The sequence below is a fragment of the Cibotium barometz genome, chromosome 39 (assembly GCF_041138505.1).
Source record: "Cibotium barometz isolate CiBa-2024 chromosome 39, ASM4113850v1, whole genome shotgun sequence".
Lineage (NCBI taxonomy): Eukaryota > Viridiplantae > Streptophyta > Polypodiopsida > Cyatheales > Cibotiaceae > Cibotium > Cibotium barometz.
In genome coordinates, this window is record NC_141084.1 from 22,963,813 (window position 1) to 23,035,901 (window position 72,089).

The window sequence follows — 72,089 nt, forward strand, 5'->3', positions numbered from 1 at the left end:
TCAAAAAGGATGTACTTGATCATGTGTGGAAATGCTTGATGTGCCAAAGAGTCAAGGCAGAGAGAGTCAAGATGCCAGGGAAACTGTAGCCTCTAGATATTCCACAGATGAAGTGGGAATGCATCAGTATGGACTTTGTCATTGGATTACCTTCAGTGCAATCAGGTTACAACTCCATTTTTGTGGTAGTTGACAGGCTAACCAAAGTTGCCCATTTGATTCTAGTGAAAGAAACATACTCTACAGTGGATGTTGCCAGAGTTTTCCTTAATGAGATCTTCAGATTTCATGGTTTACCGAGGAGGATAGTAAGTGACAAAGATCCCAAATTCACATCAAAATTCTAGACTTTGTTCTTTGAAGCAGTAGGAACTTTCTTGGATCTCAGCACAGCCTATCACCGCAAAACAAATGGCCAGACAAAAAGGGTGAATCATGTAATAGAAGATATCCTTTGGTCATGCTACGGTAGGGAACCCAAGAAGTGGTTAAGTCATCTGCATCTTGTCGAATTTGCTTACAATGCTTCTTATCATCGGAGCATTGGGATGAGTCCTTTCAAAGCTTTGTATGGGCAAGATTTTCTTACACCGTTGACGTGGTCTGACCCATTGATCAAAGTCGAAATGTCCAGACAAATGCTTGATGACATGGACCAGCAGATGCAATCAATCCGTAAATATATAAAGGTAGCCCAAGACAGACAAAAGCATTATGCAGATAAAAAGAGGTCAGAGAGAGAGTTTGAAGAGTCAAATATGGTCTTCATTCGAGTATGACCAAAAAGAAGTTCCTTATCCTTAGGGAAGTACAAGAAGCTCTCTCCCAGATACTGTGGGGCCGTATGTTGTCATAAAGAAAGTGGGCGATCTACCCTACAAACTTCTTTTGCCTCCCCATCTCAAGGTACATGATGTATTCCATGTCAATTTGCTTAAGAAGTATGTACCTAGCCCGAGTCACAAGCTTGATGATGAACAATTGATCTCTCCGACTCAAGGCCAAATGGTACTCCAACCTAAGGAAATCCTTGACGTTCGGGAGAAGATTCTCAGGAGTAGATTCCTCATAGAATTCTTAGTAAAGTGGAAGTTCTTCCCTCAAGACGCCACCTGGGAGAAAGAAGAAGAGTTGGCGAAGGATTACCCCCCCACTTTGCGGGATGAGGATATCTCGCGTTTTTCAGAGGATGTAAGATTCCTCCTCAGCAGCCTGAATAACAAATAAGCCTCTACTTCAATCCCTTGTAATCATTCTATGTTTCTAATACAAGAAAATATTATTTTTCCTTGTTTGGCCTAGTGAGATAAAAAATTTTAGAGAGTGGTAAATCAATATTGGGATATTTTTGGATAAATAAATGCTACAAATATCAAAAAAATGTTTCCCTGAAATAGAAAATCAAAATAGATTTTCCAAGGTGCAATTGGAATTAATTAAAAATGATTTAGAAGACCTTAGCGTTGTTGAGATTCAAGCTCGATGTCAGTGTGTGCCAGCTATGCTATGTGCTGGCATGTTAGGTAGAAACATGTATGAGACATAAATGACTGCGTCCAGTTGGTCATAGTGTGTGGACATTAGCTAGGGTTAGATGTGTGTGGACACAACTCATAGTGTGTCTTGTGTATTATGGATTACGACTTTATACATTGTGTGAGAAGGGAGATGGCTTCCCTCTATGGTTAGGGTTTGCAATATACATTAGGGTTTGCTCCTGTGTGTGTGTCTCCTCTCCCTCTACCTGTTTTTCAACATGGTATCAGAGCCTGGTGCTCTCTATTAGGGTTTATGAGTGAGTGAGAGAAGAGGGAGAAGAAGCTGTGAAGCTTGCCATTAATACTGTGAAGCTTGGAGCACACCGATTTCTATCAAATCTAAGAGCTTGGCTACTGGGTAAGGTATTCTAAACATCCTTGAGCAGATTGCAGGTGAACAAAGCAAATTAGGGCAACCCAAAGCAAAGAAAAATTCTAGTTTTTGGAAGCTTTCCATTGAAGCTTGGAGCCGATGTATGGTGAAAATAGATCCAAATCTGGCAAAGAAACATGTATGTGACAAGGATGAATGTATTGGCAACTGATGTACAAGCCCTACACTGATTTTGGAGCATTTTTTATGCATTTGAATGAGTGGAAATTACTGGTTTTTTGAGCTCTCACAAAACAGAGAAAAAGAGGTCAAATTTTGATGAATTTGGAGCAAGTTTTTGGCAAAAATCAGAGCATTGATGGATTGCACATTTGCCTAGGTGTGTTAGGCATCTAATTACATCATCAATTAGCAATATAATCACTCCTAAATCCCTCTACAGTAGGCGGCGCAGTCCATATAGAGAAATAGGGCAAAATTTTCATCCTTTTGATGCGAGGAGGTCGAATACCACTTGTGTGCTTGACTAATTCCACAATTGACTTAGCAATTGGTTGATACATATACTTGAGAAGGAGGCTACATGATTTGTTGGAGCAGTTATCATCTATGGAGCTGAAACTGAGCTAATTAAACAAGCTGTCTACTGGTTGGCAGAGAAACAGAGTGTGATTAATTGATCAATTACTCATTGGTCTTAAACAATTGCTCTAATTCCTTTTACATGGAGTTAGTGGACATCATTGCTAAGCTAATGAATGCCTGGTTGCTCAATTTGGACAAGGATTGAAGAAATTAGAGCAAATTTGCTACTGGTTTTTCTGGTTTTTCTCAAAACAGAGAAGGGGGTTTGACAAAATTGGTATGTACACACCTCGGATGGTATTGATATGCAACATTGAGGTTGTTTAGGTGTCAATGCAAGTTATACACACTTGAGTGAACCACTACATTGCAATTTGGAGCCTTGGAAAGCGCATCAAAGCATGGTATCTTGGACTGCATGAGCCAGTTCATTTTGGATGCATACAGGTTGATTTTCTACATCAAATTTGAAGTTTGTTGACTACTTTGGAGTATCTGGAACACTCAGTGGAGTGTGGTTGATCTGAGGAAGGCTGGTTTACAGATTTGGACGTGTGCGGAAGGTGTATTTGCATTGAGCAATATGTCGGATAATCCAGTACTGATTGTGGGTGAAAAATTGGATAGGAAGAACTTCCAGGCATGGAAGTATAGGATCAAAAGTTTTCTGAAGGGAAAAGGTTTTTGGAGTCTCATTATAGGTGCTGAGCCCCAAAGCCGGAACTACCCAGACAACCTACACAGCAACAAGTTATCGCTCATAAGCAATGGTCAGAAAGAGCATACAAAGTGTTGCATTATCTATCTATATGTATTTCGGATGCTATACTCATACACATACATGATGCTGAGAATCCCAAGGATGCATGGGATACATTGGTAAAGTTGTTTGATACAGACACGAGTGCTCGCAAGTCTCAATTGCGACAATAGATACATAATATGAAGCAGAATAGAAGGAGCATCCATGATTATGTGCAAGAAATAAAGAAGTATGCAGATGCATTGGCAACTATTAATGCCCCCATGCCTGATGATGATTTGGTAGACATTACCTTGCGTGGTCTTGGCAAGGAGTATAAATCTTTTGATACATCCATCTCAGTTTGGAGTACAGGTTTACCAGATTTTGATGAGTTGGTTTCACTCTTGCTTGTTGAGGAAATCAAACTCAGTGACACTTTTCATGATGCATCTACTAGCCATGATGATAATGGCAGAAATCAAGCTTTCTATTCTCATAGAGGATCTAGAGGCAGGGGGGGATTTGTATCACGTGGCCATGGTAATGGTCGTGGATGGCAGGATAGGTCACCATAACAAAATTTTCAGCCTTCATATGGTGCTAGAGGTGGTCGTGGATATACACCTCAGAGAGGCAGAGGTAATCCTCATGGTAGAGGACGTTGGCAAGGCCAGCAAACATCTATGCACGATGTGGAATGCCATTACTGTAGGAAATTTGGTCATATGGCACGTGATTGTTTCCGCAAACAAAATGATTTGAGAGGGGGTAGAGCACAACATGGTGGACATTATGCACAACATGGTGGAAATTATGCATCAAGCAGTAATGATGGCAGCGCAAATCACTTGTTTGCCATGAAACATGTTGTGGGATCAATGATGACAAATGCTGAAAATGATGACACTTGGTATATGGACTCTGGAGCATCAAACCATATGACTTATCATGGTGAATGGTTTGAGCATATGAAGCCTATGGATGTGAAAGGCTATGTGGAAACAGGAGATGATACCCAGCATGCCATTACACATGTTGGAAGTGTACCATTGGTTATGCACAATGGTCAAACAAAATCTATGTCAGATGTATTGTATGTGCCTTCTATTACAAAAAGTTTGGCCTCAGTTGGTCAAATGGTGGAACAGGGATTACAGGTTCGTTTCAACAAGCATGGTTGCTTCGTTGAGGAGTTCAAAAATGGATGTAGAGTCATTGCCAAAGGCAAGAAAGAAGGTAGGTTGTTTAAGCTGGATGCTGGGATTCTTGAGTTGAAATCAGCCATGTTCTCTAAAAGCCGAAATGTGGTACAGGACATTGATATGTGGCATAAGAGGATTGGACATGTCAATATACAAAGGTTAAAGAACATGTAGACAAGAGGCATTGTTAGTGGGCTGCCTAGATTCAAGTATGATGGGAATATGCATGTTTGTGAAGCCTGTCAGTTTGGAAAGCAAGCGAGGTTGTGGTTTCCTAGAGAAGGCAACATGAGTAGCAGGCCACTTGAGATAGTACATAGCGATGTATGGGGTCCTGCACAAAACCCATCCATTAAAGACAGTTTATATTATGTGACATTCATTGATGATTTCAGCAGAATGACATGGATATACTTTCTCAGAGAGAAAAGTGAAGTGTTGGGAAAGTTTATGGATTTCAAAGCTTTTGCAGAGAAGCAATATGGCTCTTGGATTAAATGTTTGAGGACAGATGGAGGTGGTGAATACACCTCACATGCTTTTGAGCATTTCTTGAGAAAGCATGGTATAAGAAAGCAGTTAACTTGCAGGTATACACCTCAGCAAAATGGTGTTGCTGAGAGAAAGAATAGAGTCATTTGTGAAGTGGCCAGGGCGATGCTCAATGAAAAGAGCCTGCCAGATTATTATTGGGCCAAAGCATGTGCTACTGTAGTGTATATACTAAATAAGACACCTACAGTAGCCATACATGGAAGTACGCCAGAGATGCGGCTTACAAGTTTTAGGCCAGACATTGGACACCTCAAAGTATTTGGATGCATAGCTTATGTACATGTGCCTAACGCGACGAAAGAAGAAGGAAGTTGGATCCTAAGGCAAAAAAGTGTGTATTTGTTGGATATGCACAGGCATACAAATGTTACAATCCACAAACTAGGCAAGTGGTTATCTCACGAGATGTGGTGTTTGATGAGCTTGCTAGTTGTTGGTACAAAGAAAAGGATGAGGGTGTCATTGATTCTCTTGAAGCTGATGTGCATGTGAACTTGCCACAAGCAAGTTCTAGTTCTACTTCTATGTCTGGGCCAGCAGAGTCTGAGAGTAGTACTGTATGTCCATGGTCAGGACGTTTGAGGCATGAGAGTGTAAGCACTGGGAGTAGTGCTGTGGATAAAGGCAAAAAGAAAGTCGAAGGAATTGGAATTACAAGTTATGAGTCGTCAAGTTCATAGAGTTTGGATGAGGAGCTTGGCATACCTGTTTTACGCACACCTGGTGCTAGGCAGGATAGTTATGTGCCACCACATGCTAGAGTGACAGGTGTTCAGAGTGATCCGCATGCATTGCAGAGATCCCAAAGGGTCAGATATCCAGTTGTTGATAGGTTGACATATCGTGATTTTGCTATGCATTATGCATGTATGACCTCTTTGGTGAAGCATGTGGAACCTACATGCTATACAGAAGCTATTGGAAAGCATGTATGGGAGAAGGCAATGGATGTTGAGATGGACGCATTGGTTCATAATGATACATGGGATTTGGTTGCATTACCATAGGACAAAAATGTTATTGGTTGCAAATGGGTTTACAAAGTGAAATGCAAGTCTGATGGTTCCATTGAGCGACATAAAGCAAGATTGGTAGCTAAGGGTTATGCACAAACCCAAGGCTTGGACTATGATGAAACATTTAGTCCAGTGGCAAAGATGGGAACAGTGAGAGCAGTCATTGCTATGGCTGCAGCAAATGGTTGGGAAATGCATCAAATGGATGTGAAAAATGCATTTCTAAATGTAAGGTTCCTCCCTTTAAAAATGGGAGAAACACTTAAGATAGTCCGCTAAGTCTTATCTTGGGAAAAATTTCCTATTCATCGACACCTTGACCCTGTAGAGATTCAAGGATACGATTCATAGGTATGACCTAGCTCTATCCCGCAGGGGAAGCGTGATTTCCTAAACATCAAATCACCCATAGGGCAATTGATCAAAAATTGGGCAACTACTAGACTTGATGTCTAGAGACAACGCTTTTTTCCTCATCTTATGCAAGGCACAGCCGCTGACCTAGTTTTCTAGAATAGAGTTGCCCAAGAACCTAACTATCTAACGTAGGGCTTTCACTTAATCTATTGGAAAGCTACCCGACTAATCGGGTCCACCCATCCGTAGGATGGTGCCGTCAGGGCATTCCATCCTCCCACTTTCCACCCTACTCACGCATCAATTTGTTTTCTAATTAATACTACCACACTGTTTGACATAAATAAACATATTCCTTAATTAGGGCCCTTCTTCACAAGGTTCGTTATAACAGCCTTCTTACACAATACAATCATACCAAAGACAAGATGCAATTATATAAAAAGTTTATACATGAATCCATTTCCATACAAGCCAATCCGGCTCTCTTATTCTTATTCTGCCGATGATCTAGAATTCGGCCTTCCAGTCTCTACATGCTGGGCAAAACCCTACGGGACCATACACCTCATCGTCGGCCGCTGGCGAGGACTCAAGCCGGCCTGTCGCCCTCTCAGGCTCCATCGCTCGATCCTCCCGCCCCTCAGAGGGATGTCTGCGCACTAGGGTGGGCTTATTTACCGCACTAGCCTGGGCCCTCAGAACTAGGCAGCCTCATAATCTCTCGCCTCAATCGGCGATCCTTATTCTCCCAAAGGTATGAGGGATACCTTGGGCCATTCCCGGGCTTTGCTAATGACGCCACCCGGCTACACAAGCACGGAACGGAGTTAGCGTTGAAGCCAAAAGAAATCTTGAATTCCAAAGATAACAACTTCAATGCAATTTTCTAAGTATAGCATTCACAATTCATGAAGATAGCAATTTCAACGCAATTTATCGAAAACAACATCACATAATTCGTAATTTCATATAACTTTTATGTCCTCGTTTTAAAAGAAAAAGACACCATTCATTAATACTAATTTAAGGAAAATTCTCTTCTTTTAAAAATTAACCAAGCTAACCTGGCCACCGTTTCCTTGAGGGACTTGAAAAGGGAGGACTGGAGCGGCACTGGGCGCATCTCCCTCCATCTCGTTGTTACGTGCGCCTCTTGAGGCAATATTTTGCCGTCTCCGGGATGAGGCCATCTTAGGCGTCGCCTTGTAGAGCTCGCTGCTGCGATCGAAACGCTTCAGTCGGATCTGAATTCCGAGCTCGTTTGCTCACCGTATGAGCAAAAGAATATGGCGCACGAATCCTCGCTTGAGCCAAAAATCCCTTACTAAAGTCTACGCAAATGGGGGGGGGGGATTGTGAGATGTCCTCAAGGCCAAAGGCAAAAACGTGGAGAGGGCTGGGAGGGGTGGCTGCAAGCCTCTCTGTAAGTCTATTCACACGGGGGGGGGAGAAGACTTAAGGACACTGGCCTCTAGCAAGAGGGAGATGGAGGAAAATTGGCTTATCTAAAAAGAGTCAAATGAGGGGGTGTGAGAGGGGTGGCTGCAAGGGCGGCTGTACATGCAGCAAGTACGCTACACAGGGACGGACGGCGGTACGGACAGGGCATACACTACACAGAAATGCGTGTCGACTGAGGAGCACCCCGGGGGTTTATATAGCTGAGGGGTGAGGGTACGGGCGCTGCGCAAAGCAAGGATGAAAGGACGGTGTACCTTCAAAGGCTATGGATCAGTGGCCTGCATGGGTCTACGGGAAAGGTGCGGTATCGGTTGTCTGGGAAAGGAGTGGTACGCATGTACCTTATCTGGTCTGGGTGTCCACCTACGGGTACGCGTGGACCATATAGTGGGCGGCCGTCCTTTGGTTCTTGGACGGCCATTGTACGGGCGCCCTAGTAAGTGTGTACGGACCAATTTTTTGTGGCGGGGTACCCAAATTTGGGGCGCCCACCTCGATTTGCGTGCCGGACCACCCCGGGGGGCGAAAAATTTTTTTGTCCGGGAGGTTCTCTTGGTCGCAGGGATTCAGACCGTTCGTCAATCGGACGTGCAGTCGTGCATTTATTAAGGTTTAAAGGTCGCTGTTTTTTAACTAAAATGATTAAAATTAGCGTATAGGCTTGATCCGGTGTCCGTTTTGGATGCTGTAAAATCTTATATTAGGGTAAAATCGCGCGCAGATTCCAAATTTGGGCTCAAAATTTGAAGATTCTAAGTAGAAATGACTCAAATAATAAAATCATTGATATTTATACCATAAAAACTCATAATTACATGGACATTTCTTTATTAGTGAAGATGGGTACGTTACATCCTTCCCCCCTTAAAGAAATCGAGATGTCCTCATCTCGTCATGAATTGGGGATAATCCTTTAAGAGTGTAGCTTCATCTTCCCAAGTTGCATCCTCTTCAGGGTAATCTTTCCACTGAACTAGATGTTCTACAAGAGTTCTATTTCGGAGTTGCCTTTCCCTAGAATCTATGATGCTACTGGGCTGTAATTCAAGGACTCCTTGAGTAGGGATTACAACTTGTTCATCATCAAGAATATGATCAAGACTGGGGACATATGGTTTTAACAAACTTACATGGAATACATTATGGACTTTGATATGGGCTGGGAGTTGGAGCTTATAGGCACTTTTACCTAGACACTTGATAACTGTATAAGGACCACAATACCTAGGGCTGAGCTTCTTATATTTCCCAAGTGATAGAGAACTTCGTTTGGGTCGCACTCATAGAAGAACTTTGTCTCCTTCCTTGAAGATCCTTTCAGACCTCTTGTTGTCAGCATAATGCTTTTGTCAATCTTGGGCAGCTTTAATATCCTTTTGGATAGCCTTGGTTTGTTCCTCCATTTCTTCGAGCATTTTTCTGGATGCCTCAACTCTTATGGTTGGATCAGAGAAATTTAGAGGAGACAAGCATTCTTGCCCATAGAGTGCTTTGAATGGTGACATTCCTATGCTTTGATGATAAGATGTATTGTAGGCAAATTCTACCAGAGGAAGGTATTGAATCCACCTTCTGGGTTCCCGTCCACAGTATGCTCTGAGAATGTCTTCAATTACTTGATTGACTCTCTCAGTCTGGCCATCGGTCTCTGGATGATAAGCTGTGCTAAAGCAAAGTTGAGTCCCCAGAGCTTGAAATAAAGATTGCCAGAATTTTGAAGTGAAGTCAGAATCCCGATCACTTACTATCCTTTTTGGGAGACCATGAAGTTTGAGGACTTCCTTGATGAATATTCGAGCAACATCAGAAGCTTTGAAGGTCTTCTTTGCTGGTATAAGGTGAGCTACTTTGGTAAGTAAGTCCACTACTACTAGAATGGAGTCATATCCTCCTTGAACAGTGGGGAGACTTGTGACAAAATCCATACTAATGCACTCCCACTTCATTTGGGGAATATCTAAGGGTTGAAGCTTTCCAGGCATCTTGACCCTTTCAGCCTTGATCCTTTGGCATGAGAGGCATTGTTTCAAGTACCGAAGCACATCATTTTTCAAGCCTGGCCAATGAAAGCTCCTTCTTACTGCATTTAATATTTTTGCATAACCTGGGTGTCCCGCAGCAGGGCTATCATGGGCTTCATGGAGGATTAGTTTCTTTAAAGCAGGATCCTTAGGGATACATAGCCTGTGATTGAAGTAGAGGCTTCCTTCATGAGTGGAGTATCCCTTGATTAGATTCTTCTCTTTCTCTGAATGTCCCCCTTCTTCTACTAACTTTATCATCCTTTGATAATCTGGGTCATGAGATGAGACTTCTTCCACCTTGACCAGTATGGGATTATTTGGCATTGAAATTGCATTCAAGAAAGATTTGCGGCTAAGTGCATCAGCTACCACATTATCTTTCCCAGGGCGGAATTTGATGTCGAAATCATATTCCTGTAGAATTTCAATCCATCTCCTTTGCCGCATGTTGAGGTTAGGTTGGGTGAAGATCCACTTTAGACTTTTGTGGTCAGTTACAAGCTGGAATTTGCCTCCCAAGAGATAATGTCTCCATAATTTGAGGCAATGAACAACTGCTAGGAGTTCCAAATCATGGGTGGCATAGTTTGCTTCGTATTGCTTCAGCTTGCGGGAAGTATAAGCGACTGGTCTGCCTTCTTGGCCTAAGACACCACCAAGTGCTAGACTACTAGCATCGATAACCACTTCAAATTCCTTGGAGAAATCAGGAAGCTTTAAGACTGGGGCAGAAGTAATAATGACTTTCAGCTGATCAAAGCTGTTTTGATGGATTGGCAGCCACACTATTTTGCAATCCTTCTTAAGAAGATCTGTCAAGGGTGCAGCTACCAAGGCATAATCTTTGATAAAAATCCTATACCAACCCGTGATTCCCAAAAATCCACGAACTTCACGAACTGATTTAGGGGGTGGCCATTCTAGAATATCCTTAACCTTGGCAGGGTCTACTGAGATGCCATCTTTGGAGACGATGAATCCAAGATACTCAATTTGATGAGTAAAGAAGGTACATTTGCTCTTCTTGGCATAGAGTTTGTGTCTGCGCAGCAATTGCAGAACTCTACGCACATGCTCCTCATGCTCCTCCATTGATTTGGAGTAGATTAAGATGTCATCAAAGAAAACAAGCACAAATTCATCCAAGTAAGGACGGAATATATCTTGCATTAGGCGGTTGAAGGTTGCAGGAGCATTGGTTAACCCGAATGACATTACAGTAAACTCATAGTGGCCATAACGGGTATTGAAGGCTGTTTTGGGTATATCTACTTCTTTGACTTTGATCTGATAGTAACCAGACCTCAAATCTATTTTTGAGAAGACTTTGGCCCCATGAAGCCTGTCAAGGAGTTCATCGATGCGAGGGATAGGATACTTATTCTTGACAGTGACTTGATTGAGCCCTCGATAATCTATGCAGAGGCGGAGAATCCCGTCCTTCTTCTTTTGGAAAAGAACAGGTGCTCCCCAAGGAGAGCTACTGGGGCGTACAAATCCTTGTTCAATGAGTTGGGAAAGTTGCTCCTTAAGTTCAATGGCTTCAGGAAGGGACATTTTATAGGGAGTTTTTGAGACGGCTTGAGCTCCAGGGATCACCTCGATTTCATGGTCGACTTCTCGAGGAGGCGGTAACCCTGTAAGCTTGTCAGGGAAGATGTCAGAGAATTCTTGGAGCCAAGAGGGTTCTGTCTCCATACTAGGTTCAATGACTTTGTTGAGTTTGACTAAGAAAACTTACTGACCCTTACGTGTCCCCTTGAGAAGATGTTTTGCCTTGACTACCCTAGACTTAGGTTTTCCTGTGATTCCCTGAACAGATATTACTTGGCCATGCTCATTTTCAAAAGTGATACTCCCCTGGTTACAATGAATGCTAGCTTTGTTTGCAATTAACCAATCCATCCCAAGGATTCCATCATAAATTCCTAGTGGCAAGACTCTAAAGTGACCATGAGTTTGCTCATTACCCAGCTCAAAATCAAGGTTTCCTATAGAGTGGCGAGATACTACTTCTTTCCCACTGGCTAACTCTACAATCATTTTTCTAGCTGTTTTTTGACTCAAGTTTAATTTTTGCAAGCACCTAGGAGAAAGGAATGAATGGGTACTGCCACAATCAATCAAAAGCTGAAATGGCTTACCGTGATGAGTGGCGGGGGCTTGGATTACACCAAATTGTTTATTTGGACCTTGGTGTTCTACCGCCGCATGGACGGTGGCGCGCTCTTCTTCAGCCGTTTCCAAGGTCGGTTCTTCACTTATAACACAGGCAGTTCTAGCAACTGTTCCTCCGCGGCCTCTGCCACGACCACTGCCTCTTGCACCTTGGTGGGTAGGGGCTCCACGGCCTTGATTTCCTCGGTTACCTTGGGGGAATGATGTTGCCAACTTGGGACAGTTGGCTCTAAAGTGTCCCGGCTCATTGCACTCAAAACACAGAGGGCCTTCTCTGGAAGAAGCAGCATACGAGCGGGGGCCAAAAGAGTTGCCTTGTCGCCCTCTGTTGTAGTAGGGAAAATTCTGTTGAGGTTTCTTGTAGGGTTGATCTCTAAGGTTTGCCTCAGGGTAAGATCTCTTTTGATTCTTCGGTTTGTTAGCCTTCATTTCTTTCACAAGGGGCTTAGCTCGTATGAGAGCATCCTGTAATGTGCTTGGCCTCATTGCTTCAAGGCGGGAATCTAGGGGTTCATTTAGCCCTTGGCAGAAACGAGCCACTTGCTGGGAAGTAGTCATAGCTGGGGCATACTTCCGAAGGGTAATGAATTTGGAATAGTAGTCCTCAAGAGTTAAGCTGCACTGTCTAAGACTAAAGAACTCATTCATCTTTATGGATTCATGGGATGGAGGAAGATATCTTTCCTTCACTGCCTGCTTGATGTCTTCCCACGTTTGAGAATGCTCGGTGACTTCCTTGTCACGGCACCACTGTTTCCACCAGAGTTTAGCATCTCCAGTGAGGCGAAACCGTGCGAGCATAGACTGATTTGCTACTCCAGTACCGGCAGCAGAGAAATAATCGTCCATCGCCTCAATCCAGACTTCAGCATCCTTCTCAACCTTTGAACCTTCTCCTTTAAAGGAGGGAGGTTGCATTTGCTTGAGCAGGAGCTTCTTCTCCTGGGTATCGGTATAAAGCGCATTGGGAAGTGGAGGGTGGTCATCCTGGCCATCATCGTAAAAACAATTTTTAAGATTACAAGATTCATATTTGCACAACGCTTAATTTTTGGAGAGCAAAACCATTGAAATTATTTTATTTCCAAATATTTACAAGGACAAGTTTTATTACAAAGATCTGAGACTAATATAATTAGTCTTATTTGACATCAAGGGAAATTCCTAGGCTTCACTGTGACATAAGGGTAGAGCGGTCCACATATGTGAAATATGGGGGTTCCGCTGTAGTTTCTAAGACTCTAAAAACTGATGGTAAGGGTGGTAAACTCTGGATTGGGGTAGGTCCCAACACTACTACTCTATCAGCAGGTAAGACCTACATCACTTTGTCATACACCCAACGATCCTGAGGTATGCGAACCCCATCTATAGTCACCGAGGTGTCGGCCCTGGGGGTACCGACAAACCAAAATAAGCGGATCATCTTCAGCTTCTCAATCCAACGAATCCGCTTAAGGTCGGTGGTGAGGTTCCCAGTCTGATCTGCTCGGATGATGAAGTATCTCGGCCCACGACTCCAGAAATCTCTACCCCATCCTCTCTGAATACGAGAGAAATGAGAGAGGGATATCTTCTCTAATATCTGCACCATGGTGTCGCGGAACTCGAAATTCGAGGAGTGACTAGCAGTCTCGAAGATGCATTGGAAAACTAGAAATTTGGAGTAGGCATCTTCCTCTTCCTACAATCATTCAAACATCGATTTAATTTATTTGTTTTAGTAGGATGTCTTTACTAATTAGCATTATGTTAGGTAAAACATTTATTACAAAACAGTCCTTAAACTGCAATTCCTAGGAGCCAAACTTGCTCTGATACCAATTGTAAGGTTCCTCCCTTTAAAAATGGGAGAAACACTTAAGATAGTCCGCTAAGTCTTATCTTGGGAAAAATTTCCTATTCATCGACACCTTGACCCTGTAGAGATTCAAGGATACGATTCATAGGTATGACCTAGCTCTATCCCGCAGGGGGAGCGTGATTTCCTAAACATCAAATCACCCATAGGGCAATTGATCAAAAATTGGGCAACTACTAGACTTGATGTCTAGAGACAACGCTTTTTTCCTCATCTTATGCAAGGCACAGCCGCTGACCTAGTTTTCTAGAATAGAGTTGCCCAAGAACCTAACTATCTAACGTAGGGCTTTCACTTAATCTATTGGAAAGCTACCCGACTAATCGGGTCCACCCATCCGTAGGATGGTGCCGTCAGGGCATTCCATCCTCCCACTTTCCACCCTACTCACGCATCAATTTGTTTTCTAATTAATACTACCACACTGTTTGACATAAATAAACATATTCCTTAATTAGGGCCCTTCTTCACAAGGTTCGTTATAACAGCCTTCTTACACAATACAATCATACCAAAGACAAGATGCAATTATATAAAAAGTTTATACATGAATCCATTTCCATACAAGCCAATCCGGCTCTCTTATTCTTATTCTGCCGATGATCTAGAATTCGGCCTTCCAGCCTCTACATGCTGGGCAAAACCCTACGGGACCATACACCTCATCGTCGGCCGCTGGCGAGGACTCAAGCCGGCCTGTCGCCCTCTCAGGCTCCATCGCTCGATCCTCCCGCCCCTCAGAGGGATGTCTGCGCACTAGGGTGGGCTTATTTACCGCACTAGCCTGGGCCCTCAGAACTAGGCAGCCTCATAATCTCTCGCCTCAATCGGCGATCCTTATTCTCCCAAAGGTATGAGGGATACCTTGGGCCATTCCCGGGCTTTGCTAATGACGCCGCCCGGCTACACAAGCACGGAACGGAGTTAGCGTTGAAGCCAAAAGAAATCTTGAATTCCAAAGATAACAACTTCAATGCAATTTTCTAAGTATAGCATTCACAATTCATGAAGATAGCAATTTCAACGCAATTTATCGAAAACAACATCACATAATTCGTAATTTCATATAACTTTTATGTCCTCGTTTTAAAAGAAAAAGACACCATTCATTAATACTAATTTAAGGAAAATTCTCTTCTTTTGAAAATTAACCAAGCTAACCTGGCCACCGTTTCCTTGAGGGACTTGAAAAGGGAGGACTGGAGCCGCACTGGGCGCATCTCCCTCCATCTCGTTGTTACGTGCGCCTCTTGAGGCAATATTTTGCCGTCTCCGGGATGAGGCCATCTTAGGCGTCGCCTTGTAGAGCTCGCTGCTGCGATCAAAACGCTTCAGTCGGATCTGAATTCCGAGCTCGTTTGCTCACCGTATGAGCAAAAGAATATGGCGCACGAACCCTCGCTTGAGCCAAAAATCCCTTACTAAAGTCTACGCAAATGGGGGGGGGGGATTGTGAGATGTCCTCAAGGCCAAAGGCAAAAACGTGGAGAGGGCTGGGAGGGGTAGCTGCAAGCCTCTCTGTAAGTCTATTCACACGGGGGGGGAGAAGAGTTAAGGACACTGGCCTCTAGCAAGAGGGAGATGGAGGAAAATTGGCTTATCTGAAAAGAGTCAAATGAGGGGGTGTGAGAGGGGTGGCTGCAAGGGCGGCTGTACTTGCAGCAAGTACGCTACACAGGGACGGACGGCGGTGCGGACGGCGGTACAACAGGGCATACGCTACACAGAAATGCGTGTCGACTGAGGAGCACCCCGAGGGTTTATATAGCTGAGGGGTGAGGGTACGGGCGCTGCGCAAAGCAAGGATGAAAGGACGGTGTACCTTCAAAGGCTATGGATCAGTGGCCTGCATGGGTCTACGGGAAAGGTGCGGTATCGGTTGTCTGGGAAAGGAGTGGTACGCATGTACCTTATCTGGTCTGGGTGTCCACCTACGGTACGCGTGGACCATATAGTGGGCGGCCGTCCTTTGGTTCTTGGGCGGCCATTGTACGGGCGCCCTAGTAAGTGTGTATGGACCAAATTTTTGGGGCGGGGTACCCAAATTTGGGGCGTCCGCCTCGATTTGCATGCCGGACCGCCCCGGGGGGCGAAAAATTTTTTTGTCCGGGAGGTTCTCCTGGTCGCAGGGGTTCAGACCGTTCGTCAATCGGACGTGCGGTCGTGCATTTATTAAGGTTTAAAGGTCGCCGTTTTTTAACTAAAATGATTAAAATTAGCGTGTAGGCTTGATCCGGTGTCCGTTTTGGATACTGTAAAATCCTATATTAGGGTAAAATCACGCGCAGATTCCAAATTTGGGCTCAGAATTTGAAGATTCTAAGTAGAAATGACTCAAATAATAAAATCATTGATATTTATACCATAAAAACTCATAATTACATGGACATTTCTTTATTAGTGAAGATGGGTACGTTACACTAAATGGTGATCTACAAGAAGAAGTATATATGGCACAGCCAAAAGGTTATGTACGCCCAAGGTATCCCACTCATGTATGCAGATTGAAGAAGGCTTTATATGGTTTGAAGCAAGCACATCGTGCTTGGAGTGATAAGATGAGCAAATATCTTATCTCCCTTGGATTTCAGGTTTCTACAGCAGATTCTTCACTCTATGTGAAGAAAACAGATCATGGGATTGTTTTACTTGTCATCTATGTGGATGACTTGATTATCACAGGTGATCATGGTACAGATGTGATGCATGTCAAGAAAGCATTGAGTGGACAGTTTGACATGAAAGACTTGGGTGAGTTGAGATACTTTCTTGGAATTGAAGTGATCAAAGACCATGCAGGTACATGGTTAGTGCAATGCCAATATGCATTGGATATGTTGGCAAAATATAGTATGAGAGGGTGTAAGCCAATGAGTACACCTTTGGAGCAGACTGTGAAGTTGCGGGCTGATTTTGGTGAGGAGCTAGATGATCCATCTATGTACAGAAAGATGGTTGGTAGTCTCATTTACATGACTATCACACGCCCGGATTTGAGTTATGTTGTGGGGCTAGTAAGCTAGTTTATGCAGAGCCCCAGAAAACCTCATTTGGATGTAGTGAGACGCATTATGCGATATGTAAAAACCATTACACATTATGGTCTTCTTTATGAGAGTGGTAAAGGCTTGGATATACATGGCTACACAGATGCTGATTGGGCAGGTAGCTCATATGACAGGAGGTCTACTAGTGGTTATGCCTTTACACTTGGAAGTGCCGTGGTGAGTTGGAGTAGCAAGAAGCAACCTACTATTGCTTTATCCAGTATAGAGGCTGAATACAGGGGTGCAGCCATTGCTACTTGTGAAGGAATTTGGTTAAAGAGTCTCTTGGCAGATTTGGGTGAGCCTATTGATGGCAAAGTTGTCATTCATTGTGACAACATGAGCAGTATACAGTTGGCCAAGAATCCAGTATTTCATGCGCGGACCAAACACATAGAGGTCCATTATCATTTTGTCAGAGAGAAGGTGTTGGATGGTACAGTGAATCTACAGTATGTGAAGACTGAAGAGCAGGTGGCTGACATCTTTACCAAGCCACTTAGCAGAGAAGTTTGAGTACTTCCGTACTATGTTGGGAGTACGTGGGATGAGCTTGAGGGGGAGTGTTGAGAGCTTTGATAGCCCAAGCTCATCTACATCTTCATCTATGGCAGTACATCATGAGCTTGAGAGGGGCTGTTGAGATTCAAGCTCGATGTCAGTGTGTGCCAGCTATGCTATGTGCTGGCATGTTAGGTAGGAACATGTGTGAGACATAAATGACCGCGTTCAGCTGGTCATAGTGTGTGGACATTAGCTAGGGTTAGATGTGTGTGGACACAACTCATAGTGTGTCTTGTGTATTATGGATTACGGCTTTATGCATTATGTGAGAAGGGAGATGGCTTCCCTCTATGGTTAGGGTTTGCAATATACATTAGGGTTTGCTCCTGTGTGTGTCTCCTCTCCCTCTACCTGTTTTTCAACAAGCCTAAGGGTCAAGATTTTCTAAAAATTTTGGATTATGGTCCAATTAAGGTTCCTATGGACCAATAAGATTAATCCAAGTGTTGGGATAAGATAAATCCAAAGAATAAAAGAAAATACCCAAAAATCAGTAAATGTCCACATAAGATGAAGAGTTGACTAAGTACTAGATTTATTAGTTAAAAATTATGAAGTATTAATAAAAAAAATGAGATATTTTGGAGTAATCATTCATTTTTGACACATTAGTAAGGAGAAGGGGGCCCTTCAAGGAGGCACCTATTTCACATGTGTGGATGAGTTTTAAACTCAAAAATATTAGATATTTTTACCTCTTCTCTCTCTTGGGTCTTGACCAGCCTCGGTACGGTTAAAATGGTGTGCTTCCAGTACGATGGGCGAGGACCGACAAAGCGGTCCCTGAGTGAAGTGCTAGGACACCTAAGGAGGATCCTAGAGAGTTCTGACCAAGCGATGCATGGGATCGCGGTTGCTAGGACACTCATGCGTACGTCGAGGAAGATTTTGGATGGACTAAAAGGAAAGATTTTTGGGAACCAAATTTTGATACTGGATCTCGTTGGTTGGCCAGCTGGTCTTCAACAGAGAGTCCAGAGGATATTATTATAATACAATGGACTCGGAATTTTGGAAAATGATGATCAGAAATATTATGATTTCTATTGAAGGATTGTTTTAAAGCCAGTTGAATCTGTTATAAATGGTAATTTCATATTGGGTGTGTACGTGGTATGCCTACCTTATTTTTTGCATGAATCTAGGGGGCTTGGGAATTCTTTTCCTCGGTACTCGGGAAAAAACACAACCAAATCTTTATAAAGGAATCCCACCAATACAGTGGTCGGGTGGTTGGCTCAGGTGGTTGGCTAACCCATGGGCCGGATGGGTTTAGACTAGATCGGAGGATTCCTGAGAAACAACTAGATACGATTAGTTACGTTAATTAGTTTAAATCCTGAGAAGATCTTGTTCTGTGGGAGGGGATCAGCGGCTGTGCCTCGTAAACGAGAAAAAAAAGCGATGATTCCATGGACCAAGTGCAAGTCTCTTCTTGATCTGACTATGTGACTTCAGGTTCGGTCAGATCAATTTAACTAGTGTCTTCCGGGCCCAGTCTCGGAGGGACCGCCCATGCTAGCCTCTCGTCCCGGACATCCACGGGCAAGCGGCGTCGGCCTCCCCGCCCTGTGCGGGAGGCCGACGCCGACGCCGCTTCCGCTACCGGGGCAGGGCACCGTGGAGGGGGCAGGGACCTCACAGATGGTGTGAGCGACTCTACGGTGACAATGTGGAGGTGGAGCTTGGAGGTTGGAGCTTAACAAGTGAGCTTGGAGGCCTCAAGGGACTCAAGTTCAAAGATTTGGTAAGTGCCCTATGACGGTTGTGATCTATTGCTCATCCTTTTTAGGTGAATGCATTGAGTTCCCTCTTGGAGGTGTGGTAACCCATAACATTTTTGGCACCGCTACCAAGGAAACACCTTTTTTTCTTCCTTCCTTTTGGAGTTTTAGCTCCCATTGCATAAGATTCATGATTGCCTTTGCATTTTGGTAGTGCATTATGTAGGAAATGAATGGATAAGAATTGTGTGGAAGTAAAAAATTGTGTGAAATTGGTTGTGTTTGTTGTGTATATGTGTGTGGTGGAGTGGTCTTGGAATATGCAGCCAATAGCAAGTTCGATGCATCGATATGTACATGAAATATAAGGTCCCAATTAGGTAGTCTTAGAATTAGCATGCTAGCCAATGCTTGCTTCAATCTATCATATACTTCCTGGCATTCCTCAGTCCATTCAAAGACAATGAGTAGCTTATATAATGGCTTAGCAATTTTAGCATAGAAAATTATTGTTAATCCCATTTTGGATTAAAAAGCATGCTCCTCCAATTGAGGACATTAATAAGTGTCATGAAACGACACTATAAAAGTTGTACATTATGAGATATTGGCTACCCAAGGCCTAGTTAAGTAAGTTTTGGGCGCCCAAGTGTGAATAAGGGCCAAATGTATATAAGGCATTTTCTCATAATGTAAAGACACAATCCCCCTTTGTGCTATTAAGAGCTCTTCCTTGTGTCTTGAGAGAGATTGAGAAAGAGAATTTTAGCATTGTGCCTCTTCTATGCTTGTATGATTCATGCATGTGTGGGAGAGTGAGAGAGAGTGATTCATGCTTGTGTGGGAGAGAGAGTGATTGCCTTATGCGATGGTGTGAGCGACTCTACGGTGACAGCGTGGAGGTGGAGCTTGGAGGTTGGAGCTTAACAAGTGAGCTTGGAGGCCTCAAGGGACTCAAGTTCGAAGCATTGATAAGTGCCCTATGACGGTTGTGATCTATTGCTCATCCTTTAGGAGGTGAATGCATTGAGTTCCCTTTTGGAGGTGTGGTAGCCCATAACATTTTTGGCGTCGGTGCCGAGTAAACACCTTTGTTTCTTCCTTCCTTTTGGAGTTTCAGCTCCCATTACATAAGATTCATGATTGCCTTTGCATTCTGGTAGTGCATTGTGTAGGAAATGAATGGATAAGAATTGTGTGGAAGTAAAAAATTGTGTGAAATTGGTTGTGTTTGTTGTGTACATGTGTGGTGGAGTGGTCTTGGAATAGAGCTTCACTATTTTTTCTAGTTAATTTTGATATTTGCATCATTGGAAACACCAACGTCGTGAATGAGCAGGTTGGTGTTCTATTTTTCTTCTTTTTCAAAAATCCACAAAAATCTAAAAACTAAGGAACCATTGACTGTGCCTTGAACTTGTATTCCACTCCTTAGATGTGGCACAATCATTCTGGGAACGGTTGGATAAGTATTTTGCACCCAAAATCATAATAGTCGACGTGGGAAGTTTCTACGTGAAACTGCATGAAAATATTCACATCGTAAATTGTTTTCTGTAACTTCATGTCGTGAACCACTCCTGACATCAACGTCGCGATTAACGTCGCAAATCACGCGATTACCTTGCCAAAAATAGGTAACCTTATCCTGACACATCTGACGCCATGAGGTCTAACAAAATCAAGAATCGTGAAGGTGTAGAAATTTGTTCATGACGTGAACTATTTCTGAACTCCTCACAGCGTGAACTATTTTTTGTTCACAACGTGAACCATTTTAGAAGACTTTCACTACATGAACCCAGTATTTTTCACAATGCGAAATTTTTCCTACAAACTCATGGTTTAGTCCACTCCAACGCATGAGTTTGGTATAGTCAGGTTAAGGCTACAAAGGTCTGGAAAGAAGTGACACCTATAACAAGGACGAGGAATTATGCCCCCAAGAGCAAAATTTTTTGAACACATGAAAGTGTAGAAAAATGTTCACGACGTGAACTGTTTTGTGACACTTCACACTATGAACTGTTCTCTGCAATCTCACGGCCTCAGAAACAAATCAACAGAAACTAATCAAAACTAAATTGGGTCATCAAAGTAGCTTATCAAATCATACATACATACACTTAAGATCTAGAAAGCTCATCGAAGACGATCTTACATTTGACGATAGTGCATCAAATCTCCTAGGATCTTCCTATCAAAAAAGTGTGGGTTAAGGTCACTTAGTAAGCACTGAGTTTAGTGTCTTAAGAAACCCGACCACCGTTGAAACTATTAGTAAAGAGTTCATGGAAGAAAGGCTGAGGTACTCTGGGTTTGGGAAGAAGAGGAGAAACCACCCTCCCCAACCAGATCCATTGGTATCATTGATATTGCCTAGGGATTTTTGGTTCTCCAAACCAGTCATTTGACGAAGAAGCGCAATATGCACGGCAGGCATGGGTCTGTCAACTAGCGCTGGACTTGGTCCAAGACAGGAAGTGCCCATCCAAACATCAAATTCAAGGCTATCGAACACCGGCAACTCCCGAATGAGACGGGACATAGAAAGTGCGGCCAGGACGGGTCAAGTATTCTTCCCAACCTCAGAGGAAGTAGAGTTAGATCTAAGAAAGGATTGAGGTGCAACGATAGTTACGAGAGTCGAGCTTAAGGAAACAAGAGCGCTAGACTTGGTCCAAGACAGGAAGTGCCTATCCAAACGTCAAATTCAAGGCTGTCAAACACCGGCAACCCCCAAATGAGACGGGACATAGAAAGTGCGACCAGGACGAGAGACATAGAAAGTGCGGCCAGGACGGGAGACATAGAAAGTACGGCCAGGACGGGTCAAGTATTCTCCCCCACCTCAGAGGAAGTAGAGTTAGATCTAAGAAGGATCGAGGTGGGATGATAGTTACGAGAGTCTAGCTTAAGGAAACAAGAGCTCGACACTCGAAGGACGAGAGTTGAACTAAAGGAGATGGGAGGTTTAAACTTACTCCAATCACAGGGTAAGGAGCCGGAATTAGTCATGGGAAGAAGTGAGGGAGAAATCCCAAACTTGGAGCCCATAAATGAAGAGCCCAGAGCTGATTGAGGAGGGGTTTGTAACCCTAGAAGAAGAGGATAATCTAGAAAGAACGGCGGGTGAAGTGGACCATCTGTACACCAAAAAAGATATTGAGTAGATGATCAATCATCCTATGTTCCTACAAGACATAGAACTTTTAATTCTGCAAAGGCGCACAACAGAGGAAACTAATGATAAGCCACTCCAAGGTGCAGTGGGGCAGGACCATAGATACCTAGAAGAGCCAACACAGGAAGAGGACGAGGTCTAGGAAGGGGGGGAGAAATTCCTCAAAAAGAGTAAGGGTGGATCCACCCATTGACTTTAATACAGCCACAAGGATGGATACTAGGCATCGCTCTAGAATCCCGAACCTCCCAAATGAAGCCACATATCATTTCCAAAATCGTCTAAAAATTGTCTGGGGACAGAGACCCTATCCAACATGTAGAGATTTTTGAATCCATATGCGAAACCTGCGGACCTGTTAGTGATGTGACAATGATTCCTGCTTTCTCACTGACTCTCGAAGGGAAAGTGCATCAGTGGTTCCAAACCCTCAAACCTGAGGATAAGGTTAACTTCACATGACTCAAGAATGTGTTTGTGCCCAACTTTGCTAGAAGTGGCGATGACCGATGGAGCTCGGTGGCACAGCTGCACAATATCAAACAAAAGGAAATGGAGTCAATGAGAGACTGTGTCTCAACTTAAGCACTTAAGTTCAAGGTGCAAACTATGGGAGAGGTTAACTGACGATCAATTATTGCCTTGCTTCCGGAGAGGGGTTAGAGACCACAAGATGCACGACTATCTAGTACTAGCCTGACCAACCACTCTAGATGCATGTTGCAAACTGGCAATTGAATATGAAGATAACATGCTGGAATTGCCGCAACCGGAAGATGTCAAAATATCTTCAACAACTACGACTTCTCGTGTCTCGAGTCACCCAGAAATTGGAACTCAGAGCAAGAAAGTCAGAAACGTGACTGTGGACGAGCTCAATAACGCAATACTAGATAAATTTAAGATAAAGGAGGGAAGAGAAGCATCTAGGCATGGGCATAACCATCTTTACCCCTATAGGGAATTGGTGTGGTGCTCTACATGCAGATTGAATCATACTACCACTGAATGTCCACAATTAAGAGCAAGGCCATTACTCTATTGTGCACACTGTGTAAAATTAGGGAATCATGAGATATCCAAGATTCCAAACTATTGCTAGAGCTCCATTAGCTTTACCAGTGCCACTTGGACAAACCACTGCTACTACAAGACAATCCAACTCTTCCTATTTACCTAGGGGGATGTTCTAGGTATAAGACACTTCACCTCTACCACTAGTTCTACCACCACAGGCTAAAAACAACCAAGTATTGATTGAAGAGCCATCAAAAGCTGTTGATGTGGTACGTGAGTGAAGAAGCTGTACCACCACAGGCTAAAAACAACCAAGTATTGATTGAAGAGCCATCAAAAGCTGTTGATGTGGTACGTGAGTGAAGAAGCTGTGGAGGTCACACCTAAATTCTATGTCCTACAGAATAACACGCAAGTACCTGTGTTTCAAACCATGGTACAGTGGAAGGGCAAGGACATGAACTTGAGCATGAGGAGAGGACCGCACAATGTTTTGGTTGCGGAGGGCCGCATCGAATCATTGAGTGCCCAAACAAGAATATGGTTCATATGCACCAACACAAGTGACTGCTACGCCCAATGACATGCCAGTACTCACTTGTACTGAATGTGATATTGATCATTTGATGAAGGATTTTCCATATCGTGCAAGTGGATTGACTTCCACTGCTAATCAAGCCACCATCCGAACCATTAGTGTGTAGCCTGGAAATATCACACCACTCAATGTCTTGACACGAGCCCAAGCCCAATTGGAAGACAAGGGAAAGAACCGAGTAGATACGACCATTTCCAAACGTGGCCGCAGGAGAAGAATGAAAAAAGTGGGTAAGGGTGACACAGGGTCACAATCCAAGATGGATTCGAAGAAGATACAATCGACATTGGATCCACCCATTCGAGAGAAGAAGGGGATCAAGGGATCAACCATAAAGAGCCGGACCTAGGGAGCAAAGGGAGCAACCCTCAACTCCAAAAGGAGTTAGTGAGTACCCCAATACTGAGATGAGGAGATAAGAAAGCTTGAATATGCCAAAGCCTTAGTAGAAGAATGTCAACGGCTTCATGAAGCCAAGCCAAGGGCTAACCAGGTCAAGGATACAATGTATCCACAAAATGAGCCAATAAGGGAAAGGGAATTGGAGGTACTTACTCCTATTCCAGAAGTAACAGAAGAGGGATCTCAAGCAAACACGATGTCCAGAATGTTTGAGGAAAATACGCTGGGTGAGTCCATCCATTCCTTCCCTATGGATGAATACAAGACACACACTTGGGAGAAACCCTCAATCACCAAAGAACCCAGGAGATATCAAAAGTCTCGCGCTGTATTGTCCATGCTTGTACAAATGCCATAAATGTTACACAGTTCACCAACCCTATGGACAGATATAAAGGAATTGGTAGAAGGTGGACTAAATCCAACCGATATTATAGAGAAGGTTCTGCCACCTTCTAGCAGAAAGAACCCAGAGATATCAAAAGTCTCGCGCTGTATTGTCCATGCTTGTACAAATGCCATTAGGAAAAATGTTACACAGTTCACCAACCCTATGGATAGATATAAAGGAATTGGTAGAAGGTGGACTAAATCCAGCCGATACTATAGAGAAGGTTCTGCCACCTTCTAGCAGAAAGAACCTTAAGACACACAAGGAAAAACCAAGTTGTCAAGATATCCATTAATCAATTGGGACGTTATTACGAAAGCCACAACACAAATGCTACAATCTCGATTCATCACGGGCGGATACCAAGCACTGGCTATCCTGGATGGTGGGGCAGGGGTTAGCATCATCACAAAGCACTTTTGGGAGAACTGGGAAAAACCTGATCTAAAAAGGGCAGATCTAATCGTTAAAATGGCCGACAGAACATCTTCAAGGCCCATTAGACTTTTGGAGAATGTGAAACTCAAACTCTTTACGTTTTGCTACCATCATACATTTGTGGTAATGGACTTCCTGCGCCAACCCCTGCGCCAACCTGACTCATATGACATAATATTGGGGAGACCCTTCATGAGGGAATCCCAATTGGTGCATGATTGGGCACTAGATCATGTGTATGTGCGTAGGGGTTCACAAATTTTAAAGATAGATCTGAGAACATGGAAAGCACATCCCATGGAAGGGTAATTTTTCGGTAATGATTCGGTCACAAAGCGGACCGCATCTGTACAAATATGCCAAACCACACTCGAAAATTACAAGGAAAAAGAGGAAACGGAAATATATGCATCACTTCCTTCTCCCTCCGGACTTCAGTGAAAATTGGATGCATGTGCTAGCTACCATAAATGTGATGCAACCCAAGGGGGACCCAGTATGTGGAATCTGGAAATGTCCCTTACAACCTCTGTCTGTTTGGTTAAGTGGCAAATCATTGATGAAGAATCAAAAGAGGAAGCCTCTAGCATAGAAGGGACCGTAACACAAGGCCGTACCAACACTCAACGCCTCAGAAGATGGCAAAAATAGAAATGATATATCTCCTGAACGAAATCCCCTATTATGAAGAAAACCCACGGATGCCCAGTGGGGCTGAGATACCTCGAAGCCACTAAGGTACACGATGAATTTTCTACAATATAACAGAGAAGAAAAAATTGAACATAAGAAAAATAAACATAGCCATTATTTTGCACAAATACATGAACGGAATAATAATAAAAAACAAACTCAAGACAACACATTGGGTTCAATCTCCCTCCCATGTGTGTGGCTCTCTCCACGCCATGGGTATTTTAATCATGTTGCAAAATTTAGCCCTTGAGCCAATAAGAGAGTGCATGTACAAAATTGGGCTTTCCTTTTACAAAATATGCAAGGCACTTATCCTATTTACACCTATATGCATTTCACCATAAGCCTCGTTCACGTGCACATAACTCTCCCTGTGGTATGAGTCCGTAGCAGTGCCTCTCTGTGGCGCTGTGTCTCTAGCAAGAACTGGCCAAATCTGCGCTGGTTTGCAGATTCCATGATCTGGCGGAGTGAGGGATGTCCACTGAAGATGGTGGTGTATCTCTCTCTAATGTCACTATATGCTCTGCATCTGCATACATAATGCTCCTCACTCTCAACCTCCTCCTGGCATAGTCTGCATATCCTCTCTGCTTTGGGGATCTGTGCTGCCCTACCTGCCTCAATCTCAAGCTAGTGTGATGACACTCTCAGCTGGCCAATCGCCACCACTCGGACACTGTGAGGTATGTACACATCCATATATCTGGGTCGCCGAATAAATCCATCCTTTGAGATACTCATATAACAATCTCTGTAGTATAGCATCTTCGTAGGCAGGGACTGGTGGGGTGTGATCCATGTCCGTCTCATATAGCGCTGCAATAAGTCTTGTTGCATAACTCTGTTCCTCTCACTGTGTGAGAGCTGCATATGTGGAGCATTAAGATCATACTGAAGAGGTGGTAACTGATCTATGTCTCACCCACACGGGGTCAATAGCTATATCATCTGTGCATACCATGATCCTATGTCACCAGCCTCAGCTAACTATCCGAATGCCTCAAAAGCTCTACGTGACAATCTGTCCGGAGCCAGGGCTCGCACTCGATGAATAAAGCAGACCACCTGGAAGAGAGCCTCTACTAGCATGGGTGGTGCAGCGAACTCTGCTCTGACAATGTCACGTGGTACATATGGTTTGCTGCAAATCATCCGTGATAGGGCAGCCCATACAGGCTGCCCAGCCCTCTTGAGGTTTGCAAAGGCTCTGTCCAGCCAATCAGAAGCAGGCGAATCATGTCCAGCCTTTTAAGGAAAAAACGCAGCATTTTATGTGAATATTTTCAGCATTTTATGTGAATATTTTCAGCATTTTATGCTGAATTTCCAATCGTGGAGCATTTATTGCTGGCCACCTGTAGTAGTATCTAGCCGACTGCTGTAGTTGGGCTAGTATAAAAGGGAGAGCCCATGTTCCCATTCATTTATCTCATTCTCCATCAAGAGCTCAAGCATAAGAGGCTAGACAAAGCCAAGAGGGTGCTAAGCTAAGGGGTGAAGGATTCAGGTCAAGGGCAGGGTATTCCCAGCCAAGAAAAGGTCCAAGATTGTTGTATTTTCTTTCAGATTTCTCATCATTCTAATAAAGCAAATACACCATCCGTGGTGGGGGCCCTACAGAGGGTAATTGGGACCCAATACTGTGTCCTCTCCATCTCTCCCTCTCTCTCTCTCTCTCTATTTTCTGCACATCTCCTTTCAGTTTGTGCGTTAATTTCCGTCGCGAAAAGAGTGCTAAATTTTGAGTATTGAAGTTACCGATTCTTCTCCGAAGCTTCCGCGTGTTACATTGGTATCAGAGCATCACGCTCAGCAAAGCTAAACACTGATTCAGTCCCATATGATGGTGTACATGTCCAAGGTACAGGAAAGTACACAGATACGAAGCCCAAGGCAAGGAGCACAAAAGTGGGAAGAACTCTGCAGGAATGGATTGTGGACTAGATGGAACAGATGCATAGATCTTATTCTGAGATAGAGTGGTTTTGGAGACCGGGCCGGGCTTTCAGAGAAAAGGGTTGCCAGGGATGGATGGATGACAGAGGGACTTCAGGAAAAAGAATGGGATGATGACAGTCATCCAAGAACAGGTTGGAATCCCGTCATCAAGTTTAGCGAAGGGGGATGTCATGTGCATGAATATGCCCTGAACATTTCTCGGAGATTCTCCAACAGAGGTAACCAAAAAAAGACCATTAGAACTTGGATTATGGAGCACACGGTGCAGATTTCTCATTGTTTAGGACTGAAAGAAGACTCTCAGAGCTTCCGCGCGTTACATCCTCCATGTCATATATCTCACCCTGCCGACTCTGTGTCCTGGCATTGAAATCCCCCATCAAGAGGACCTCACCCAGTGTGGAGTAGTGTATAATGTCCTCTTAAAGAACCGAGTAGAGGGAGTTGCCTGCTGGTGCAGCCTCCTCCTCCTCTCCCTCACTACTCTCTGTGTCCTCCCCTCCAAGTGTGGCATATTTCGATCCTCTCGGCGGCGAGAAGTAGCATAGCGCAATGTAGAGCACTCGGGTCTCAGATAGCTGTAATCTAATCCACATGTATCTCGCCTCTGGGTCACATGCTACCACCTGTACTCGTCTCTACATCTCTCTCCTAAGTAGCATAGCTATACCCCCTGATCCTCGTGCAGTGCTCTGTCTCGTGGTCCTCTTGTAAGCTGACTCCCACTGGTATCCCTCCACTCTAGGTAAGCCTCTCTCTGGGCTCTGATGTGTCTCTGTGAGTAGCAACATGTCATGTCTCTCCATCACCTCCTCTAGCCGTCCTGGATGTGTCCATAAGGCTCCGTTGCAGTTCCAAACTGCAATGTGTATCCCCGGCTCTGGCAACTCGTAGTCCTATGTCTCATAGGTCGCCCGGTGCTATGCAACCATCTTCCCCTCAATAAAGACATGACCGTCATTGTAGAACGCTTTTTGTCCTGCCTCTCTAGCTGCTTTCACCTTGTGCATAAGTTTCTTGCGATGGGCAACCTGTACCTGAGTGAGGTCATCATCTAGATAGATAGTTTCATCTTCCAAGCCCAGCAATATCACTCTCTTCTTGAGAAAGGTGATCCTCTAGTGTGATAAGTGCTCGTTCTCTTGTAAGGTCCGTGCCTGCTCGCCATGCCTTGGCAAAGGGGGTGGGGTCATCTTCTTCTTTGTACCCAAGTTTTGTACATAATGCCTTGCCATCTTCATCAGGTGAGGTACCAGCCTTTTCCTTGATGCCAGTGACTCTCACATTAAGCTTTCGAGCCTTACACATCTTTTCCTCCGGCAATGTAGCATTGACGAGGTCTACTTCCTTGAGTGAGCCCGCTTTTGCTTTCCCATTAACAATAATAGTCCATGCTCCCTCTGCTTCCTGTTGTACTTCATTCTTAACTGCGTCAACCCATGCTTTCTTAGGGGTTTCCATTTTCTCTACTGTTTCTGCGACAGCCAGTGTCGTTGTAAGCTTGAGTTCATCATGGACTTTCTTTAGTTTTGCTAGGTCTGCGATCACTTCAGGGGAAATTTCCCCTTCCTCCCGCCCACTTTCTTTTACCTGTTTTAGTTCTGTTCGTAGGTTTTGTATCTCATTTTTTAAATGCTCCTCGGTATCTTGTACTGCCTTAATCTGTGTTTTGAGTTGTGTGTTCTCTTCATCCAGGTGGTTGATACGGTCCAGAAGAGACTTTTGAACTATGTTCTCTCTTCCTCCAGGCGGTCGATACGGTCCAGAAGAGACTTGTGAACTATGTTCAAGCTTTTGTCAGCTTCTTTCTTTCTGTCTTCAATCAATTTCTTGAGTTGTGTTTCTAATGCGCTTGTCATCTTGATAATACAGAGTGATGAGATGGACTGAAGGGATCCCCACATTAGTTGCCACATTATGCATACATCCTCATTCCTCATTATGCATACATTCTCTGTTTCTGTATCTATTATGTGCAAAAGGACCTGTACGCAGAAGGTGTGTGTGTATATGTGTGCAAGCAGCGAGAGCGGGTGTGTGAGAATGTGTGTGTGTGTGTGTGTGTGTATGTGTGTAAGCAGCGAGAGGGGGGGGGGGGGGGGCGGTAGTGGTGCAGGGGGGGTGCAGAGCAGCGAGAGCGAGGGGGAGGGGTAGCGGCGCAGGGGGCAGGAGAGAGAGAGAGAGAGAGAGAGAGAGAGAGAGGTCAACCACTCCATGACTAAAGAAATCATATCTTTTATGCACGGTCATACCATCTACATGTAGACCCATGTACTATAACCACCTAATTACTTTATAATCATGGAAAGTTTTAACAAACAAAGTTTATCTTATTTCATCCCCATCATGGAAAAGGTTGCCTTAGCAAGGTATATGACGAACTGTGATCAACGAACTGTGATCAAGGAATATAAGTTTGAAAGGTTTTCAAAATGTTTTCTCACACGATCTCTATAGTATTGATTAAACATTTTGCTCCATCCTCTAAATAAAGATATGGAGTGTACATGTGATGTTCATTAATGGAGTCCTCTGTGTGACTTGACTAAACATGGATGTTGCTTAAAGAACCGCACTTGCACGAGACGTATCTATAATCACAACCCCAAAACATGAGAATTAAATGGTAGCAAAGTATTATTATGGACCTACTGCACAGAAATTATTTCATTAATCTGAAAATTTTAGGGAAAGCCCCTTTCCCACATTTGAGGTCTCACACTAAAGGACGTCTTTCTGATAGTACCATGAACATCTCTCTGACAGTACCATGGACATCTTATGACATGTGAGGTCTCACGCTAAAGGACGTCTTTCTGATAGTACCATGGACATCTCACACCCTCTTATGACATGTGTGGTCTCACACTAAAGGACGTCTTTCTGAAAGTACCAAGGACATCTCTCTGACAGTACCATGGACATTCAACCTACGAGGTCACCATGAAACTTCAATATAAGGAATAAAAACTTGGAGCCCATGTTTCCAGCAAGGCCTTGGTAGTTACTTTTCCCATCCAATACACCACCTCTTCACATGCTTTCTTCTTTACCTGAGAACTACAACCTCATGTATATTGTAATTTTGCTCCTTCCGCAAAGCACGTGAGGTTCACTTTTACTCTGTTGGAGCTTTATAACTCTAGGTAAAGCTTCTCTGGGTAAGTACCTACTGTCTGAAAATTGCTCCAAGACATCTCCATAGGCATACACGTGGACATTAATCAAACCTCTGGATGGTGAAAACTCGCGACAGATCAACCAGTTGTTTTAGGCACAGACAGGAATGCTGGGACAGTTTAACTTTAAACCTCAGTAACAGGCAGTCGTGGACAGAACGGCTCCTTTCCAAAGCAGTAGAGATATAATGCTGTGTACAAACTTATGTGATACAACAAATCAGATGCGGAACATCTTATCTGACTGCAACAATTCATGATTGGGATCTTCAGGCTTTGTTAGCCCTGTCATTATTTCTACACTCTCACGTTCATGAGAAATGGCTTTAAAAATTAAGCTACAAGAGCGAAGGAACATCAAGTATAGGTGACATTGGGAATGCACTGTCACAAAAATAGAGAAGGCCGAGTCCAGAACTTGTTTCACACTATACCCCAGCTCTGAAGCAATTGGACAAAAAGGACCTCACCATGTGTTTATGGGTCCATGGTTGGCCGACAACTGCGTAAGACATGTTGAAGCTGCTCCACTAGTTCCCCCTTGTCAGATGGATCAATCTGCTCAAACACAAAGGGCAACAGAGTCACTCACTAGAACCTAAAAGCTAGAAAAAGCACATCAAAATCCTGAAAAGCATGCAAAGACGCAAGATTTAAATCCTACCTTTTGTAGCAAGGCTGCCAAGGCTTGGGGAAATGCTTTCAGATCTGTAGAGGAACTACTGAGAGAGAGTAACTGCTTGACAACACGTTCAGCCCTTAGCTTTTCAAAGTGCTCATCCAGACTTTTCCTGTCACTCATCCAAGCAAAGAAGGCATCATCATCCTTCCAGAGCACGCCCTCCTCTTCCTTGGAAGGAGCACTTCTTGATGAAGAAAACCACTCTCTGACTAGATCTGCAGCAGAACATCGTGGCAAAGAGCCTCCAGCAGCAACCCTTATGTCCTTTATAAGAGACTCCTCTGCCACTCTGCGCTTCAACCGCCTGTAGAAGTATGACCGTGCATCAGACCAATCAACTACCTTTTTTATGATTCCCTTAGCTTCCAGCCTTGACGATGTGTCATGTAGCTCAGCAAAGCGAATGGCAACCTGCTTGTACACAGGAAGCAGTAGCTTTTCCCGTGCTTGTATCTTCCTCTGAATGCTATCAACTGTGTTAGGAGAGTCTCCACCAGCAGCAGCCTGCACCTCCTTCTTGAGACCCACAAGCTCTGGGTCAAGCCGATGCATGCATTGAAGAAGCTCCTTTGTCCGAAACTTGATCTCAATGAGCCCCTCGGGTTCTAACACACCTGCTTTGGCAGTTCTTTCTGCAAACATTTCCACCTCATCAGGGTTTATCTTGCTGTCTACCACCACCCATGCTCCACCCCGAAGCTCTCCTGTCTTGGGTAGATAGATGAAGACAGGATGCTCATAAGTCCGCAGGTTCTCGACAATGTTAGATCCTGCTTGAAGAATCCCTTCAAACAGATCCCTTTGCCCTCCTGAGAATCCTCTCCAGTTAGCCATGATAAAGACAGGGAGACCCTCCTTGTTGAAGTCCATCAAGGCCTGTGCAGTCTTTGATGCTGAGTCAGGGAACCACACTTGGCCGGCTTGTGGCACTACTCTCTCATGGGAATCAAGCTGACCAGGGTCTGCAGGAATCTTTTGCATTACTGTTTGTGTTTCCACAGCTATAATGGCAACTGGAATCCCTCCCAGTCTTGCACGTCCTGTCACCACCGTCTGTGCCCAACCCTCCAAGGTCTCTGTAAAGCTGTCCTTGTCAAAAATTCCTGATAGCCATTTTCCGTTGCTTTCAATACCACGGATAGCTGCACGGGGATCGCAAGAAGTCTCTGGATTGTACTCCACCAGCCTATCTGGGGGGTCTAGCGGCTTGATAGATGGTAGAGGCCCCCCTACATATGGTGGGATGTAACTAAGCCAATTCAGAATTGCAGAAACACCTTCCAAATCATCACCAACTATCAGGTGGGTAACACCATTCACCCCCATAATTTTGGGTCCGCCTAGCTGCATCTGAGAGCTGTAGACTTCCCGACCGAGCAGCTTATTCAATGCAGAGTAACCAGTTAGTATAATAGGCTGGTCACTCCGTTGGATGCATCTCATGCCCAACCTTGCAAGATAGGCACCAATGCCTACAGTCCGGCCAGAGACATACGTCAAGGTGAAGGTTTCCCTGTATGCTCGAGAAAATGCACCTGCAATAGCTCCACTACCAGAAAGATTTTCTGTCCCAAGCCCATCCTCCAGTCCTATGATGTCATCAATGACCCATCTAACTTCCCCCGAATTGAGCTTCAGTTCATGTGCATTGACTGAATCCCCTATACGCTCATAGTCATCCTGTGTCAAATACAAGTACTGGAAGCCCCTATCTGGAGAAAGACTGTCTGACCACTCAACTTTGAAACATGCCCTCACTTCTTCTGCAACCCCTATCCGCGCACCTGAGTTGGCTGCCAAATAGATAAGAGGCAACTTTTTTTCACATGCCAAATCTGTCATGGCCTTGAAAAAGTAGTCTTCTTTTGGACCAAAAGCACCAGCACCATGAGTAGCATCGTTTGAAACCACCATGATCTTCCTCCCTGCTGGAAACTCGGGGGTACTGAGCTCAAAGTTCCATCCAACCATACCCACATCATTTGATGCCGTGGGACGGTCAGTTTCAACCAAAGCACCACCCCAGCTCGGTTTCTCCGCAAACACCAATTCTGAACTCTTAAGCACAGCATTGTCTGCATTGTCCCAGCATTGCCGTAATGCTGTCTCGAAAAGCTGCACGGATACAATCAACATTCGTTAGTTCATGTTAGGGACATGGTCAATGATGCCCATATAGTAAGCAGGTAGCGTCCTCCCAACAGTATTTAGGGTTTAGGATTGTATTACCAGGGGGAAATCATAGCAGTAAGTGGTGTTGTTTCGCCTTGCAACTAATCGCTTCCGCTCTACTATGTCTAGAGACCTATGCTGGGAATCAAGGCGCACGCCATGCAAAGGGCCCTTGGGATAACCTGCTGGAGATGAATAAACAAGTAATCTGCTGGCTGGATCCACAGATTCCAAGTACACCTGTTCAAGGAAAAAGGTACTTGAGCAAACTGAAGGTTCAGGTTTACTCTCAAAATTTACAAGGGCACACCTGAAAAGTTAAGCCATAAAGAAAAAGGTGCATAGATCACCTGCACGATGCATGTGTGGCCAGTTGGATTGATTACCATGACTCTCCACCACCCATCAACTTGACCCAACAAGTCTACCCTCAAACGAATTTCCCAGGATGCCACTGCAAGACGGTGCATACGTAACCCCAGTTTGCCATGGACCTTGAGTGCCAGATCCTCCAGGATTCGTACCACAGTGGTTTCTACAACCTCTTTGTTCCTAAGATCCTTGGTTGTGCTGTTCAAAGGCAATGCAATATCAACATCCAAACATGGCATGATTTGAAAAGTCTGTCATGACATTTATCTTCCATAGTGAAGACTCGTTAACTTACCTGCGATCACACAAATCTCTTATTTCTTGTGGCCGCAGGATACTCAAAAACATGTGCACATGGTCTGCTCTTCCATTCACATCATGAGCAGACAGCTCCAGTTCTTCTAGAGCTCCTTGTAAGGCCAAACTGACACTTTCCGAAGTAAATGACTCAGTGTCACTTCCAAGTGAATTGCTAGGACTAGGCTGCCTTAGAAGGGCCCTTAGGAACATTCTGCGAATGGCAGGCTTGTCTATTACAGAGTATATATGCCACAAGCGGTCCCTCGATGGAGCATATCGCATGTTGCCATATCCTTTCAACTTGTTCTGCACCATAATGCCATATTAGAAAAGATTATCTGTAATTGTATCATTAAACCTAAGTTGCACTTCCCTTTGAAATGAAGCTAGTCGGGCATTACAAGCACCTCTTCTATTCTTGTGAGATTACCAATTCTAGAAGGTTGGACAAAGGTGGCTCCACATGACGAAGAATAGGTTCCTCCACAAAGGTGTGTTCCTCTTGGGACCAGTGAAAGCAATGCCGTATGGGGACTCTCCCTTCATCTCTTTGGATGATGCAGCTGACAACCCCGACACCAGCAGCATTCAATGATGATGACAGCGCCTCATCTTTCAATGCCTTCACCAGTTTGTCCACCCTTTCCTGAGCTTGGTCTTCATCCCCACTGCCAATTTAGATGAATAAACAGAACATTATGCAACACACATGGAAATGCAGATTCTGACATATGGAGGTGCATGCATGCCAGTGCACATGATATCCAGAAAAAAAGTTAACCTCCAAGTAAAACTGAAGGACTATAAAGCCCACCTGTCCTGCAGATTATTCATAGGATTGTTGATGCCCACAAGAGCCACATGTAGAGCATTTCCTGAGCCTGTTTGTGATGGGCCAGCAACACTTGATGAGAGCCCAGCAGCTTCTTTCAAGACAGCACTTACAGCACCTGAAAGAACATTCAGGCTTGAGAGAATAACCATGGCACCCCATTGTTTGGCCTCAGTAGTATTCGTGGCTGCAGAAGCTTGAGATACATCCAGTGCTTTGACTGGAGAATCCTCCCAGTATTGCCAAGACGCAAGAAGACCTGAGCGGTGCCATTGCATCTTGATGGTACCCTTGATAAGGTGAGGCTGAGAACACAGAAAATGGCCTTTTAAACCCAACATTCATCAATCTCTTAACTCACTAGATGTGAAATAGACAGTACACAAACCTGATAAAGACGCCTTATATAAGTCTCCACAACTCGCCTTTGCAAAGTGTGATCACTGTGATCAAACAAGGCAACTAAAGCATCCTCAACAGCCTCAGTAGAGTTTACTACATCCTCTATCCTCTGCTCAATTGCACTTCTTCGCCGTGGGGTGTAGACCCCTTCACTCCCCTCCTCAGTGAACATCTCTAACTCAGACAAGCTTCGAGCAATGCTAGATCGAAGCTCACTAAGCTTGGTCTGTTCAAGCAGTTGGCTTGCCTGCAAAGCTAGCTGAAACAAGCCAGGGGAAGCAATTAATTTTAAAAGTTCAACACAAGAAAAAACCTTGATTAACTTATCATTAATAGGAAATAAGCTGATACCTCTGCAAACTTCGTGTCATTAAGTGCAGCAAAACGTATCAGTTGCTCTCTGTATGCAGCAGGGTTAGCATACACAAGCGCTCCCATCAGCCGTAATATAAGCTTGTTTTTCATTCTCACACCCTGCTTGCAAAGAAATTCACTCACTCATTACGAGCCCTTCATAAGATCCCTGTTCATGAGCAAAAACCATGCCAACCTTTGTACCTGGTGGGAAAGAACTATGTCAACTACTCTCAAAAGATCTTTCTTGTACTTGAGGCGCAGACCTTCGATAACATCTGCCTGTAGCAGAAGAGAGAAAACATCAGAATGCATTGACATGAAAGAGAAAGCAACATTCATTTACTAGAACTTCCTCAAGGTATCTAATCATAATAATTAAGATAGAAAGAAACCTCTGGAGTTTCGTTGAAAAGTTCTTCGACATCTAAATACGTCTTGAAAAGGGACTGCACAATGTTGCAAGCATGACCCTCTCTTCCACCTTCATAAGACTTTGCAAGGGTTGCCAGTGGTTCTATCAGTCTTTCGATTGAAGACCTATCCTTTTCTGGAGAAGATGCAACAAAGGCCTGCAAATACATGGAGCACTTTATCATGTGAACCACACACACAAAAGTATTTAATTACACAAACAATCCAACAAACCAAAATCCACAAACCTCCAAGACTGCTCGCAGAGCTTTTGCAGGGAACTCCACACTCCCAAGTGTGAAAGAGAAAGAAGACTCATACTCCTTGAACTTCCCATCAAGCTGGAAACAAAAGCTTATTTATTTTTATGGTCAAGTCATGGTAAGCTCTATTAAAAACAGCTTGAATCAAGTCCCTACTTTCATGGTCAAGGTGAATCATGACCGCCATTGCAATGTGCATCTATATAAGCATTTCCACAAACAATTCCTGAGATAATCACGGGTGTGTGTTGAGTGTTCAAGTGTGTGCCTCTGTGTGTGTGTGTGTGTGTGTGCGCGCGCGCGCGCGCGCACACCCACAAGCATGCATGTGCTTCTCAAGATTGCATAAGTTTGAGGATGCAAGTATACGTGCACATATGTACAATGTGCATGGATGGGCACCTGTATTTATACAGTGAGATTTTTGTGTGATTATCATTATGCCAGTTCTTCTTTAAAAAGCAGCAATTTTAGACATGACCAAATATGTAAAACTATGTACTCCTCTGAACAAAGCATCATGCAGGTGATAACCAACCTGGGCCTTGAGATCTTTAGGAAGACGTGTTGCAAGAACAGACATGCACTCTTGCCACTGGAGCGAAGGAAGTTGCGGATCATCCAAACAACCCAAAAGAGTCTTCACCACCTGCAAAGGGAGTGGTTTAAAGTAAGAAGCAGATGACCATCTTTTTCATCTAGACTTTAAGTAATTATACCATACACCACTTGAAAAATGAAGGGAGACATTTCACTCACATCATCAATATCATGCTCATAGCCAGCGAGCACCATTTGAGCAGCCTGTATACTGGCAGCACAGCGTTGATGCACCTTTCCTGCCATTGGAGTAGGTGGACCAAGAGGTGGAAATCCTCCTTCATACGGAACTGCTTTCCTTACAGCAGAGGGATCATCCAAATCAAGTCCCGCTATCAAGTCTCCTGCCTGATATACCAAGAAAAGGTTAATGGCACCAAAATAGCCCATGTTCCAACCAGGTTTCAGCTCTTGCATAAGATATATGTACCAGCATTGCTTGACCATCTGACATTTTAAAGTGAATAGTTCCAGAAGCAGGACACAGCAGCGGCATGCACATCTTCATTACTTCCACTTCAGCATATGGCATGTCAGCATCCACATGGCTGCCATCTGGTACCAGAAACCGTAATAGCTTGCAAGGAGTTTCAGCTATAAGCCGTGATGGATCATGATCATTCTGCAGAAAAACAATCAAAATGTATTAATTGTAAATCTTTGCCTGACCTACTTGTAAATAGCAGACACAGGACACTAGCTTTCTTTTCCAGTGGAGAAGAGGACCATGCTTGGAGACTCTGCACATGGGAGAGCCCCTTGCCAGTGTACAAAGGTAATATACAGGAGGGAGCTTGGCAAGTCAATGGCTATATTAACCAAACACACCATTCCCATATACAAATAGCATAAAGGGAGATGATGCATTGTACACTTCAACCTTGTTGGACATGCAAAGACCAGATTTTTGTAGATGTTGCCGATCAGCAAAGGAAATCTACAGGAGGGAGCTTGGCAAGTCAATGGCTATATTAACCAAACACACCTTTCCCATATACAAATAGTATAAAAGGATATGATGCATTGTACACTTCAACCTTGTTGGAAATGCGAAGACCAAATTTTTGTAGATGTTGCCAATCAGCAACATTGCCATGGCCTTGCCTTTCAATTTTCAAATCAAGGAGGTATGGTGATGATGGCACACCTCTCTCATCAACATGGCTTTAGTTCCAATATATTGGATTACACTACACAAGTAATGGAGACAGTCCCAGGCGCCCAGCATTACATTACACGAGTATATCCTTGGAAGCAAGGCACCTAATGTTCCCACCAGACATACAGCAGCAGGTACCCAAAAAAATTGGTTCTCAACATCCTCCATGGACTCTCAAGTTAACAATCAGTAGCTTGACAAGACAAGACATTTTGAAGAAAACATAACAGAGGAGCTCTGGATTGAATGAAACACCTGAAGCAAACATGTTTGGCCGTTGATCAAGAGGCGTGTACCTGCCGCTTCCTCTTCTGCATAAACTACATGGCTATTGCCATCCAACTGCATAAAAAGTTCAATAAAACTTATAAATTATCAAAGAAAGCTTTTCTTGCAAAACAAATAAACAGCAGCAGGCTTACTTGGATCAAAAGCCCTCCATCTCTGAGAGTATACATGTCAACTTCAACCTCTGAGCTGTTTAGCCTGATTCTATAGCTACCTGGTGCACCTCTGATCATGTCGATCTGCCTCAAGACAAATATCAATCAAAGATAACTCTACCAAGCATCAGGCCAAAAAGAGCAGGTTGGTCCTTATGAGTCCAGACTCGCAAGGGAACCTACCGTATACTTGCTTCCTTCAATATTGAGAGTAATTTGAAAGTTGACCAGAGAAATATTCTGCCACAAAACAAATAGAACCAGTTCATTTACCTGGCTTAAGTAGACACAAACTACATAAAAAGCTACAACTTTGTAGATCTGTGAGCTGCCTGTCCTGCCCAGTGCTGCCCTTTCCTGACCACCTCCCAAGGAACAATGACAGCCAGTAAAAGTATGTCGTCCGCCTCTCTTGAAAAAGGACTCAGGGCTGCCGCCACTCCCCGCTTTTTCTCATAGGCAGGACTTCCCAGTGGCCTTTCCCTACTCTGTAAACGGCTCACTTACCCTTTACTTCAACAGAATGCATAAAAAACCAGAAAACAAACCTTGGGTGGAATCTGTCCTTTCTCAAGGTAGCCTATGTATTCTGATACTCTTCCTGATGTGAGCATTGTAGCTTTCTGCACATCAAGGCAAATTTCAGGCAAAAATTATGGTCCATCCTTCTAAAAGCTTGTATTTTGGATATGAAAAAGTGATGTTCTTACATAAAGAGCCCCTCCAATAACTGAAAGGTACCAAGGAGGCCTTTCTGCTCGAATTCGCATGGCGATTCTGCTGTCTAACCAGCCTGTGTGTATCCTGTTTTCCCTGTATTCTTGTGCCTGTTAACAGAATAGGGACAACTGAGAGCACCAACAGACATTTTGCAGCATCCCAATGGGACAAATTCAGGCATACAAGCAAGAAACCCAATACTCCTCAAAAAAATTTCATGGGGAGCAACTTACATGGAGAAGGTCAACTGTATAGTCCACATTGGTACGGATTTCACCCCGAATTTGAAGCTCCTTCAGGCCAAGCACCATATTGGCAATGGCTAGGCCTCTGTTCTCTCCAAAAGCAAACACGTGTCCTGCAAACTATGAACCAGTTAATGTGGATTTTTGCAGAAGAGAAGCTTTTTACTTTTAATATTTATTATTAGAGTGTATGCAGGAGTGAACAACATGACCCCTCCCCCCCCAACCGCAAAAAGAATTAAAACATAACTATTAAATTTCATCACTTTAGAGACAACAGCAATGCAAACTTACCAAATTGTGAATCAGAGAACTCATGTATCCCACCACCAGACTACAAAAAGATAAAAGATTTCAAAGTTATAAGACTGAACTCTCTCTCTCTCTCTCTCTCTCTCTCTCTCTCTCTCTCTCTCTCTCTGCATATTCACCCTCACCTCGAGTTATAAGATACTTCGCCTTCACCCTCATCTGCACCCCACCTACCCTACCAGAGGCACCGCCCATCTCACACTACACCCAGATCCATTTCACCCATGATTGTGATCTTATCTATGCAAATCAGGTCTACCGTCATCACTTGGATGTAGACCCATCTGCACCTCTCACCACCCTCACCTCACAGCTCACAACAATCATCCACACATCGCCATCAACAGTTTTCCACACCCCCGCTGGTCTACCGCCAAACCCCGCACAGGTACCATGCCTCAGAATTGTTGGTATGACGAGGAATGCCGTATCACACGTGCGTATTTTACGTGAGTTAGCTACCGGCCAAATCCAGAAGCGCAACACTGAACGGATTAACTGGTACCTTACTCACCGCAAGAAACGAGCACATTGTCGTACGACATAAACAACACGAGGACTTATACCAACTTTTCCTAAGCCAGAATTCTGACAAGGCTTGGCATAGGATCAGGGAACACGCTTACCAACCCCCATCACAGACCCACACATCTGGCACTCATGCACACTCGTTATACCACATACCCCACCAACCCGCCTCCCACATCCACCTCACACTTCCCACCACATCCACCTTCTTCACAAGAGACATGGTGGTCAAGACTATACACAAGCTTCAGAACGGCCAATCACCAGATCACGAGGGGCTTATGGTTGAGCACCTCCCTTATGCAGGCGACACCTTGGCACCCCTCCTAGCCCATATGTTTAATAGGGCCCTCTCAGAGGCCTTTCCCCCCACCTGGTCATCACACACTATTGCACCTATCCATAAGGCGGGAGACGCCATGGATCCTAATAACTACGGAACTATCATGATCGTCCATATCTTGGCAAAGCTCTATGGATCTATACTTGAGTCAGATCTCAGCACACTAGCAGAGAAAGAGGGATACAAGGCACCAGGGGCGAGCGGGATTCGGGATGACCTTCTCCACGCTGGATCACATATTCACGCTTTGGGCTATCATCGAGCAAGCCAAGGCAGATGGCAGAAGCCGACTATATTGCTGCATTGTGGACTTCCGAAAGCTTTTGATACAGTGCCTCGGGCCCGTCTCCTATAGCACTTACAGCATCTCAAGGTCCCGCATGACATGATCCCGACTATCATTGCCTTCTATGAGTCAGTTATTGGCAGGGTGAGATGCTCAGGAGGACTCTCTGAGGAGGTCTCTAGCACCATCGCAGTGAAACAATGATGTCCACTATCTTCGACCCTCTTTGGAGTCTACATAGATGAGATATCAGACTTCATTGACAAAGCCGGAGGAGGAGGAGCTTCTCTAGGAGGTATTCTTGTTTCGATCCTTTCATTTGCTGATGATATTGTACTCATTGCAGATTCTGAGGAGGGGCTCCAGAAGCACAAGGATGCTTTACAGGATTTTGGCACACACAGGGGGACTCTCAGTCAACCTTGGGAAAACCAAGGTTATGGTATTCCACACCTCCTACCCAATCGCAGACCGTACAGAGATCACTTACATGGGTAGCAGGGTTGAGGTGGTGCACTGATATGTCTATCTCGGAGCTACCTTCGCTAGTCCACACTTCTCTATGAGACTGGCAGCAGAGGATAGACTCATTAGAGGATATGCGGCTCTAGCCCTAGTGGAGAGGCAATGTTTCCAGGCGCATTTTCAGAAGCTGACGACGAAGGGTTGGCTTTTTGACACCCTAGTCACCCCGGCACTTATGTATGCAGCTCCATTCTGAGCACCAGATTTATCCCCGGCAGATTGGCAGCACATAGAGCCTCCTCAGATCATGATGTTATCACGGATGATAAAATCATAGGTTCGGCATTGTAATTAGTCCTATGGGTCATATTATGATATTTGGCCCCAGCGAACCTCCCTCTCTCTCTCTCTCTCTCTCTCTCTCTCTCTCTCTCTCTCTCTCAATCAATCAATCAATCAATCAATCAATCAATCCATCCTCTACAATAAGCATATGGACAATAATACATACAGAGCAAAATATGGTGATTCTTCATTTGTTTATTACTGCAAATGTGATCAGGTATACACTGGGAAAAGTCGAGATATACCTTCACTGAGAAGTATGCCCACACATTTGGCTTGCTCCTAAAGCTGAGTTCCTGAATGTAAGGAAATGTTTTTATATCAAAATACATTTTCATCAAAAAAAAGGTCATGTTGTCTTCTTTCATGAAGTGGAGGAAATAATGTACTTGAACTTTGCCACTCGTAGGTTTGAAACCATCATCTGGATCTTCGCTAGTTACTCGCACAGCTACACAGTGTCCTTTGGGCGTTACTGACACAGCTTGATCAAAGTCAAATTCTGTAGCTTTGTCAGCGGTTTTTGCCCATGTGTCATAGCTTCCCCCAGCATCTTTCCCATAAAAGCGCCTTATCTCTGAAATGCATGACAAAACACACACTTATCAAGCCACCAAAAAAAAAACCTTGTATTCAAGTCCATAGCCATTGTCGTGAAACCTAATCCCATACACGAATCAAAATCTTGTTTAGATTCGCAACACCACATGACCAGCCCTATGCCACTGAATACCAAGTAGACAAACCATTACAGCATAATAATCTGCTCTCCTCATTAAAACTGACTGATCATCTTGTGCTTGGAAGTAAACTGAGCATACCAGGAATCTTCCATAACGGAATACCCATGGCAACACATAGTTGTGCTGCTGGCAGATTCACCTCCGCTATCCACTCTGTGACAGGATGCTCAACCTATCGACATTATGACAAGCGCATGAAAACAAAATTTCTAGTTACCAATCCATAATCTTGATTAAAAATGCACATCCACTCTGACACCCCAGAAGAGCAAATCACCTGTAAGCGAGGGTTCAGCTCCAAGAAATAGAACTCTCCCGTGTCCATGCTGTAAAGGTACTCCACTGTCGCAGCTCCCACATAGTTAACACACTTTGCTAGACGGCGAGCCCCTTGTTCTAAGAGATGGATAGTTTCAGGAGAAGCGATTGTTATAGGCCCTTCCTCGATGATCTGTTACCATAATCAATGTCACCATCATGGTAACTCCAGATGTTCACAGTATAACTAGCCCTTGCATACCTTTTGGTGCCGTCTTTGAACACTGCAATCGCGGCTATGCAAAGCCGCAACATTCCCATATTGATCACAAAGAAGCTGAACCTCCAAATGCCGGCTCTGTTTCAACAAACATATCATAAGCAAGCTAAACAGCCTGATTGATTGACACCAGAAGACACTCACTACTTCGTTCACAAATGTCATAATTTGAAATCTCATCATCCTTAAAGAGAGAATTGATTGATTTTGGCATGTATGAGTTGCTTCAGCCTCCACCACAATTCATAACGACACTGACCTTGGAGCCTTGAAGCACAGAGAGACAGACAGACAGACAGAGAGAGAGAGAGAGAGAGAGAGAGAGAGAGAGAGAGAGCATGCGCGCGTGCGCACACACACACACACACAGCACATAAACGCATAGACAAGAACAAGGCAGAAGGTTCCGAAAGGTGATATAAGTACAAGGCTCTCAATCTCTGGGAGTACATTTAGGGTGGCTCACAGGTCAGGTGGGAGAAGAGCGGCACTTTGCCTGAAGCCTAGAACCCTTCATAACCAGAGGAGACAGAGGCGTCATTTGGCATTAGAAGCCTTCAGGGTGGCTCTTTCCCATCCACCCCCACGGTAGTCTCCCTCCAAGAGCAGCCAGAGATGCAGGGATCATATCCCTCTTCATGCATTCCCTCTCCTCTTTAGAGGGTTCGTGTAGGCTCTGTTCGGATGTACATACAATAGAAGGATCCTCAGAAGAAGTGTTACTACTGTACATTTACAACCCTTCAGCAAAGAATATCAATTTGAGGTGTCATCTGGTATTGCATCAAATCAAGAAGAAGCTTCCCACCCCTTCATTACAACAAGGGCATCTCGAGTTGCAGCCTTAGCAAGGGACCACCTTGCCAAAAATCACTCGATGTCGCTACATCTGCTTAATTAGGATCACATAATCATTTCATTTCATGGTTACATCAGCTTTCTAATGCAAAAATATGTAATTATTGTAAACACAATGTACTATTTCGGTCTCACAGGCAATTTCCGCTTTCTGCAGGCAATGCTCCCTCTCCCTGTGTGTGTATGTGTGTGCATGCACATGAGCACATGCTGTACATTCATGGAATCCAAATAAAAGAACAAGGGAAGACGGCAGTTAAAAGTGGCAGTGACTGTTTTGTTCAACCCTCACCATCACACCAGCAAGAAGGTTCAAGGCAGCATACAATCAACAGAAAGAACAGCATAAGCATCCAAGTAAAGGAGAGAAAAAATCACCTGGGAAGCAACTTTCATGGTGAATATTGGAGAACCAGGGACCTCTCCCTGGACTTGCTTAAATAAAGCTCGGACCTCATCGTCATTGTGTACCTGCCTCGTGACAAAGAAAGTTTTATATCAATTCATATATGTGTAGAAATACTTGAGTCCGATGTCCACCTAGAGAGCTACTCACCTTTCGAATCCCTTTACCACCACCTCCCCAAGATGCTTTAATCATGACAGGATACCCTACAGTCTGACAAGATTTGACTGCCTCTTCTGCAGTAAACACACATGCCGATTTGTACGACTCATCAGGAATGGAATCCTTGCAAGTCTCAAAGGGTACCTTAACCTGCAAGACAAAAGACGTCAGAAAGCCCATACATCTGAACTTAACTCTTCAAAGAGACAGCAAATAGCAAATTCCAGAAAGACTCACATGGGATCCACTCCAAGGAAGGGTTGGCACGCCTGATGCCTGAGCAATCAATGAAGACCCGATTTTATCTCCAAGTGCAGCCATTGGCGCCGCGGGGGGACCCAAGAAAGCTATTCCACAAGCTTCTAAAGCATCTGGAAGTTCCGGGTTTTCAGATGCATGGCCCCATCCTGGCCAGACGGCTGACACCCCTGTGGTCTCTGCAACCTGTGCAGAGCAGTAACCAAACCAATCATCTACACCCCAACAAGTAGACCCGAACCTAGAAAAAAATAGCCACAAGAAAATGCCACTGACCTCTACAATTAGTTGCACATTTGCATAGTTGTTGTTATTAGTTCCTCCTGGGACCTCGACAAACTGATCAGCAATACGAATGTGTTCTGCATTAATGCGCATGTCTTCTGGAGTTGCCATAGCCACCAGCAAGACAGCTCTTTCTGTCCCAAAAGTCTCATATGACCATGTTCGAATGCTGCGCATAAATTTAACTGCTGCCATGCCATTGTTTGCTATTAAGATGCTGTTAATGGGCCTTTTACCACCAAGGCATTTGCAGAACTCTTCAAGTTGGGATAAACTGGCTGCATTCTTCAAGAGCAGCTTGCCATTTGGAACTCCGTTTACATGCCAAGGGTCCCCCACCACACTCCCCATTGTGGCAATTTCACGATAGCTGAAATGGCACCAAGATTTCAAAAATGAGAGTTCAGTAATCTATTTTTTAATATAAGCTCAGAGTTAAGGCTTGCTCCCACTGCATATGTAAAGAGTGCGTACCTTACCATCCTATCAAAAATATCATGTCTCAGAAGTTGCTAGAACCCATGCACGCATAGACTATTAATAGGGCTAGCTATCCCTATCAAGAGTCAAGCAGGTATGATCCCAAAAGTGGTCACCTCAATATGGGCTAATTGGATCAGGTATAGACATCACTTATTCCGATGCACATTCTTGTGGCTAAAGCTAGGAGATGCACATTGGGATTAGTGGTGTAGACATCACTAATCCCAATGCACATTCTTGTGGCTAAAGCTAGGAGATGCGGCTGTGTAGTAGAACTGCTACCAAGGTCCCTCCGACAGAGCATTAGCATACATACGCAGGCATACAGAGGTACGTCATTAAAGACCTGCCTACCCTCTTCTACCACTGACAGGACCCTGGTGGAAAAGCCTGACCTGTTAACCGATTGCGAGTACATAGCTTCAAATTAGAGAGATAACCGGATGTAGAAATCATCATCGCACAGCCCTTCCATCAGGTCTTGAAACCTCACCCATTTAGCCTATCAATATAGAAATGTCTAAGAACATGACAAAAAAGTGGTGCCATACGAATAGGGAGAGTCTGCACAACCACTGTCTATGTATAAGGATCAGTCCCATTGTGGTCAAAGACTAGCTTCAAGCTTTTCAATGGGACAAGCGTATCTCGATGATGTGCACATGGACATGTCCACAAAAGGCTTGTTTTAGACTGGAATTCTAAAATTGCGGAAGACATCATTTATGTCAAGCTAACATCATCTGTACTGGGACTCTTTTGATAAGCTCATCCAATTTCACACGGTTATCCGGGGCAGTTGTTGAATGTCATCCTTCGTTCAGCTACCCTGTGTTTGCTTTAAGGGATCTGTCTAGGTAGACAAATTTGAAACCATTCCTCCCCCTCCCCCCTCCAAAATAAAAAGGCACACAAGCTCAGCTAAAAGAGTAATTGGCCCTGTCCCATACCAAGAGGAGCTCTTTGATTGATTAAGTTTCAAAACCAAGTACACAGGCATGTTCCGCGGTAGCAATCCATGGGTGGAAACTGCTTCATAACCAGTCTTACAATCCACAGCAGGACAGACCGAAACTTACATGTGGGGAAAGGGGACCTGATGCGTTGTAAATCACATTATAGAAGAGGCTTCCTGTTCCTACATACACTGCTACCCTGTGCTCTGTCAGCTGTGTAAACTCAGGCATGAGATAGAGGTTAAATAAGCATGATACAAAATAGGAGGTACAGATTGCCCAATTCTTACAAAGCTTGATCTATCACCTGAATTAAACTTAAGCAAGCCATGCAGCTGATTATTTATCAGTAGCCCAGTCATCAGGCATTATGGATCAAACTCGCTTATTTGGACGCAATAAGTCACGCTTGCTCATTGCTAGACCTATCATTGGGCTAAATGGGTTAGCGTGACTGTTGGGCTATATGAGATCCCACTTGCTCAATTTGGCTTACATTATTCAGCTACTTACATAGTCCACTCTCTCTCTCTCTCTCTCTCTCTCTCTCTCACACACACACACACACACACACTACAGATGTACAAACAGTTCAATCATCAAGAACAGAGAGAGAAAGTTGGGTTAGTGGTAATACAAGGAAAACAGAGATACAGCAATGGTGGGTGGGTACCTCTGCTTGGGGGGCAGCTCCTCCGATGGAGATCCACAGAGAGGGGCTAAGCAGCACACAGAATGGACTAAACACGGAAACACACAGAGAGAGGCAGAGAAAGAAGAAGAGGAGGAGTTACAATAGGGATGAGTTGAAGATGGAGATGAAGAAAAGAGGGCAATTGAGGATGGAAAGGGAGAGAGAGAGAGAGAGAGAGAGAGATGAAACAGTGTTATAAGCCCAATAAAGAGAGAAGACTTTTCAGCACAGAAGTGGAAGTAGAACGGGCAGCAGCAATGGAGACTAGGGGGTAGGTGGACGTGCTAATGTTGCTAACTTTTAAGCTGATAAATTTGGAGGTGCAATAAGCCGCACGGTCAAATTTGGAGGTAAGGGTTTTTCACCTTTACCTTAGGCAGCGCCGAGATTCTCTTGTTCGCTGCATTTGTTGCTCTGACCCCTTCAAACCCCTCGCCACCGCCATCGCCATCGCCATCGCCCACCTCGGCCATAGCCAACCCCCCATTAAATTAATCAACCAATTAACAAAATAGAAAGCTTTTCTAAGCCTTTCTGTCCACTTATTTTCTACCATTTCCAGGTCACCCCATAAACATTTTTCTCAACAAGTCATGATATTATGACTCTAAACTTTTAGAGGATTGCCTTGAAAATTTCGCCACACTCTTGAGCATAATTTTAATCAAAATACCTTGCATTTTGTATATTTTTTCCAAATTGCAAAAAAAAATTGCATGTTTAAATGAGAATTGTGTAGGTCTTGCCAATGGAGACACAGCCTAGCGGGCGGTCAGGTGTTGAAGTCCCATGCAGGAGGTGCTAGGCTCAAAACCTGCTGGCTGTGTGACGGCTGCATGAAAGCACACATGCACACAAGCACAAAAGATCCCAAAAAAAAAAAAGAATTGTGTAGGTCCATTGGATTAAGGTTGAAGTTTTCTTTGAACACTCCTTTGGACATACCCTAGAGCCATTCTTGTCAAACTAACCAAAGTTTGAAATCAATCATTTAGGTTTCCAAGTTGTGGCATGTTAGCAAAGGGCCGAACAAGACAAGATTGCATTATGTGAGAAGAGTCGTGCATATAAGAGAACTTATTCCAAGGGTTAACTTCACTTGCAATGTGTAAATCCAAACCCAAATGGCAAACAACATATTGCAAGGCCTTCCACTTTTATGTTGGCCAAGCATTATCATAACTCATAAAGAAGGTGACAATCCAAGGACGATTGATGAGGTGAATGTTAATGTTGTAAGACTTTAATTTCAAGATCATTCACTGAATAAACACTTTTGAAGTAGATTATTTGTCACAAACAAATATAGAGGCACGTATTCCAAAGTAGCCCATTTGAGACCACTTTCTGGATGTCAAGTTTTTTTGCACTAGAACTTATGGGGATGAGACATCATTGAGTACTCCACTACACATGGATTTCATGGCCTCATGTGGACAAGCTCTTTGAGGCCTTTAAACAAGTAATGACTACGATATCATAACATCCACCTAGTGTCTAGCCCAACTATGCACTTCCATCCACCTAACGTCTAGCCCAACTATGCGTTGGTGTAGGGGATACCTTTCTAAGGTGGAAAATTTAAGGTATCCCCTACACCAACTATGCGTTGGTGTAGGGGATACCTTTCTAAGGTGGAAAATTTAAGGAAGGAAAAATCAATGGTTAGACGAATGGCCCGAGGTGGAGAATGAGGACCTTTTAAGGTATATTGTGCAAGGGCGAGGCAAAAACGAATATACCTTTCAAGGTATATTGTGCAAGGGTGTTTGGTTGATATGCTCGAGGTTATGGGTTCAAACCCTGCTAGCTACCCCGAATGATGCTTGCTACCTTGTAATGTTGCATGTGGGTGTGGTGTTTGTAAAAGGGCATGCAGGGCCCTGAGAGGAGTCCTCTCATCAACTAGGAATTAGTTGCGTAAATTTTTTATTTATTAAAAAAAAGAAATTAGGCTTGATTTTTTGATGGTCGTCACATGCTTGTGTTTGGGCATTTTGGCAGTTAAAATCTTGGGATAGCCCCCCCCCCTTTGAAACTTTACATGTAAACGGTTGAAAATTTGCGCTTTTCATTCCTTCTTGTCGAATTTGATAAACAGTTAGAAGGCAACCCTTATTTGAGGGAGGGGTTCAAATTTTATGATTGACTAGTCAAGTGGGGAAAAAAGACCCTAAGGGATGAGAGACCATTCAATTGCAAAAGAAGGATTTGGTGAGCGGCCCCAAGTGTATGAAGGCCCGAATGTAAAAGCAATTTGGTGAGCGGCCAAGTGTATAAAGGCCCGAATTTATGAGGCATTTGGAAGGGCGTGTGGGCTGCCCTGAAGTCAATTGAAAAGGGTCCTTTTCGAAATTCGCATGCGTTTTGGATCTGTTCACACGACAAATGTGGGCGTCTGTCTCGATATGGATGACGACGGCGCCCGTCCTAGTGTGTAAAGAGAATATATAAATTTTTGGTCAAAGCATGAGCCCTTTGACACACGAGCTCCTTGCCCGCATGCGCCACTCCTTTGACGTGTCAACCCTCCACTCCTTTCACCTTTATAAACCTCATTCACACCCATGCTCCTAACGTGAGACCCTCCCATTGCGGCCTTTTGCCACCTCATTGGCATGTACTCCCCTTTCTTTAAAACAACCCGGGTACCTTTGTGTGTGGTGAGCATTTCACTCGTCCCCTCATGCCTCTTTCTCTTCTCCCCATAAGAAATTCGAATATTCTCAAAAGGTTTTCTTTTTTATAAAAAGAAATTTGACTTCCCTGATCTTGAATTAAGATCTCCTTCTATTTGAGATCCATAACCACCTTTCTTTTGGATTCTCTATTTTGCAATCTCGCTTTTACATGTGGGGATCATTACTAGCAAGCATGTCAACATACTGATTCATGTCCCGTGTCCCATGTTACTGATGATTGTGATTCACCACCATCTGTCCAGTACTAGGTTTATCAAACTCTTGAATTTCTTGTCTTTCGCCCCCCCCTATGTGGCATTTTTCTCTTTGTTGTGACTTCTATTCAAGAGAAATTGTTTTACCATTACTGTGTGAACATAGGGAGACTTTGAATGCTCACATCTCTTCAATAGGCTCCACAACCTAGCAAAGATGTAAAGGTAACATGAATAATTTCACACAAAACAAGGTGAAAATTTCAGAAACAATCAACTTGATTGTGTTGCAATATTGTGAATAGTTCCAAATACAATTATATTCAAAAATTGCTAAAAGGACAAGTGTATTATTAATATCATGAAGAACTACATACATATCATAACCTACTAGCTAGGGCACCTATGATCATGGATGCCTCGACATGCTCTCGCAAATCTACTTACTAAGTGGAAGGTGAAATACGTTGGGTGTGACGGAGTGTGCATTAGAGTCATGCATGTGAGAGACTTTAAAAGTGATTGCTCAAAGGTTCCTTTTTTTTATAAGGAAATTCCAGTTGCCCAACCCTCTTGTAACAGCCTTGGTTAACAGCCTTGGTTAAGCATGAAAAGTTATTAGTTAGAAGCTAAATTTAGCATAAGAGGGATGACACTCACTCATGCAAGTTGAATAAATCTAACTAAAACCCATTATAACCATATTTTTCATTATCTTAGATTATAAGAGTTGGTTGATTACTTGCAAAAGAAATGTAATAACAAGGTGTGAAATATATATAAACACAATGTCTCCCTTAACTATACGCCCTTAAGAGAAAACCAAAAAAAAAACACTTAGTCCTACCAAGGTAAGTAAGCTTTTTAATGACAATGAAAAATTAGACTAAATATAAAAGGTCTAACTATTGTGCAAATATAAATGGACAAATAGCATTTCAAACTCATGAAAAGACATCTTCATTTCAAACTTATGAAAAGACATCTTCGTTTATAAAATAAGGGGTATAGCATTTGAGCACTAAGGTGATGTGCGCTCTTGAAATTTTTCACTCTTTTTTTTTCAAGAGATGTCAAGGTATCAAACTCACAACCTCGCTTGAGTAAGGTGGAGAGAAGAGAGCTAAACCTGAATTTTTTCACACATTCAAAAGTCAAATTATGAAAGCTCAAAAAAATTAATTCATTTCATTTTAGAAAATCCGATTTTACTAAGTGACTACTAAAACTTGATTAATTGACTACTAAGAAAATTGTTGGAATTAGGGTAAGGGTTGCAACAATGCACACACACACACAAGATAGAGAAGCTTGAGAGCACACAAACTCACTAGATTTAAATAAACAAATGTGTGCCAGATACAAAAGATAAGTACACACCCCAAAATGAGTAGATAAGAGGGTGTACATACACACGGGGGAAAATCAAGTTCTAGTAAGTGACTAGTTAAAAACTCATCTAAGATTCATCACTTTGATAAAAAAAACTATAGCACTTTTAAGCATTACTACTAGATATTTTTATGAGTTTGTTGGATTTTGAGGTTTTTTAAACATTTTAGAGACATGTAATTTGTTAATTGAAAAAATATCTCTATAGCTCTAATTCAACCAACATGCCTAGTTTTTTATGCATCTCTTAGAATTCTTATTCAACCAACATGCCTAGTTTTTTATGCATCTCTTAGAACTCTTACATATCTCTAATAAATAAGATGGATGTGTGAGTGATGAGGCTACTCGGGTGGTCTTGCCTTTCTTCATAGAAAGGAGTGAATTGGATTCTTACTATAAAGTACGAGTCAAGTTACTGAGATTTTTCTAGGAATGATAGGCTTTTCCAATAAATTACTTATGTCAACCATGATATACGTGAATCACCAAGATGAGCCAAGTGCTTCTTGTTAAGCCATGATATACGTGAATCACCAAGGTGAAAACAAAAGCCATTGCTAGACACTCATGTGCCATAACATCTAGCCCAATCGAAATCTCTAAAAGCATGCAGCTGAGTATCAACCCCCTTAGCATAGAATAGCCCAAGGGACTGAGTGCCCTATAAGTATCGAAATACTCAATTAGGAATATGCCAATGCTTCCTTTTTTTGGACTGTGTATAAATTTGCTTAATTGAGAGACCCTAAAATGAATGTATGGTATAGTTAGATGAGATATCCAACAGCCATCTGATAAAGTGATCAAATGGTTCACTTACATCCTGGAGACTAAGCCTAGAACATATCTCTATTGGTGTAGCAACAAGCTTATAGTCTTCAAGATCAAATCGTGTGCTAGTAGTCTTTATATGTACTTTGACTACAACATCATAATACCATCAAGACCAAATCGTGTGTCAGTAGTCTCTGTACTTTGACTATAACATCATAATACCATCATTATATTACATAAAATATACCCAAATAATAATGCAATGAGACTAAATATATCATCACAAATGACCTATGTAATTTAGCCTTGAAGGCATGTGAGTAGCATGCTATCAACATATAAAGTGATGACCAAAAAACAATCTTTACTTCTCTTTATATAGAGGGTGGACTGCTGCAAAAACCAATTGAAACCAAGTATGCATTATATTCTTATACTATGCTCTGGGAGCCTGCTTAAGGCCATAAAAGGATTTTCTTAACCTATATAATTTAAACTCATGTGCCTTCTAAACAAAACCACGACAATGAGATACATAAAGAAGCCAGTCTATATCCGACTGATGTACATTCCAACCATGATGCATTGTGCCAATGTAATAATACACCTGGTTGTAGCCATATATGAGATGTGGGTGTAATGGTCTCATCATAATCTATGCCCTTCTCCTGAGTATAACCCTTTACAACAAGCCTTGCCTTATAGGGATCAACACTACCATTAGCTTTACGCGCTTGAGCTTATAAACCTGCTTCGTATACCAATGGCCTATTTACCATAAGGCAAATCTACCGAATACCAAGTGTTATTTTTGAGGATTGAGTCGTACATATCCTACATGGCCTACATCCACCAATGATTATTTTCATGTGCCTCCTCAAAGCAAACACGTTCTACTTCATTACATATGCTGGCAATGAGAGCATGATCCATAAAAGAATAAGATGTATAGTGAGAACCTGCACGTGTCATCCTGCTAGTCAAAGGAGTAGCTAATTTTTATACCACAATGTCTCCACCAACCATTTTGGTATACTCTTGGATGCCTATATGGCTTCCCTCCTTATCCACTTCATCGTCCACAAATTGTCTCATTAATAAGCTAATTTTGTGCCAGTATGGGCTAAAAATCAATTGAAAATCAAAAACTTTTGAGCTGGTATGGGTTGATTAGCAGCACCTTATTGAGTATTCATTTCTCTACATATAGCTTCCCAGCATTGTATAAAGGTAGAAGTGTATCAAAGATGTCATGTGAGCATACCTTTTGCTAGTCTTTATATGAGTGAACTGAGTCACTACAAGGGAATGAGGGTTTACCGCCCCGCCGGCGCTCATATCGATGCCTGAAGAAGGCATGGAAAATACCACGAACGTCGGTATGCATGCCGGTATACCCCCAATACATAAGCGTCGGTATACATGTCGGTAAAAGTATAGTTTCATTGTAGATACCAGTGCTAATACCGTCATGCATACCAGCGTATATACCGATGTCCTGTGTAGGAATTTTTTTAGGAGCAGAATGGTGCAGCAGCACTACAGATTGCAGCTGGCTGCACCACTCTGCCTGTTGGTAAGAGTACTTGTCCAACTGTACTCATAATTGGGAGAAAACCTGCATTTTGTATTAATTTGAAAAGATGAATACATTATTCGTTACATGTCGGTGTTGATCCAAGGCATGGATAGCAACACTTTGTATGTCCTAGACCATCATATGTACATGTAAAAATGGCGGCCTAAAATACGTGTAACAAAGTAATATCATTTACATGAAAGTGTTGATCCAAATCATGGATAGCAACACATCAAAAAATCATGTGTACAAGCCTTATGTAAACCTGGCTAGCACCGCACTACTCGTCACTAGGTGAGGGATGAGGAATATCCTATATCAATGCATGCATAAGAAGGATTTAGTATTAAATGCAAACATGCCAATACAAATGAGTAGATGCATGCAAGTAGTAGTAGGATGCATGCAAGTAGTAGTAGGATGCTTACCACATTCACTGCCGCTCCCCAATTGATAGGCGTACTCTCGGACTCCAATTGCTCAAGCAACGCCTGTGTGCTAAACTTGTAGCCATATCTCTCCTCCTGCAGAAATGGAGGACAACGGCCTACCATGCTCTCCTACATCAACCAACCAACACAAGGTTTAGGGAAAGCAACCAATGCACATCATAGACAACGACGAATGAAAGAGATTTGCAAAAAAACCTACAAAGTACTCATGTAAGGACTCGTAGCCTTCACTACCAAGGTGTGAAGAGTCAACACTCTCCATCCGAGCCCATGCAACTTCCCTCTACTAGTTGTACATGTCAAGCATATCTCTATACTCGGCCTCCTGGATCATCTGCCACTCCTCCTCATCGAGCTAAGTAGGTTTTGGCTTCCCCCTCCTCACAGCATCCCGCACCTCGGATCTACGCGATGCCATGGTTTTAACCATGACAATGTTGATCCATTGATTTGGCACTACATCACTTGCGGGAGTGTACTCACTCTTGATTTTATCAATGATGAAGTTTTTTTGATCTTTATCCAAAGCATCCCACTCCTTCATCACTTCAAGCACAAATTGAATCTTTAAGAGTTGGCGAATGTGCGCACATGATACACTTTCTCTGCAGATGTCGTGTGAGGAGCATAAGTTAAGGAGATGGGTGGGCGAGCGCTGACATGTAGCATCTGTGCCACCACTCCCAAAATAACCACCCCCACCACTACTATGTCTATGCGTAGTCGACATGTAGCATCTGTGCCACCACACCCAAAACAACCACCCCACCACTACTACGTCTACGCATAGTCGAGCGGTGCGTGTGTTGATGATGTAAGCGAGGGAGTGGGGATGCGTGTGGCTGTGGTGGACGGATTGAAGGGCCCAGCCCCCCCCAAGTACTATTATGCCATGGCTCTCTGCTCGGGGGTAGCTTGTGAGATGAACTCAAAGAACTGCTCTAGGCTAAGAGCCTGTGGCGTAGGCATAATAGAGGTGTGATGCGATGTGTCCAAGGGGCTGTAACCTCCCGGGGTATCGGCCATGATCCTACACATATACATAAAGTTAGAGTTTGTCAGAATGTGTATATCATGCTTGCATAGAGCTAGATGCATTAAGCATGTATACAAAAAGCATACATAGAGCTAGATGCAAGAGCTAGATGCATGAAGTATGTATGCAAGAAGCCTGCATAGAGCTTAATGTATGCATAGACCTTAATTCAAGAAGTATGCATGCATTAAGCTCTATGCATAGAGCTAGATCTAAGAGCTCTATGCATAGAGCTAGATGCAAGAGCATACATAGAGCTAGATGCAAGAGCCTGCATAGAGCTTAATGCATGCAAGTGCTAGATACATTAAGCATGTATGTAAGCAGCATGCATAGAGCTTAATGCATACATAGACCTTAATGCAAGAAGCATGCATACATTGAGCTCCATGCATCTAGCTTAATGCAAGAATCATGCATAGAGGTAAACCTAAGCTTGCATAGAGGTAAACCTAAGCAAGAGCTTGCAAGGCTATGCATAAAGGTAAACCTAAGCAAGAGCTTGAAAGACTATGCATAGAGCTTGCAAGCCTATGTATAGAGCTTGCAAAAACCTATGCATAGGCTTCATGCAAGCTTGCAAGAAGCCTATGCTATGCATAGGCTTCATAGCATAGGCTTCTTGAAGCTTACATGAAGCCTATGCATAGAGCTTGCAAGAAGCCTATGCAATCTCTATGCATAAGCTTCATGCAAGCTTGCAAGAAGCCTATGCATAGAGCTTGCAAAAAGCCTATGCAAGTTCTATGCATAAGCTTCATGCAAGCTTGCAAGCTCTATGCATAAGCTCTATGTGTATGAGCTTCTTGCATAAACTCTACAAAAGGAAAAAATCATATACATACCCATCTCGGGGCCTCTTGTATACAAGTAAAAAAAGAGAAAAAAACAACATAAGCAGCAAGGGTTTACGGTCCATACTTAGAAGTGAAGAGATTGTATAAAGAACTTGACCTGCAAATACACATAACACAAGAAAACCAACAAGTGCAAATCATGCCATAATAGAGCTGGGGGAAGGTAAAGGAAACAAAGGCCCTTGCTTTTGACACCATTACCTTGAGCAGTGAGAGAAGGAGAAGAAGAAAAAAACTTGCAAAACAAAACAAACACACACACACACACACACACACACACACACACAAATTAGTAAATCAGTGGTAATAAGGAGGGAAACATGAAAAAAAAGGAGGGGTGAGTAGTCTTCACCTCTGAATCCAACGCAATACTTCAAGAAAGAAGAAAAATGGTCGTGCGACAGAGTTTTATAATTTTTACGCACGTCGGTATAGATGCCGATATAGGTGTCGGTATAAACGCCGGTAATAAAATTAAAATAATTTTTGGTGAGTATACATGCGTAATTACTAGTGCTCAAAAATTTTCACAAACTTTGAATTTGAATCTTTGCCTTTTGGTTTGCCACGCCCGATATTTCACATTACATTGACCGACAAATTTGGTCTTCCCTATATAAGAGACCCTCATTAGCCCAAATTAAAAACATCCCAATGCGGTGGAGATGGCAAACAATGACAACATGGCGCCCCAATACACTCACGACATGGAGCCTCTAAACATTGGCGTAGTGTCCCATTGAGTCATCTGTCAATCTTGAAGAGAGATGCATGTTCCCGTGCACATGTAAGTATCAAGTCACTCGAAAATGGAGAATCGGTAATAACCATGTACGCATGTATGGTATATATCCAGTGGAACGTCTACAAAATCTATGTTTTCACTCTCACAAAGATCCTAGTAATATTGATGATCATGTTGAGCATATAGAAATGTAGCTCGATAAAATACTAATAGATACAATTTTTAGGATAAGAAACCGAACAAACCAAAATATATATGATAGTTCTCCTCAAGAACCCATCCAACAACATCAACAAAACGAGAGGACATGTTAGAGGAGGCTACGTTGGATGAGATGTTGGACGCATTTACAGAATTTTTTGGCGATAGACTAGAGAGTCATGCCGAGGAGAATGATACCACAACACAATGTCGCGATACAACACATGAAGAAGAGGAATTGCATGACCTCGCACATCTACCACTTTATCCTCGAGCTCAGATATCCAAATTATGCACATGCTTGTCTATGTTGAACTTACAATCAATGTTTGGGTGGTCTGATGCAAGCATGACAAAGCTATTCAAGTATGTATGACATGAGTATGATGTAATGTCCTTGTACGTATGATGTACACATTGTTGATTAAGCATACCAATTTCATCTTGGCAGGTTATTAAAGGACCAAATCTTACCAAAGGATAATGAGATGCCGAGCTCTCGTTCGGAGGCCAAAAGATTGTTAGGTGCAATTAGGATGCACTACAATTGTATCCATGCTTGTCCCAACGATTGTATCCTACACCGACATGAATACACACATCTCAAGGAATGTCCAAGTTGTGGGGTGCTCAGATATACAAGCAAGATGTTCAAGGGCAAAAGGTTCTTGCAAAAGTTCTTAGACACTTCCCTATCATACCTCGGATAAAACATACGTTCAAGTACAAATCTATAGCAAGTTTAATGACATGGCATCGGTCTACTAGATCCACGGACAATGTTATGTGTGTCCTAAGTGATTTGCTCACATGGAGACACATTGAGGAGAAGTGGCCTATTTTCAAGGAAGAGCCTTTTAACATTTGTCTAGGGCTAGCACCCAAGGGATTCACTCACATTGAGGAGAAGTGGCCTATTTTCAAGGAAGAGCCTTTTAACATTTGTTTAGGGCTAGCACCCAAGGGATTCACTCACAACAATAAAGGGGGACGTCACTTGTGTACATAAACCTCAAGAAAACCCCCTATATATGATGCTCATAAGATGATAACACCCCCTATTTAAGCTTATAAGGATACCTTTAAAATGACTAGTCACCCCCTTCCTTGTATCTATGTTTTTTCTCTAGCATTTACACACCCCCTCTCCTTATATTAGAGTATGTTACTTTGAACCTTATTGAGAAAACATAAGTACTTTATGCATGCTATGAAGAAATAGATGTTAAGTACTAGGAAATCATCATTGTAAATCACCAAAAACTACTTGAACATTATTGAAGCATGTGTGATCATTTCTTGATATTATTAGATCATTACCATACATGCACCATGAAAGTAAGTACTATCGAGGCCCTCTCCCTAACATTTAGTATTCACCTAAATACATGGCCTTACCCCTACCTTATAAGCTTATACCTCATTAAAAAAAAACCCTCTTGTTTACTCACATGATATCATAAGTTTTCTAAGAGTGAATCCCCTGGGGGCTAGCAATGGATGGTGTGAATCCATTTGATCTACGGAGTTTATCATGGAGCACGTGGCCTATTTGCCTTGTAAATTATAACCTTCCACCATGGCTAGCAAAAAGAAGGGACACCTCCTACTATCATTGATAGTTCCTGGGAAGTACAAAGTAAAGAACATGGGTGTATACTTGGCCCCATCGGTAAAGGAGCTTCAAACACTTTGGGATGGCATTCAAGTTCATGATATGTCCAAGCGCTATGGGCAAAGAGTTACAACTGTGAAAGGTATACTAATGTGGACTATGCATGATTGGCCAGGCTACAAAGAATGATTGGGTAAGTTTTGATACATACTTCAACAATTTCCTTCTCATTGTTACTTAATTAATTAAACTTGTAAGGTTTTGCACATATAGTTCCGTGTGGTAGCTCTAATCACCTTTCTTGTCGATTTGAAGGCTTTACTACATGTGGATACAATGCATGGCCCTTATGTGGACCTCATTTGGATGCTCGTTACTCTACATCACTTTGAAAGACAGTGTACCAGGGTCGTGCAATATCTTCTTAAGAATCATGAATTGCGAGAGGGAAATCTAGGCAGACCACCTCCATGTTTAAAGATAAGTGACTGGAAGAAAGCATGGAGGGATAATGAAAATTTTGCACCCCTAGGGATGAAGAGGCTCTTCCATTTTTCATAAACCCTAAACCCTAAACCCTAAACCATTTACTAGACCCAATGCACATCTTCAAGAATGTAGCTGCAGTGCTTTGGAAAACCATAAGTGGAGCCGAAACATTAAGGGACAAAGAGATGATCTGGTGGTTGCAGGTCATATGGAAGAATTGTGGCCACAACCATGACCCGATGGGAAGGTGGTCCTACGTAAAGCACCCCGGGTCTTAAATAAATTAGAGGAAAAAGAAGTAAAGAGGACCATTGTAGAATTTTGCACCCCAACCGGATGTATGCATAGCCTAAAAGATGCATTCACAAAAGATGACAAGCTTAGTGGCTTAAAGTCACATGATTAGGACAAATTTCTAAAATTTGTGCTTCCAATTGCAATAAAGGGATGCCTTATCGAAGAAATAAGAGCTACCATATACAAGATTAGTACATTGGTGTGTTGGATCTCCACCAAGGAAATGTTGAGAGGTAGTGATTCGATTGTGTAATGCTACATTGATATGGGTGATGGGTGAGTTGTGGAACACCTCGATTAAGAGGGAATGTTGAGAGATGTAATCGCGGTGATGTGTGTATGTGGGAAAGCACCCTAGAGGTGCAAGATATTGTGGCAAGATAAGAATGCCACATGTAATATTGAATGGTGTGTGAGTGTTGACCAAAAGAGTGGAAAAGGAGTTGCCACGTGGATGATGACATATAAAGTGGTGTGTGAGTGTTGACCAAAAGAGTGGAAAAGGAGTTGCCACATGGATGATGACATATAAAGTAGAAAGCCTATATCATTGTATGGTTCATTTGTGATAGTGCAACAGAACTTGTGTTGAGTGTGCATTCTCTCTCTCTCTCTCTCTCTCTCTCTCTCTCTCTTATGGAGTTCTTAGTGTGGTTTAATCCACCTTAATTATGTTTCTTAATCCACCTTAATTATGTTACTTAGTGTGGTTTAATCCACCTTAATTATGTTGCTTAATCTATGTCTCTCACCACATGATCAATCCCATTTTAGATTGTTTAACAGGAAATAAGGCGAGATACCTTAGAGTCAGCACATCCAAACTCCTTGGAAGCCATGTGTATGGTAAGACAATTTCTACCAACAAGCATATTGACCATTCAGATGCACCTCTTAGTTCATGTTGTTGATGAGGTTGCAGTTGTTGCAGGGATTGTCCATAGTCGGTGGATGTTTTTTCTAGAGAGATTCATGAAAACCTTAAAGGGATTTCTGTGGTAAGGAGCTTGGCCAGTGGGTAGTATGGCTAAAGGATGACTTGTATAAGAATCTCTTATTTACATAACATAATTTCTAAGTAAATTTGACCTAGAGATGCCTCGACTATGGAGCCATCGTTAAGATGATAGAGTAGTTGGGGAAGAGCCACATGGAAATGGGCTTGTAAGGGCGATGAACAATACCTTACGAGATAAGATCAATAAATTTTGCATCTTGAACTCAAATGCCATGGTTATTGGATTGAAAGATATCAAGAGGTCAAGGCACAACATATCGTAGCCCGACAAAATTTTAGAAAGAGTTGAACAACAAGAACCCTATCATACTCACTGGAGGTTGCACAACTACTTGCCTTTCTTCGATTAGATGGCTTGATGCAACAATAACACAAGCAAAGTATAATGGTGAGACTATCACATAGGAGGAGGAAGAGCTTGCAAGTTCTTACCAGTAAACTTCTCCTCTACATCATGTATGGCTGCAATAGGAGTCCTGTTCATGATATAAATTGTTGTAGACACAGCCTCAGCCCAATATCTATGCGACATATTCTTCTCTGCCCATCAACCCTAAGCACACCACACATGCTAGATTATAGTTGAAAGAGAGAGGGAGAGAGAACACTCCATTTCTATTGCACAAATGGGAGAATGAGTTACAAACAAGATAAATTGACTTTTATAGTTCCAAATCTTATCCCATTAGGCTGCTCGGGAGTAAGTGACCCGAGGTGCCCAAAACATAGTTATAAGGCTTTTCTCTATGGTTTGGCCAACTAACCGAGATCCTCTTATCTATCCTTAGAAGATCAAGACTTGGGAGCGTCTTTAGGGCATTTCCCTCATCAAATGACAGGATTTACAATATAGGGCGGGCACCCATTACATAAGTGTATAGACATAATTGTCATAGGAATGTGTAGACATAATTGTCATAGGAATGTGTTAACCAATATGTGGTTAACATACTCCCCTTCCTAAACTTGGGAGCATCTTTACAGAATTTCTCTAATCAAATGATGGGATTTATAATATAGGGCATACTCCCATTACATAAGTGTGTGGACATAGTTATCGTAGGAATGTGTTTCCAATATGTGGCTAACATACTCCCCTTCCTAAACTTGATCACGTCCTCGTGATCGCTAAGAGGTTTTCAAGGGATGCTGAGAAGTGTCGCACTTGGTTGGTTCTATTATCTCTCCAAAAACGAGAGGGGGTGAGGGAGTTAGTAAGATGGAGCTCATGGAACTAGGATCCTATGTTGATAAGAGTGGTAGTTGATGGTGGTGAGGACTCATAGATGTTGAGCATAAGAAGAAGTTATGGGTAGGATTGATTAGGCAGGAAGCACAGTTATTCGGGTGAAGCGGGGGTAATTACGATGATCTAGGTAGTGGGTCATACCTTTGACCAGGCTTGTGCCCACCATGGTCCCCCATCCAAAGATGTATCTGAATGGATATCAATGATGAAGCTTTGTGTGATGATGTGTGCGCATTGGATAGAGTCCTATGAGAATCACATGTGTTGTGCATAGGCGAGGGCAAAAGGTGTGCCGGTGGTCCTAATCATCTAGATATTCCTAATCACCTCTAGAGATTTTTTTTTTGATTATTTGTTTTTGGGTCCTCATATAGGTGACGATGTACATGTACTTATTGTTCAGCACCCCTAAAGAGGGTTTTGTACTGATTAGCCCATTTGGCTATATTTGTGAGCTTACCCCCTTGAGTCTATCTTTGAGTGGTTAGATAAGCTCTGACATTTGTAGCATTGCCCCTTGGTTCGGTGATGAAGTCGAGGGGTGGGGTGGAGCATTGTGGATGAGGCTCCTTTGGATGAAAGGATTGGGCAAATGAAGTTTGAAGTGCCCATGGGTTGTGTGTGAGCAAGTACGTAGGATGTAGTTGATGAAGAGGGGACATGCTTTTTCATTGGTCGCCAAACCATGTGCGTCGAATTGGGTAGGTACTAGCTTGGTTGGTGTGGTTTGGTCCAACTGTTGAGGGTTAGGCCATGGGATCCAAATGATGGAGTTGCAATCATTGAAGCCTTTTGGGCTTCTAAGAGACGTTTGGGCACCCATCGATGCTGAGTGATGAAGGCTCGTGGTTGACACAGCTTCTTGGTTTTTGTTGATGAGGCTTTGAGCTATGTGTAGGTTGTCGACACTGATGACATGCTTTGTATTGTGGCTTTGGGAGCCATATGGGTGTGTTGCCTTCATGGAAGCCTTGAGATTTGAGCACGTTGGTAGGCACCCAACATCGTTGGCTTGACTGTGCGTAGGGTTGCCTAACTTGCGCCGTTGGGCCTTGTGTCATAGCTCCTTGGGGAGTTTTTGTGGTGGATGAGCACATGTGGCATTCTTGGGGGGCCAAAGGCGAGTGTTGCCTTCATAGTAGCCTTGTGCTCTTACTAGGTGGTTGGGGACGAGCAAACGTTGAAGTTTTGGCTTGGGGTTGGTTTTTGTTGGCTTGGTTTGCTTCTTGCGCTTGGATTCACAGAGATGGTTATTTTGGGATCTAGAGTTTTGTGTAGCCATCATAGATCCTTGAATTGCAAAAAGATTCTTGGGCACCCACTATTGATTGTCATGATAAAGGTAAGAGGTCAGGGTGCTTGAGGTGTGGGTGGTCGAGGATATAGAATTGAGGGGATGACAAGGCTTGATTATCATTATTGGAGGGTGTCGACGATGCCCTTTTGACCAGCTTTGGTGAGGCATGGGGTGTGGGAGCAGGGGAGACTGCTGGTGTGATGAGGATGGGAGGAGAGGGGGAGGGCAGTCGAGGGTGAGGGTGTGTGTATGATGTCCTCTTGGGGACACAAGAGGATTGTCACCTTTTTGCTATTGACTTCCATGGTGGCCGTTTCTTCTCACCAAACAATCGATTTGGTAGTGAGTGGCATCAATACACTCATTTTAGATGATAATCTGGCCTTGGAGTGCTTGTTATATGCACATTATGTGTGCATATACTAGGAGGCTAAACCACATTAGGCTTGTGAGCATGGGAGCATGGGAACAAGCTCTAGTGGAGCATGGGTCATGATTAACCTTAAGGGTTAAGGTTAGGGTCAGGAATCCAAGGGTCAAACATGGGAAATGGAGAGTCAAGAGTCACTTGAGGTCCCTCCTATATAATAGGGGCATGGGGCACACTCAAGGAAGGTTTAGGCTATGGTCTCTTGATGTTATCTCTTGAGGCTAGGTTATGTTATGCTCTCTTGAGGCTAGGTTATGTTATGCTCTCTTGTGTAGAGGATCATAACTACTCACCTACCATTTCACAATATAGCTACATGCTACTGGATTGGAGTTATACCTCTTGATGGTATGGGACTTCAAGGTAAAGGTATGATGTACTTCATTATAATTCATGTGTGCATCCCTTGGACTCGGGGGTGGTCGGGTGGATAAGTTTATGCCTGATTTATGCATGTTTATGCATAACAATTCATTATAATTCATGTGTGCATCCCTTGGACTCGGGGGTGGTCGGGTGGATAAGTTTATGCCTGATTTATGCATGTTTATGCATAACAATTATCTAGAGAGATCTTAGGGTTTTAAGAGTGGTATCAGAGCAAACTCTAGTAAATTGTTGTTATTTTTTTTCTTTCTTATTGTAATTTTTAGCATTTTTTGAAGTAAATTTTAATATTTACTAAAATAAAAATATTATTATGTTGATGATTTGCACGTGGATCGTCGGTATGGTGGTTGGAACGCGTGTTTCTTCTATTCAATGGACAAATCGACATTGCGGGGGAATTTTGTGAGTTTAATGCTATTTTTTCTTATTTTTTATGGTTTAAAATAAGCATTAATGGAAATTTTTACTGAAATACTGCACATATTTTTAGGGTAGAATGAATTCCCTGAATTTCTACAAATTTTTAGGAAATTTTCTTTTTTTAAAAGAAAATTTTAGAGCATTTTTATGGTTGAAAATGTATTTTTAATGCATTTTTATGAGTTTTTCGCAGATATGTTATCAATTTTCTATCAAATTTCTACTAAAATGTAGAGTGGGGCAGCCAATTGATGCATGTAGTGCTCTCTCATGTGCATGGAAGTCTCTGCTCCTTTCAATTCTGAAATTTTCTTCTATTTCTCTCTCGCGCGTGTGAACGTCTCTTAATAGGGACTTTTATTAAGCATTAATCATAATGATTATTTTTAATTATGATTAATCAAAAATTAATTAAAGCTTAATACTCTCTCATTTAAGAGAGAGATGGAAGGGGTGGAGAGAGAAGGTTGATTTGTAGAAGATGGGGAGGAGAGAGGAGAGAGAAGAGACGAGAGGCTCTCTTGCTTCTTCACACGCAGACAGAAACGCAGGGAGGCGGGGGTCGCTAGCAGGCGGCCGGAGGAAATCGCCACCCCCTCAATTCGTATTTAAAAAAAAAACCTTTTGAAGGTTGAGTTAATAAAGCTTTATTTAAATCTTAAATGTATATAAAAGAGAGTTTTTTTAATTCCCCAAAAATAAAAAGGCTTTTCAATGCTTTCACAAAAAAGCTTTAAAAAAAGAGAAATAAAGATTTCATTTTTTTCTTATTTGAAAAAATTTCTTTTTCTCTGAAAATTTCTTTTGGAGCCTCTTGGCTTTCCATCTCTTGAGAAACCTTTTGGCTTTCTGAATTCCGGAAAATCTTTTGACTTTTCGGATTTCGGAAACTTTTGACCTTTCACATTCCGATTTTTTTAAATCTTTTCATTTCCCGGAAACTGTTGGCTTTCCGTATTCCGGGAAGACCATTGGGATTTCGATTTTTTTGATCGTTCGTATTCTTATGCGTTCGGGATAAATTAAAATTTTTAATTTTTTTTTGAAAATTAGACAAAGGTTATTTTAAATTTTTGGAAAATGTGGGGTTGGTGTTTGGCATGTGGTGTGTCCATTAGGGCGCCGATGACCATTCAAATTCCTTTAAAAATATATATTTTTGACCCAAAAAATTAAAAAATCCATTAAAATTATAAATTTTCATTGGATTTTAGAATTGTTGGGCAGAATTGGAAATTTCATGTGAACGATGGGATTCTCAAGAAAAATTAGGAATTTTTTAGAAATTATTTTTAAAAATTCTAAAAATTGATATTTTTAAAATATCAATGGTATTTTGATAAATCTAAATTGCTAAAAGTTTTCTTTAAAAAAAAAAGAGGTTTGAAATGCCATAAGATAGGTTTGGTGGAATTCAAAATTATCACATTTTGAGGCCCTATAAAATTAGGAAAAATTTGAAAAAAATCATGATAATTCTTTTTCTCAAGAATTTAATATTTTTGAGGGTTATTTAATGTTGAAGTATGTTTTCTCGTAGTGATATTAGATAGATGTGGGTTATTTGCATATTATTAATACGACTGTACCTCGTATTAATAGTTATTTCTATTTGGATTAATTCTAAACAATGTTTTCATGATTTTTTACCATTGTTTAGCCATTCTTTTTGGACATGCTCCTTAATTTCTTCAATGACGGCTAGAATCTACGTTCAAAGTGTGTTTCACCTTTGATACTTTTCCATGATAATTTATTTTGCACTTGTTTAAGTGTGGTATGTGCTTAATTTCTTAAGCCTAAGATAAATTCTATCATAGGTTAGTTGATTGGTTTGTTTTGGTGAATTTTATTGGATGTTTTTCAACTTTTATTTGGACTCATCAGGTTCTGCCTAGACCACTTGTGTCTAGGGGTTAGTTAATGAGTGCTACACACGTGTTTCACTTGCTTACTTTGGAGTTTTGCTTGAACGACACCATGTTCATATTCTCCAGATTGATGAGTTGGCCACCAATTTTAATTCTTCTTTTGGCATGATTAATGACCATTAGATGGCATGCATTAATTTTTATGATCAATTATGGTTTTCATGGATTTAAGGAGCTTTTATGCTTTTATCCATGGTTTTATAAGGACCTTTTGATCTTTTGGATAATTTCATGTGCTTTGAAGGAAGCATTTACCTTCATTTTTTACACGTAATTTTAGAGTATATTTCTTATACTCTTGTACATATTGCAACTTGGATACCTAGTTGCTTATGTATCTAAGTGAGTTATATTTCTACCCCAACCTTAGTGTGTTTATTGGGTAGTTATCATTAGAAAGGTGCCAATAATTCAAATTCTTTTCTAATGATGTACTCGAAAAGAGTTATTCCTTGATGTGATCTCATGTATATAGAGATAGGTTTTAGTATGTGAAAGTCTAGGATAAGGCCGTCTTATTCCTTTTATACAGGATTTTATTCATATTTCTTAGACGGCATACTAGGGAGTTTCAAATTGGTAAGGTATGTAAGGGTGGTATCATGGTGGTATGGGTGGTATGGGACGCTAAGCGATTCCTCACATATATTATCTTATGGGATAATTTGGGCTCAAGATTGTTGCTTTGCTAACATCACTTAGCATGTTGACCTCAACATTCAAAGACAATCTCATTTTCTAAATTCATTTAAACTGTTGTGTGGGCATTCTCTAGATAATCTTCTTTTATCTATAGCCTGCATGTATTGATGAGTGTAATCTCGTTGGCATTTTCACTTGTTGAAATCTCTTTCTTTAGAGTTCAACGAGTTTATCTTGTTGTGTTTGGATTAAGGAAATTTGGATTTTTCCTTTATTGGCATTTCTTTCTCTAGTTCCATACTTTAGGTGATTTATACAGTCAACCTGATGGTTTACGGATGGACATATGTGACTCATCGCTCGAGACGTTGATGACTCTATGTTTATATTGGTAACTTGGGACGTCGATAATTCCATGAGCAGATGTGGGGTACATCGGGCCGCCGATGGATACCTGGTTCGTGTTGTTATAATGCCATGCTTTCCTACTTTATTCCGAATGGTTCACAACGAGGAAACTACTTTGAGTATGAGTTCCTTTGATCATCTGCAGTTTGATGGGCAAACAGAGCATATGAAGTAGATTGTAGAGTATATGCTTCGTGCACGTCTTTGGAAAATCATCAAATTGGGAAAAGTATCTTCCTATGATGGAATTTGATCTTAGGGTTTTAAGAGTTCTCCTACATCTATGACATGAAATCTGCACTCTAACTGGTTATTGCCTTAGAAATTTTAGGAATGAAATACCCAACACTCATTAAATGCATTTCATGTGAAATTCAAATGTGAGTGTTTGCTTGTGTAAGTGTGGGTTTTCTAAGTTTGCTTGTCCTATGAGATTGGTGTGGACCATAGGGTAGATGTGGGCGTGCCACCATTGTAGACCATTCTTTGTCAGGAGTCCAATCCATATTCTTGGTGGGTTTAGTTTTGGTTGAATTTCGGGGGCGGCGGAAGACTTACCAGTTATTGTTGGGGTGATAGAGTAACCGTTGTGGAAGCAATTGGTGCGGGCAGAGGAGCGGATTCGATACACTCCCTGTCCCAGAGAGAATCATCGTTACCTTGCCCTTGGGAAGCTCGAGGGTAGCTGTGTTATCAGCTGAGTTGATTGTACTTGTAGTTCTTGACCCAACTTCCTCCAAGGACGACTGCTTCTTTAGTCTCCCCTGTGGGAACCACATAAAACTTACAAGCCAATGGGTTAGAGACAATATGTACAGTTTGTGTAAAAGATCCAAGGCTTGTATATGTTGTCCCCACTAGGCAATTGAATTTTGGCATTGGCACTATGAAGAGAGGGTTTTCCTAGGGAGACCCATGTTTCCCATGGCAAAAGATTGTGCCTAGCTGTGGTAGACATCAAGGCACGTTTTCTTTGCATATTTCTGCCAAAGGGGAAATCTATCCATACCCGAAGGGTTTCCAGTTTGTGTTGGAGAGCTACGCTTACACTTAGGGTGTTAAGCAAGGCAAAGGCCTTATAGGGTTCATGAAGGTACTCACCGGTTTTGGGAGCACAAATTGTGTGCCGAGTTTGTGATCTGGGAGGGTATCAAGTGTAGCAAGGATTTTCATCCAGCCATGGTCAACTTTATCATCATTGAGAGAAGCGACTGTGTATGGATCCCGCACATCATCAAGGGCTTGATGACAAGAGTCATAAATAAAGGGATCGTCGGTCTTGGTGGTGGTCACAGAATCCTCGGCAAAGGGACCTTTGACCATGGGATGTGTGTGCCAAGTATGTAAATTCACTTTGAGCATTTGATTACCTTTGTAAAGGTAGACATGATTTGTGTCCCAATCATGGACCAGTCATGTTTGTCTTATGAAGGGTCTTTCTAGGATGCTATCATAGGCACCGTTATTACGATAGTTCATGATTACAAATGTGACTTTGAAGATTATGTCACCAACTCTAACCGTGAGTTCCTTTGCTAGGCCAAGGGGTCGTGCAGATGTCCCATTTGTAAGCTTTATCATCAATTGGGTGGGATGAAGGGGTGGTTGTCCCCAGGTTTCCAAGCACGTTCTTGTGAGGATGCTTACGGCGGCAGCACCCCCATCCAGGATGCTTCTGATCGCTTGTTAGCCTTTGGATTGTGGGTTGTGCTCATGGAGTAGTGCAGGATGATGGGGCTTAGATTGATATGAGGAATTTGAGTTATCTCTCTCCTCTACGGAAGCCTATAGTTTTTGTTCCATCCAATCCCGGAGGTCATTCCATAAATTTGGATTTCATTTTAACAAGGTTCTAATGGGAATTTAGATTTGGGAGGAAAGAAAGGTTGAGAGTCTGGCAAGGTCACGTTAATAGCTTCCTTATGTTTAGGGCCTTGTTTTTCATAAGGTGGGACCGGCAATGATATATGGATGTTCAATGTGGTCCTTATTTGATAGGGATTGAAGTTGAGACTTTGGTGCCATAGGAGGGTAAAATACCTCAACAAATTTTGTGTGGGCACCTCATGAGACTTTGTTAGGCTTTGTGTAAATTTTCACATTGAGTTTTTCTATGTGAACATGATATTTGGGCTTGGTTTCCTGTGGAATAGGCACTCGAGTATTAGGAGGCACATGTTGGGCAAGATCTTCATTTGTCAACGTCGTGTTGGCAAATGGATCTTCCAGGGTCTCAATAAACTAATGTCGAATGAGTTATATATCTTCCACTGAGTGGGAATGCCCAAGCGGAATGCATTTTCATTAATTTTTTGGATAATTGTGAATGGTCCATAAAATCTAGGAGCTAACTTGATCTTAAGATGCTCGGCAATATTCTTCAAGCGTCTTTTCTCTATGCGAAGCCAAACTAGATCATTTTCTTTGAATTTCATTCATTTCTTGTTGGCTTGAGCGGTGTATTTCAATTGTGCTTGCTTGATAGATTTAGTGACTTCAGTGAGAATAGTAGTGTGGTCTCATGAGCTAAAGTGTCAGCACAGCTGGAACATCACTAGTTATGGTAGAGATAGGAATGGGAAGTTTCTTTCCATAGACAATTTCAAAGGGAGCTCGACTAGTAGTCGAATGGGGGTATTGTTGTAAGCAAATTGAAGTAGAGGTAAATGTTGATCCCAATTAGAGGGTCCGTTAATAGTGTAGGATCTAAGAAGATCCATAATAGTGCTGTTGGTAGCTTTAGTCTGGTCATTACTTTCTGGATGGAAAGCGGATGTAAAGTCCATTTTAGAACCTAAGTTCTAATAAAGCAACCCAAAACTGATTGTAAAAGCGGCCATCTCGGTGAAAGAATGACTTTAGGAAAGAGAGAAGAGCTAGAGTACAAGTAAGAGGAGATTAAGCTCGGGGATGGTTAGATAATTCCAATTTTATGAGAAGGTATTATAAGACTCTCCGTTCTTATATTTCAAGTTCTGAAGCTCTTGTTAACGAGAAAAGACAACGATAAACGATAGATTTCTACATAATTTCTATAAGGTATATATTGTTAGTTTTTCAATTATATATCATTCTTGGGGGTTGAGGTATAGCCGCGAATTCTCTATTAATTATTAATAGTCATCTGTTTGTTGATTGATTTACTAGTTAAAGTTTGATTAAGATAAAAATTACGATAGAAATAGTATAGCGAATTATTGAAAAGGAAAAGTTTTTTTTTAAATTTCTATGGATATGTTTGCTGGTTTCATTGTTAATCTATAGGTACATCTTCTCCCCTACTTCTCTAACTCCCCTCTAGGCTTGCATAGTCGACAGTAGCAAGCCTGGGAGTTGGCCTAGGGTAATCTCCTCCTATGCCACTGGGAATTGGATTTCCACCCTACGAGGGTGGACATGTGATTATGATGCTGCCTAGGTCTACGGGCCTAGGCTAGTGCGGTGAATTAGCCCACCTCATGACTGGAATTCCCCTCTGAGGAGTAGGAGGGTTGGGTATAAGTGGCAGGACCTAAGAGGGCGATAGGCCCCCGCTTGGCCCTCACAGCCGCCGAGACTGGTCGATGAACGAGGGAGTATGGTCCGTGAGGTATGCCCAATTGGTTTAGGCTAGAAGACTAAATTCTAGATCATTGGTGGATTGGTATTGGTTTGGATATGTCTGTGGACATGGATATAGAAGCCTGGATTGTTAACCAGTTTCAGGGTCTCTTTTGTGAACATTTTGCTGTAAGATATAAATATTATTCTCAAAGGTTGTTTTAAGGAACATTGTGGAACATTTTTAATTAAGGAACATGTTTTTATATGTTTCACAGTGTGGTAGGACCTAATTAGATAATAAAGATAATTGGGTGCGTGGGTGGATGGATGCCCCAATGGTGCCATCCTATGGATGGGTGGACCCGATGAGTCGGGTAACTTTCCAACATAATTATTATTTACGATCCATAATAGAATAGCGTCCGAACAAGTTCCATTTTAGGAGAACGAGCCAGTGGCTATGCCTCATATAAAGAAAAGAGGAAAAAGGCTTTGGCTCCATGAACCAAGTGCGGACTTGTCCCATCCTCGATCACCACATTGAGTGTTGTTTGATCGAAGGAATAGATTTCTATTAGAGTAATTACGTTTCCCCTATACGAGCGAGATGGAGTTAGGTCCCTCCGTTTGCTTGTATCCTCGTATTTCCAAGAGATCGAGGTGTCATCGAAGACAAGGGGACTTAGGTGCCTATAGGTGCCTATCAAAAGGATCCCCTTGACCCAGCTAGGGCGGGACCTTACA

At 42.6% G+C, this 72,089-nt stretch overlaps 1 protein-coding gene across 3 annotated transcripts; it reads right to left on the minus strand.

Moving 5' to 3' along the window:
* Nucleotides 1–30,191: 30,191 nt before the first annotated feature.
* Nucleotides 30,192–47,934, minus strand: LOC147615885 (acetyl-CoA carboxylase 1-like). Of its 3 annotated transcripts, none has more exons than XM_086778505.1 (33): nt 47,661–47,934; nt 45,540–45,918; nt 45,243–45,449; nt 44,994–45,155; nt 44,816–44,908; nt 43,562–43,657; nt 43,319–43,492; nt 43,120–43,213; nt 42,688–42,875; nt 42,544–42,594; nt 40,314–40,353; nt 40,008–40,132; nt 39,765–39,881; nt 39,603–39,677; nt 39,238–39,294; nt 39,034–39,138; nt 38,867–38,953; nt 37,883–38,074; nt 37,612–37,800; nt 37,391–37,501; nt 36,838–36,930; nt 36,571–36,747; nt 36,380–36,457; nt 36,173–36,295; nt 35,808–36,080; nt 35,402–35,724; nt 35,018–35,255; nt 34,583–34,893; nt 34,266–34,485; nt 33,973–34,155; nt 31,726–33,858; nt 31,532–31,619; nt 30,192–30,473 (listed from the first exon to the last, which is right to left on the minus strand). In XM_086778505.1, exons 2-32 carry the CDS (start codon nt 45,897–45,899, stop codon nt 31,539–31,541), a joined length of 6,756 nt encoding a protein of 2,251 aa, XP_086634631.1. In that variant the 5' UTR covers nt 45,900–45,918; nt 47,661–47,934; the 3' UTR covers nt 30,192–30,473; nt 31,532–31,538. The 3 variants fall into 3 exon arrangements, with proteins under 3 accessions (XP_086634631.1, XP_086634630.1, XP_086634629.1); XM_086778504.1 differs by lacking the exon at nt 30,192–30,473 and adding an exon at nt 31,212–31,445; XM_086778503.1 differs by lacking the exon at nt 30,192–30,473 and having other exon boundaries at nt 31,212–31,619.
* Nucleotides 47,935–72,089: the final 24,155 nt, after the last annotated feature.

What these genes read in the sequence shown, in the direction of transcription:
- LOC147615885 (XM_086778505.1), bottom strand. Translation starts at nt 45,899, where the DNA reads ATGGGGAGTGTGGTGGGGGACCCTTGGCATGTAAACGGAGTTCCAAAT. An exon ending in CAGATGGTCAAGCAATGCTG is followed by an intron (nt 37,801 to 37,882) that starts GTACATATATCT and finishes TTGGTATATCAG; the next exon opens with GCAGGAGACTTGATAGCGGG. An exon ending in ATATAAGGCGTCTTTATCAG is followed by an intron (nt 35,725 to 35,807) that starts GTTTGTGTACTG and finishes CTGTGTTCTCAG; the next exon opens with CCTCACCTTATCAAGGGTAC.